Source organism: Bos indicus, chromosome 7 (genome assembly GCF_029378745.1).
Source record: "Bos indicus isolate NIAB-ARS_2022 breed Sahiwal x Tharparkar chromosome 7, NIAB-ARS_B.indTharparkar_mat_pri_1.0, whole genome shotgun sequence".
NCBI classification, from domain to species: Eukaryota; Metazoa; Chordata; class Mammalia; order Artiodactyla; family Bovidae; genus Bos; species Bos indicus.
In genome coordinates this window covers 42,805,361-42,867,731 of record NC_091766.1, presented here as the reverse complement: position 1 = coordinate 42,867,731, position 62,371 = coordinate 42,805,361, and the positions used below count along the sequence as shown (strand labels likewise).

At 55.9% G+C, this 62,371-nt stretch overlaps 3 protein-coding genes across 7 annotated transcripts; all 3 read left to right on the top strand.

The window, feature by feature from the left end:
* Positions 1-13,084: 13,084 nt before the first annotated feature.
* CIMAP1D (CIMAP1 family member D) lies at positions 13,085-18,599 on the top strand. Of its 2 annotated transcripts, none has more exons than XM_019963640.2 (4): positions 13,085-13,718; positions 14,588-14,695; positions 16,421-16,534; positions 17,552-18,596. In XM_019963640.2, exons 1-4 carry the CDS (start codon positions 13,592-13,594, stop codon positions 18,034-18,036), a joined length of 834 nt encoding a protein of 277 aa, XP_019819199.2. In that variant the 5' UTR covers positions 13,085-13,591; the 3' UTR covers positions 18,037-18,596. The 2 variants fall into 2 exon arrangements, with proteins under 2 accessions (XP_019819199.2, XP_070649516.1); XM_070793415.1 differs by lacking the exon at positions 13,085-13,718 and adding an exon at positions 15,183-15,252 and having other exon boundaries at positions 14,657-14,695; positions 17,552-18,599.
* A 2,068-nt stretch (positions 18,600-20,667) lies between these two features.
* Positions 20,668-54,555, top strand: SHC2 (SHC adaptor protein 2). Of its 4 annotated transcripts, none has more exons than XM_070793411.1 (13): positions 20,671-21,171; positions 35,531-35,601; positions 36,983-37,043; positions 37,193-37,312; positions 39,022-39,075; positions 39,206-39,257; positions 39,341-39,467; positions 40,701-40,863; positions 41,435-41,492; positions 44,173-44,322; positions 45,865-46,175; positions 48,999-49,132; positions 54,337-54,555. In XM_070793411.1, the coding sequence occupies exons 1-12, from the start codon at positions 20,707-20,709 to the stop codon at positions 49,125-49,127; spliced, it is 1,761 nt and encodes a 586-aa protein (XP_070649512.1). In that variant the 5' UTR covers positions 20,671-20,706; the 3' UTR covers positions 49,128-49,132; positions 54,337-54,555. The 4 variants fall into 4 exon arrangements, with proteins under 4 accessions (XP_070649514.1, XP_070649512.1, XP_070649513.1 ...); XM_070793412.1 differs by lacking the exon at positions 54,337-54,555 and adding an exon at positions 50,341-51,037 and having other exon boundaries at positions 44,179-44,322; XM_070793410.1 differs by lacking the exon at positions 54,337-54,555 and adding an exon at positions 50,341-51,037 and having other exon boundaries at positions 20,672-21,171.
* Positions 54,556-54,652: 97 nt separating this feature from the next.
* C2CD4C (C2 calcium dependent domain containing 4C) lies at positions 54,653-58,439 on the top strand. The gene is made up of 2 exons (XM_070793414.1): positions 54,653-54,991; positions 55,582-58,439. Exon 2 carries the CDS (start codon positions 55,619-55,621, stop codon positions 56,879-56,881), a length of 1,263 nt encoding a protein of 420 aa, XP_070649515.1. The 5' UTR covers positions 54,653-54,991; positions 55,582-55,618; the 3' UTR covers positions 56,882-58,439.
* Positions 58,440-62,371: the final 3,932 nt, after the last annotated feature.

Genomic DNA, 62,371 nt, shown 5'->3' with positions numbered 1-62,371 from the left:
TTAGAAACGCAACCTCGGAAGATGGAGGCAGGAGAGGGTTGACGGTGGAGGGGCCAGGCCCGGGGTTGGCGCCCGGTTCGCGCCGTCGCGGGACTCTCGGTCTTTACTACCCGGAGCGGCCGCACGGGGGCGATGGAGAGCAGTCTCCTGGGAGCTGGGGCGGCCGCGCTGGGGTTCTCCTGCGGTGGATCTCCCGGAGAAGTGTCCTGACGGAGCGGGGGAGGTCCCCCAGGGGTGAGGATGTTGTGGGGTGGTGGGGTCTCTTGGGGGTGATGGGGCTGCGGCCCACGATGCCTAGGACACCGCACTACCCCCCTCTGAGCTTGTCTCCCGTGCGCCTAATGGGCAGGCAGGATGGGACCCCGGGGCCACGGAGCGTCTTCCGAGGAGACGCCTGGGAGGGGACCCACAGCAATCATCAGCCAGGCCCGAGATCCTCGTGTCCCCAACGCCTGAATCCGTCTGCCCTTTCCGTTGTGTAGACCACCCTCAGCCTGGTCCTGGGTTCCCTCAAGGCCATTCACCACCGGGCACCAGAGTGGATTTAGAAACACCCTCTGAGCATGCAGACACTCCACGGCTGCCCCGTGGCAGAGGGAAAAACCCAAACTTCAGGCCACGGCCGGAGCCTGGGCATTTGGCAGCCTCCGGACCTAGCACATGCCTTCTCTGCTGGGCTGTGTCCAGACGCAGCCTCCTGAGTGGGAAGGGCCCCAGCTAGCTTCCCCTCCCCCCACTTCCTCCAAGTCCTTAGAGAGGTCAAATGGCTGATGTCATATCCCCCCTGTACTGGGAATAGCCGGGGCGGGGGGTGGGGGGGGTGGGTTGTCTGCTGTGGCCTGTCCTGTGACCCCAGACTCTGAGCACAGCAGGCACGCAGAAGGAAAAGGGTGGAGGGTCCTGGTTGCCTCCTACCCCCGCCTGACTTTAGGTGTGACTTGTGCCTCAGTTTCCCTGACTTCAGAGTGAGAGGACCTGCTGGGAGATGCCAGTTTCTAAGCACTACCAGCTCTGCCCATCTGTGTTCTCAGCATCTTTTTTTTTTTTTTTTAACTTATTTGACTGTGTGGGGGTCTTTTGTTGTGGCTCTCAGCATCTTCCGTCTTCCTTGCAGCTGCTGGATCTTTGGTTGCAGCAGATGGATCTAGTTCCTGATGGGGGTCTAGTTCTAGACCACCAGGGAATGCCCTCTTTTCAACCTCTTAATTGTCAGAGGCAGAACATGGGGCCCAAGATCAGGGACTGGAGGCAGAGAGGGGGAGCTGAGGCTGAGGGGCTGGGGGCAGAGGAGGGGCTGAGGCTGGGGGGACTGGGGGCTGGGGTGAGCTGAGGAGGTGGCTGTAGAGGGCTGGGGACAGAAGAAGGAGGCTGAGGCTTGGTGGTCCAAGGGTTGGAGGGTGAGGCTGGGGGGCTGGGGATGGGAGTCAGGCTGGGGGGGGCCTGGCATCAGAGGATGGAAGCTGAGATTCGGGGGGCCCAGGTGTGTGAACCCAGAGTCTGGCTTCTTTGGCCCCATCCCCCTACCCCTGGTGCCGGGAAAGGCAGCACAGGAAGGAGGCTCCAAGGTGCGGTCCCTCCCCAGGCCGGAGGTTTGGGCCCTTCTCGGGAAGCTGGGCCCTTAACCCGGGTGGGGGGCAGCTGGCCTGGTGAATGGGTCTCTTCCCAGCCCCTGACCTGGCTTCCTGCTGCCCTGGCAGCCAAGGTCCTTGCAAGGCGTGGGCCTGCTGCCCCCACCCCCCCACTGCCTGGCCCCTCCAGCTCCAAGCCTCTGCCTGCGTGAATGAAGAACCGTTGGGTTAAAGATGCCTGCAGTGATCAGAGGGCAGTGCTAAGGGGGACACGATGACCAGGGCATCAATGGAGGGCACCATGAAGAAGGGACAGGTGGGCTCAACAGAGGAAGAAGGTTCCGGGCAGAGGTGGGGGACAGGAAAGGGCGGAGACACGGAGACTGAGTAGGGATGGGGGAGGAAAGGGTTGGGCAGGTGCCTGGAGGAGCAGAGCCAGCACCAGGGGGAGGGGGTGGAAGACTGAACCCTACTCCTAGGCTGCTCCAGGGACATCTGCTTCTGCCCCTGGGTGACTGAGCCCATGGGAGCCGCTGCCAGGGGGGCTGATGGTCTGGCTGTACCCCCTACCCTGGGCTTCCTGCTCTTGGTCCCCATTTCCCAGCATTGCCCCCTGCACAGAGGAAGTCCTCAGTGACCTCTGCTGGAAGCCTCCTTTCCATGGAGGGTGCTGTCACCACCGGAGGTCGGACACTCTAGCCCCCTCCTTGCTCCCCAGGATGATCTCAGGGCTCTGCGGGGGACTGGGCTGAGCAGGGTGTCCAGAGGCCAGTGCCCTGGCCCTGGGAGACACCTGTTCCCCCAGGACCCCTGTACTCTGCCTGGCCAGCTCCCCTTGCTAGCATCGCTGGTCAGTTGGGGGCCTCATGGATTTTCTTTGGTGTGAGCTAGAGCCCTGGGGCAGGGCTGAGTCATTGGAGCACTGCCCCCCCACTCCCCCCACGTCAGATGCCCCACTCAACTCTGGTGCTGGAGGACCCTGGATGTCACCCTCAGCCCCCTCCCTGGATGGCTTCCTGCCTGGGTGGTCTCAGGGAGGTTAAGGGAGGAGATGGAGGCTGTGAGGGTCAAAGATGGCCTGTTACATAGCCCCACAGAAGGTTCTAGAGCCTGACAGGGCTATTCAATCGGTTCTTCAATGTCCCTGATGGTCCCTGAAGTTCCCTGGCCAAGCTGGGCTGAGGGGGCGAGGAGGGCACAGGGGCAGGACAGGCCCCGACTGACCTTAGCAGGTGTGGGCAGACTTGGGCAGAGATAACTCAGGTCTGCCCGCCCAGCACCTGCCCGTCTGGCCATCCACAATTATGCACCCACTCTGTCCCTTAGGCCACCAGCCTCCAACCTCCACTATCCATTCATCTACCTAGCCTTCTGTCCACTTGGCATCCAGCTGTTCATCCACCCATGCATCCATCCGCCCGCAACTGAACAAGCTCCCCCATCTACCAACCCACACGTCCACTTTGGCAGCCTCAGTGTGGTGTGGTGACTGGCTGTGTTTGAGAGGGAAAGCACTGCTCTGCTGCTCCAGGCTGTGATGAAGGGGGAGGTTTACAAGGTTGCAAACTCAGATTACTACTGAGTTTGTAGCAGGCAGGGCTGCCAGCCAGGTGTCACTCGGTTCAGTTCAGTCGCTCAGTCGTGTCCGACTCTTTGCGACCCCATGAACCGTAGCATGCCAGGCCTCCCTGTCCATCACCAACTCCCAGAGTCTACCCAAACCCATGTCCATTGTGCCGGTGATGCCATCCAACCATCTCATCCTCTGTCGTCCCCTTCTCCTCCGGCCTTCAATCTTTCCCAGCATCAGGGTCTTTTCAAATGAGTCCGCTCTCCGCATCGGTGGCCAAAGTATTAGAGTTTCAGCTTCAGCATCAGTCCCTCCAATGAACACCCAGGACTGATCTCCTTTAGGATGGACTGGTTGGATCTCCTTACAGTCCAAGGGACTCTCGAGAGTCTTCAACATCACAGTTCAAAAGCATCAATTCTTCGGCACTCAGCTTTATTTATAGTCCAACTCTCACATCCATACATGACCACTGGAAAAATCATAGCCTTGACTAGATGGACCTTTGTTGGCAAAGTAACGTCTCTGCTTTTTAATATGCTGTCTAGGTTGGTCATAACTTTCCTTCCAAGGAGTAAACGTCTTTTAATTTCATGGCTGCAGTCACCATCTGAAGTGATTTTGGAACCTAGAAAAATAAAGTCAGCCACTGTTTCCACTGTCTCCCCATCTATTTGCCATGGAGTGATGGGGCGAGATGCCATGATCTTAGTTTTCTGAATGTTGAGCCTTAAGCCAACTTTTTCACTCTCCTCTTTCACTTTCATCAAGAGGCTCTTTAGTTCTTCTTCACTTTCTGCCATAAGGGTGGTGTCATCTGCATATCTGAGGTTATTGATATTTCTCCTGGCAGTCTTGATTCCAGCTTGTGCTTCCTCCAGCCCAGCGTTTCTCATGATGTACTCTGCATATAAGTTAAATAAGCAGGGTGACAATATACAGCCTTGACATACTCCTTTTCCTATTTGGAACCAGTCTGTTGTTCCATGTCCAGTTCTAACTGTTGCTTCCTGACCTGCATACAAATTTCTCAAGAGGCAGGCCAGGTGGTCTGGTATTCCCATCTCTTTCAGAATTTTCCACAGTTTATTGTGATCCACACAGTCAAAGGCTTTGGCATAGTCAATAAAGCAGAAATAGATGTTTTTCTGGAACTCTCTTGCTTTTTCTGTGATCCAGAGGATGTTGGCAAATTGATCTCTGGTTCCTCTGCCTTTTCTAAAACCAGCTTGAACATCAGGAAATTCACAGCTCACGTATTACTGAAGCCTGGCTTGGAGAATTTTGAGCATTACTTTACTAGAATGTGAGATGAGTGCAATTGTACAGTAGTTTGAGCATTCTTTGGCATTGCCTTTTCCTGTGGCCACTGCTGAGTTTTCCAAATGTGCTGGCATATTGAGTGCAGCACTTTCACAGCATCATCTTTTAGGATTTGAAATAGCTCAACTGGAATTCCATCACCTCCACTAGCTTTGTACCTAGTGATGCTTCTTAAGGCCCACCTGACTTCACATTCCAGGATGTCCGGCTCTAGGTGAGTGTGAGTGATCACACCTCATGATTATCTGGGTCGTGAAGATTTTTTTTGTACAGTTCTTCTGTGTATTCTTGCCACCTCTTCTTAATATCTTCTGCTTCTGTTAGGTCCATACCATTTCTGTCCTTTATTGAGCCTATCTTTGCATGAAATGTTCCCTTGGTATCTCTAATTTTCTTGAAGAGATCTCTAGTCTTTTCCATTCTATTGTTTTCCTCTATTTCTTTGCATTGATCACTGAGGAAGGCTTTCTTATCTCTCCTTGCTATTCTTTGGAACTCTGCATTCAAATGGGTATATCTTTCCTTTTCTCCTTTGCTTTTCGCTTCTCTTCTTTTCACAGCTATTTGTAAGGCCTCCTCAGACAGCCATTTTGGTTTTTTGCATTTCTTTTTCTTGGGGATGGTCTTGCTCCTTGTCTCCTGTACAATGTCACGAACCTCCATACTCACCACTTAAAATGTGATTTTTAATTTAAATATTAACCTAAAAACAGATGTTTGACCTGCTTATCAGAAAACTTTTAAGTGTGCTTAAAGCAACTTGGGTTTATGAATCTACTTTCTCATCTACAGTCTCATTTTAAAATTTTATTTATTTAGTTATTTTTGGCCATTCCATGCAGCATGCAGGATCTTAGTTCCCTGATGAGATATTGAACATGTGCCCCCTGTGGTAGAAGTGTGGAATATTAACCACTGGACTGGCAGGGAAGTCCCTTATTTATTTATTTTTTGGCCTCACTGGGGGCTGGGGGTAGGGGAACCGGCTCCCTGGCCTTGCAATGGATCTGGGTCCCTGAGCACAGAATGGAAATGTCCTCCATCAGACCCTTGCCTGAGCCCTGGGATGCCCACTGTGCTAAGGGTTTAGGATGGTGGTTTTCACCAGGTGGACTTTTTTGGTGGCTCAGCTGATAAAGGATCCGCCTGCAATGTGGGAGACCTAGGTTTGATCCCTGGGTTGGGAAGATCCCCTGGAGAAGGAAACAGCCACCCACTCCAGTATTCTGGCCTGGAGAATTCCATGGACTGTATAGTCCATGGGGTCACAGAGTAGGACACGACTGAGTGACTTTCACTCTCACCAGGTAGGGGCACTAGGTGACTCCTGAAATGGAGAGGATGGGGCCGGGTGCCAATCAGTGCTGGGAACATCAGAGGTTGGGAAATCCTGGGTGGGAGGTGGCTGGTGGAGGACTTGGGAGCCTCTGGGCGCCCTGCCTGTAGACGCGGAGGGGTTGGGTTGGGGGTCACCCAGGGCCGACCCCTCGGGGAAGTTCTCTGCTTCAGGAGCCTGTTTGAAGCCCAGGCTCTCTACCCCTGACATGAATGGACCAAGAGGATGCGGGCCTGGTAGCAAGGTCTGGGTGATGGGGGGAGGGGGCTGCAAATTCAGAGCCCAATCAAGGTGCGATTGGGGTCGTTCTGCAGGGAGTGTGGGAAACTGGGGTCGCAGGGCTGTGACCAGACACCTGGGTCAAGGCGTCTGGAGGGACCAGGATGGGCTTGGGGGTGCTAGGTAAGGAATGGGGCCAACGTCTAGCGTCAAGGCAGACCAGCAGGGGAAGGTCAGGATGGGCAACTGAGGTCAGAGTCCTGCTGGAGCCGAGGGTCGGTGGTCAGGTCACTTTCGGGCGGGATTGAGGGTCAGGGTCGGGCCTGTAGCTCGTACTCGCCGCGCTGCGTCTTTGGTGACGAGCTTCTCAACCAACAGGACGCGGCGGTCCAGCTCGGCTTGGCCCCAGAAGGCGCCCGCAACCTACAGCGAGGATTTCAGGAACACGCCGGCGCGCGTTCAGGTCTCCCCGGAGAACCACGGTCCCCCCGCCCGGACTACAACTCCCGACATGCCGCAGGGGCCGGGGTGGCGGCCGGGGGCGCGTTTCCCACAAGGCCGAAAGGAGCGCAGCGTCTCTCTAGCCCCGCACTGGCCGGCGAGGTCGCACGGCCCTCGGTTCTGAGCGTAGGGAGCTCCTGTCCGCGCGTAATTTAGCACCAATGACGGCAGCGTTGTGCGTCTTTAAGGTCACGCCCCCGGGGCTCCTGCTGCACTGGCACCGCTTGGGACTCCGGCTGGAGCTCCTGAGGCAGGGGATATGCGGCGAGGCCGGGGGTCCTGCATCCCGAACCGAAAGGTCCGGGTCGCGAGAGACTGCACCACTAGGTCTGGACCGCGGCCTCGAGGCTTCGGGGGCGTCTCAGGGGCTGGGGTGGGGTCGTGACAAGGGTCGTGTAATTGGACGGGGTCCGTGCTAGGCGGTCAGGGTCCGGTCTCCCGGCCCAGGGTCACAGTGCTGGGGCCCTGAGTGTGTTCTCTAGCGCTGGAGGATGACCAGGTTCATGCTGAGGCTGGATTTGTCTCACGGGTCTGGATGAAGATCATTCATTAAGTCACCGAGTAGTTATTGAGCGCCCGTGTGGCCATGCTCAGTCGTGTCCACGTCTGTGGGACTCCTCTGTCCATAGGGTTCTCCAGGCAAGAATACTGGAGTCGGTCGCCATCTCCTGCTCCCAGGATCTTCTGGACCCGAGGATGCCACCCGCGTCTCGTGTCACCTGCTGACGGGTGGATTCTTTACCACTGCACCACCTGGGAAGCCGCTAGTCGCCGAGCATTGTTCTAAATGCTGAGAGACAGCAGGGAGCAAAGTGAGCAGGCCCTGCCCAGAGGGCCTTCCATTCTAACCGGGGCGGGAGGGGCCAGAAGGCGTAAACATTAAGTATAATAAACAGGTAGCAATGTGCTCATGGGACTTCCCATGTGGCTCTGGTGGTAAAGAACCTGGTTGCTGCCAATACAGGTAAGAGACTCGGTTCGACCCCTGGGTATGGAAGATCCCTTGGAGAAGGGCATGGCAACCCACTCCAGTATTCTTGCCTGGAGAATCCCATGGACAGAGGAGCCTTGGGGGCTACAGTCCATGGGGTCACAAAGAGTCAGACACGACTGAAGCAACTTAGCACTGGAGCACTAGAGTGTGCTTATAAATGTTGAACAGCTGGCACTTTTAAGGCAAAAAGCCCTGCTCTATGGCACATACTAATTCGTGGGGTGTAAATACTCCCTTCATGGGTGCTTTCAAGCTTCCATCGTGACATCAGCTTGCACATAAAACTTCTGCAAATTTAAGCCAGCTCTCACAAGCCCCAGCCCAGCACTGCGCTGGGGGTCAATGCTATACTATATTTGTGGGAGATAAATGCAGTGGGAAGGGCTTCCCACATGGCTCAGCAGAAAAGAATCCACCTTTGGAGAAGGCAATGGCACCCCACTCCAGTACTCTCGCCTGGAAAATCCCATGGATGGAGGAGCCTGGTGGGCTGCAGTCCATGGGGTCGCTAAGAGTCGGACACAACTGAGCGACTTCACTTTCACTTTTCACTTTCATGCATTGAAGAAGGAAATGGCAACCCACTCCAGTGTTCTTGCCTGGAGAATCCCAGGGATGGGGGAGCCTGGTGGGCTGCCATCTATGGGGTCGCACAGAGTCAGACATGACTGAAGCGACTTAGCAGCAGCAGCACCCAGTGCAGGAGCTGCAGGAGACCTGGGTTTGATCCTTGGGTGGGGAAGCCTGGAGGAGGAAATAGCAATCCACTCCAGTATTCTTGCTGGGATAATCGCATGGACAGAGAAGCTTGATGGGCTATGTCCATGGAGACTGGGACACATCTGAGTGACTGAGCACACGCACAAAGGCAGTGAGAAAAAGGGGAATTGGCAGTATGGAGGTCGGGCATACGTAGGGTGACATTGGGTGGCCACATGGGGAGGTTTGAGCAAAGACTTGGGGGAAGGGATGAGAATTAGGAAGCATCTGTGTGGGAAGGGGTGTACCAGGTGGAAGATATAGTATATGCAAAGGCCTTGTAGCTGGAGCTGCCTGGCGAGCTCCGGGAAAGCAAGGAGGCCAGAGGGGCACCCCTAGGGATGGGGAAGGCCATCGAGGGGAGATAGGACCTGGTTGTGGTCAGGTCAGACTTGGTGGGCCTCAGGAAAGCCTGCTAGACCCTCTCAGCTCCCCAGTTTGAATCCTTCTTTCCCCTGAACCTTTTGTCTTTGTCTTCATAACAGGGACTAGGCAGGCGTGCAGCCAGGGACCCAGCGGAACAGGAGAGCCACTCCCTCCCCACCTGGCAGGGTCCTTGGTGGTCTGAGTGGGGAGCCGGCTCTTTCCTGAATGGAGGCATGAGGGGAGTTGGCAGGTTTGCTGGGTCCTTCCGGAATGGAGGCAGGAGGGAGCTGGCAGGTTCGCTGGGTCCTTGTCCGTCTGAGAAGAACAAGGCTTCCTTGTTAGCATCCCTGCCTCCCTGGAACAAAGGGGCAGGCAGCCACCAAGGCGCGTGAGTCTGAGTCAGGCCCTGCTGAGGGACAATTGTGAGCACCCTGGGGAGGTGGGAGGTGAGAGATCGCAGGCCAGAGGGCAGAGGGAGAGTTGACACTGCATGGGGCAGCGTCCTGAGAATACCTGCCCCCCGGCCCGCCCCACCCACCGTGCCAGGGACAGAACAGCAGGCTGGCCTATAATCCAGCTTCTCACTTTCAGCCCCTAGACAGCTTTAGAGATGGTGAGGGACCTCAGCTCAGCTATGTCAATAGCCCCCACCCCTTTCTTCTGTGGCTGTCTGTGCACCGGGTCTGGGCCAGCGATGTGCTGACCCCAGGACAGGACATGCACAGCTTTGCCTCTTGTGTGTGTGTGCGTGTGTGTGTGTGTGTGTGTGTGAGAGAGAGAGAGAGATGGGAAGGAGTGGGGAGAAAGGACAGTAAACTGCTGAAGAAAGCAGCTGGTCTGAGCTCAGGTCCTTCAGAGATTCCACTCTTGACGTCTCTCTCCTAATGCTGACCGCTCCTCTTTTCTGCTCCAAAGTCTCCAGGGCTCCCACCTCCTCAAGTTCACAGCCAAGGTGTACCTGCACCCACAGAACCCATGGATGACCAGCAGCCTACCCTGTACAGCTGGCCCACCGTGTGTCCGTGTGCATCTCCTGCTGGAGCCCCAAGCCCTCAACCCCAAGAGTGAACTCATGATCATTTAAAGGCTGCCCTGGGACTCCCCAGTGGTCCAGTGGTTAAGACACACTGCTTCCAGTGCAGGGGGCAGTGGGTTCAATCCCTAGTTGGGGAACTAACTGACCAAAAAAAAAGTAATGCCCCATAAATATTTATACAAAATGGAATAAAATAAGAAAAGCCTGCCCCTCCCACCTCTGCTCCCTCCCAGGTACCCGCAGCTCCATCCTTTGAGGTGAGCCAACCAAAGCCCTGGGGCTCTGTAGCTCCCTCCCTCCCTCAAATCCGCTTGCAGACCTTGTTGTTTCTAGTTTTAAAGTAGACCCAGAATCCCTGCTTCTCGCCCACTCTTCCGTTCCTGCTCAGCTGGCCCCACCATCCCCCGGCCCCCAATTCCCCCTCCCATCTTCACTCCCCACATTCCTACTCACCATCGCCCTATCATCTCCCTATCATCCATCACCCCTCCCTCACCCCTCCAAGACACCCCCATCTCCACCCCTTAATTCCCCTTTCCCAGCGTCCCAGTGCTGCCCATGGCCTGTTCTTCCCGAAACCGCCAGAGGGCGCTTGTGAGCAGAGAGCGAGGCGCGTCCCTGCTCTGCCCCCTCCACCCCGCCCTCCACACCTTCCCCTGCCGTGGCAATCGAGCCTTCCGCGTCCCCGGGCCCTCACCTCCTGCCCCAGTCCCTCGCTCATCCTCCCTGCGGCCCCTCCCACCTGCCAGGCGCAGGGCTGTCTGTCCCAGGGCCTTTGCACAGGTGGTGCTCCCTCTCACCAGGTCTCCCTGCTCTCTCCGTGACTCCTCCCCACTGAGGCCTCCTAGGCTGCACACCCACAGCTCTGGCCCCTTCTGACTACCCCCTCCCACCCCGTTCTTCTCCAGGGCACTACTTGCCTGCCTAAGTGGAAAGAAGAGGCGGGGAGGTTGTGTGTTTCGTTCACCCCTGTTTCCCCTGTACCGGAAACTGCCTGGTGCGCAGCTCTGTCCTGGTGGAATTAGTAGTTCTGATGAGGGCTGTTATCAGAGGAGCACTGGCCGTATTTAGGCCTCGGCTTAGCCGGGCAGCCTCACTGGTTTCTGCCCGCACCGGGGCCTCGCGGCTGGGCCTGAGTCCCGCTCTCACACCCAGCTGAGCTTCCGTTTTCAAGTTCTCTGACTTGCCCTCTGCTGCCCATGTCAGTTTGGATTAAAATGCGGCTTGTTCCCATGTAGACTTTGACTGGTTCACATCTCAGCCCGCCTGCTGGAGTGAAGATTTCTGGGCTCTTTAGCCCAGAAAAGAGAGAATCCGGCCAGGAGTGGTGGCCAGGCGGGCTAGTGGGGGATGAACTCTATTGAGGAGGGGCCTGGGCCTGGGGGTCCCCCAAACACCCTGCACAGGCTCAGGCTGCCTGTCCTTCCTATTCACTGCCCCCACCCCCCAACTCTGTGTTAGCTCTTGGCTTCTCATAGTCAGAAAGGGGAACGGAGCCCTGGATGGATTCTGAATGTAGGGTCTCATCCCAGAGGGGCTGGGTCACCGAGAGGAAATGGAGGTGGTGGGAGCCGAGTCCAGTGTCTCCAGCTCTCTTCACTCCAGGGCTGACCGAGGGAGCCTGGGCTGGGGGCCCAGAAATGGGGAGGGCTGGGTCCTTCCACCCCCTGTCCTGGGCCCCAAGGCTGACCAGTTCCTGGGCTCCTGCACATCTAGCCAGTGTGGGTCCCTGAGAGGCGCCCATGGACAGGAGGAGAAGGAGGTGGGTATTCATCCCCCATCTCCCACTTCTGTCCATGACTCTGCTAAGGAGCACATAGCTCATTGAGTGTCGGGGCGACCGGTGCCTGAGGATCGAGCTGGCTGTGGGCTGATGGGCAGAAGTGAGCCTCTCTGGGGAGGGGAGCAGGTGAAGGCCCTGAGGTTCCCATTCAAGGGGCAGGAAGCCGGCTGATGTGGCCACAAGGTCGTGGACGAGGGCTGAAGGCTAGGAGTCCAGGGCAGAGGGGAGCAGGGATGAGACAGGGAGGACTTGGGTTTTATCCTTAGGATGAGGGAAATCCAGAGATTCAGCATACCCGGAAAACTGAGCAGGAATTAGAACCCCGGGAGAAGCCCTCGATGCCAAGCTTTGCTCTAAAACCTGAGTCAGAATTCTGTGCAATCCCCCACCCCCACCGCCCCCTTCCCCTGACTCGCCCTCCCTCCCTCCCCACTGTCTCCCCTCCTGTGACCAGAGGAGGTCAGAATCCACACCTCTCATGCGATGCTGGGATAATTAAACACTGCGATGCTGGGCCAGGATGCCTGAGTCCCAAGCTAGTAACCTGGTGACTGGGATACGGTAAATGCCTCTGGCTTCACACAGACTCGTTTCCCCCAGAGCCTGCAAGTCTGCAGTGCTGCCGGCCTCCTGTCCCAATGTTGTCATTCATTCACCGCGCTGGTTTCTTGTTGATCTTTTTAAAGAATCAGCTTTTGGGTGGTGGTGGTGGGGCTTTGTTAATTCTTTCTTCAGTTTTCTGTTTCATGCATTCTACTTTGTTTTTTAAATCTCCCTCCATCTACCCACTAGTACTCTTACATTTTTCTAGTTTTTAAAGGTGAAACCTTAGGTCATTGATTTTAAGATCTTCTTTTCTATATTTTTATTTATTTACTTGTCTGTGCCAGGTTTTAGTTGCAGCACGTGGAACCTAGTTTCCCGACCAGGGGTCAACCCCGGGCCCCCTGCATTAGGAGTGGGGAGGCTTAGCCACTGGACCACCAGGAAGTCCCAAGATCTTTTCTAACATAGCATTTAAGACTTGTTTTATGACCTTTGACACAGACTATAACATTTTGATTAAAAAGGTTTGAAAATTATAGAATGCCTAAAAATTACATTGTGGAATGAATTGTATGATATGCAAATGGTCACTCAGAACACCTGTTAACATGTTGCACTGCAAAAGGGCGTGACCACACAGCAGCAAACAAGGATGCTCTGAAGACAAGGAATGTGAATTCTGCTTGGCTACGCTTACCTGAGCCCGGTCTCAGATCCCGACATGGGTTGGGGTCGGGGGAGCCTTCCTGTGTCAGGGACAGAGACGCTCTGTGTCGCTGGCTTCTGGGAGGAGGGGGCTTCCTGGACAACCGCAGCCACCCCTTGGCCCACGTGACTCCTGTCCTGGACTCAGCTCGGCCCCCTCCTATCCTGAAATGCTGCCTTCTCATCGTCTCACCGCAGTGACTTGTCCTGCCCTGCTCTCTGTTCGCAGAACATGTAACACCTTTTAAGGTATGAAGTGCTCCTTTATACATTTACTGCTTATTTCCTCTTGCCTCCTGACATCAGCTCCGGTCTGTCTCTTCCTGTCGTGTCCCCCAGCCCAAGCAGAAACTAGTACAGAGTTGGTGTTCAGTGAGAACTTCCTAGATGAGGGAAGGAGGGGAGGAAGGAATGCTTCTTGGCTCAGAGTGGCAATCTTGGACCATGCCTCGGCCTCCTCAGCTGTAGTAACAGGGCCATGCTGCCCATGACCTCGCCCATCCCTCCTGCCACCAGGCTGTGGGTGTCCTGTTTGTGGCTCCAGCTCCCGGGAGCCTGCTCTGGCCTGGGCTGCCTAGCTCGGCTGGCTCCCGGGGGACTGGCTCTGCTGACATTGGACTCTTTCCTGGACTGTCCGGCCGCCTGGCCGACACTCGATCCTGGCCCCACTTCCAGGCCAGCGACCGCCGGCCAGCCTGATCAGGCCAGGGCCCCAGACTCCCTGCCGCGGGACAAGGGGCCGTCTGTGCCGTTCCAGATGGTGTGGTTGGCCAGGGCTCTGCCAACCCCACAGGAGCTGCCAGCATCAGGGACAGTGCCGGCACCTGTGGCCCAGAGCTGCACGGCCAAGGAGCAGACACCAGGAGCCAGGGGCATCCACCCACCATGGGGACTCTCACCTGCGACCCAGCTCCACGGCTGACCCCAGCGCCTCTGGGCCGGCGGGCCACTGACTGTCAGATCCCAGAGACCAGCCTGAGGAGGACCTGCGGGGTGGCCACCTTGGAGCACGGTAGGTAGGTGGGCGAGGGGCCCTGTGGAGGTGGGACACTTCCCTGCTCTCATCCCCCCCACCCAGATGGGGTTTGGAACGTGTGGGAGCCCAGCTGGAGGCAGGAGCTTCCGGCAAGCCCCTGAATTTCCCAGGAACTCAATTTTCCTTCCTGCAGGATGGGTGTGAACCTGGCATTCTTGTGGGCCCGAGTCCAGTATCGTAAAGTCAGACACCTTTCCTGGTGCTGACTATACAGTGGGCAACAGAGCAGCAAAGGTCCTGAGATGGGGATGGACGTTAGCAATGACAGCCGAGAAGCCTTTGCAGTGTGTTCACTGCTGATAGCGACCTTGGAGAAAAGGCAGCAAAGAGGCTGGGAGCCTGTGCAGGGGCAGGAAACGAAGAGATCTGTGGGCAGCTGAGTCTCCTGACTCTGCCGTGGACTCTGGGATCTTAGGGCCTGTTCAAGCCACAGTTCTCCATCCCTAACAAGGCAGCTGGAGTCAGACTGTGGGACTGACATTCTTGTGGAGGCCACCAAACACTGCAGCTGTGACAGTGTGTCTCCATGTCTGGGGTCAGTTTCCCTACAGGTGGCCATGTGTCTCTGAGTCTGGGGTCAGTTTCTCCACTGGTGACATTGTGTCTCTGAGTCTGGGGTCAGAATTTCCAAGGTGCCCTGGCCCTGCAGCCCCTCCCTCCTATGACTCACAAAGCTTCTGTCATTCCCCACTCCCCCCGGCAGGGGAAGGCAGCCCCTCCTCCCCTACCCCTGTCATGGAGGTTTGCTAGAAGGAGGGTGGGGGCTCTGGGGCTGGTCCCTGGGTTCCCCCTCCATCAATCAGGGTGAGCAACCCAAGGCCGTGACCCAAGGATTCTGGTCACAGGCTCTGGGCCAGGCTTGTATGCCCTGCCTTCCACTGTTGGCTACATCAACCACGACTGCACCAGGGTAGCCGGTCCTGCCTACTCACTCTTCCGGAGGCCCATTGAGGGTAAGGCCGGTGGGGGTGGGAGGGGTGGACCTCCAATCTCCCACTGGAGCACTTCCTACCCCCTTAGATCCAGGCGCTCACTGATCAGGAAGGAAGCTGGGAGGGTGCATGGTGTCACCCCTACTGTGTGACCTCAGAGAAGCTGCTGTGCCTCTCTGGTCCATTTCCTTATGGAAGGGGAGTAGTGGGCGGTGTTCTCCTTGACTCGGAAAAGCTGTGTCTCAGTTTCCCATGCTGTGAACAATGAGGGCACAGTCTTTACCAAGTTGTACTCAAGACCAAATACACCTCAGAAGCATGGAGAGGTTCATGGAGTGAAAATTAGGTGGTTTCAAAGTGGCTACCACAGCGCCTGGCCTCTATCAGTAAAGAAGGGCCCTGAGCGTGGGGGTGACCTCCAGGCCTCCATCAGTGGGATGGGGGCTCCCGGGCCATGCTGTCCCACAGGACACAGGGAGGTGGGAGGTGACCTTTCATGTTTGGACAGGAAAGGCTGGCGAGGCCACAGGCTGTGGACAGTGCCACTGCTGCCTGCGCCTTCACAGCGATGCCTGCAGGTGACTTCACCCCGCGTTCTAGAGCACTTGGGGTCCTGAGTGGGCTGGGCTGGGGGCTGGAAGGGTTTTTACTCTGTGGGGACTTGATTCGTGTGGACAGAGGCTCCTTTGGAGGGGTGGGGCTCACAACCTCTTCCCAGCCTTCAGAATCAGCATCCACCTCAAACCCAGGAGCCTGTGAGGGGTGCCAGAGGCACATAAGGGAGTTAGCACTGCATCTGTGACTAGGAAGGACTGAGAACTGGGTCTGTGGCCCAGAGCAACCTGGACTTCCAGGCTCTCTTCCCAGTCATAGGAGCCCATCCTGGGACAGAGGGACAGACAGAATGGGGAGTTGGGTTACTGATGGTTAGTGTAGACTCTGCTGAGTGCCCAGAGCAGACTCTTAGAGGTGGGGGCATGGGAGCTGGGCTTTGTAGGATGAATAGGAATTCGGCCCCCCTTGAGAAGAAGGGGACTCCAGGCAGATCTTGCAGCACAGGCAATGGCCTTGAGGTGGGAAATGACATGAACGGGGCTGTGCCTATTTGTCAAGACCATGCTTCATGTGTACGCACCATGTCACATATGCACATGTACACACGGTACTTAAACCCATGAATCCGTGTCACACCTACTACTCTTAGATTCACATGCATTGATACCAGAGTGGGCTTATAAACAGTGGCAGTGGCCATCACAGTAAGGGTCACGAGTATTAAGTGCAGGCACCAATTCACCCTATCCCGAGGATCATCTCCCCTTCTATCTTTGCATCCTGCTGGTGTGAGGAGGAGACTGGCCGGTTGGGCCAAGAGCTTCCTCAGGACCAGCTGTCAGAGACCCGACTCAAGCCCTGCTCCCCAGGCTGGTCTCATGCTAGCATACCCCAGCTCTGCAGGGCTCTCCTCTGACTGATGCTTACTCAGGGCCGGGTTACTTTAACTCTACACACAATTCTAAGTGTCTCATAGCGGGTCCCTCAAGCCGCTGACAGGTTGGAGGTTGGGGGTGGGGCTCTGATTTCAAGCACATAGATGGTCAACATGATCCCATGCCCCAGGTCTGGGCAGTCACTCCTCCATAGGTTGTCCTTCAGGACGTGGCAGGGGCCTCAGGGTTAATGAGGGCATCGACTGGGGGCGAGGTCACAGGAGCTGCCCTCGAGACCCTGGACTCTCCCCCGCAGCATCTCCGCAGGAGACCAGCCCTGGGCCAGTCTACTTCCTGGACTCGAAAGTCACCCGCTTTGGCCGCAGCTGCACCCCTGCCTACTCCATGCAGGGCCGGGGCAAGTCTCCCGGTGAGTATCTAATTTGAGCTGATCCCGCCCACAGGACCCTGCCCCTTCAGGGTCTCAGTCAATCTTGCACCTCCCTCCCTTTCTGCCCTACCCCCACCAATTTCTTAGATCCTCAGTGTCTTTGGAATGACAAAATCCAGTGGACTTAGAGGAGGGGTCAGGGACCCTAAGAGAACCTGAACGGGTAAAGTGGGCCAGGCTAATGTGACCCAGTACACATGTGGGCACATGTCTACTCAGCCATCCATCCATCTACTCACCCACCCATCCATCCACTCACCCACCCATCCATCCACTCACCCATCCATCTGTCCATCCATTCATCCACACTTTCATCCACCCTTCCATCCACCCACCCACCCACCCACTCACTTACCCATCCATCCATGTACCCACTCACCCATCCAACCATCCTTCCATCTACCCATCCATCCATCCACCCATCCATCCATCCATCTGTCCACCCACTCACCCATCCATCCACAGTCTGTCTATTGATTACTCTACAACTCCCTGAATCCATCATCTGCTCATTCACTCATCACCTCTCCACTCACTACTCATCCTTCTGTTGACCCATCCACTCAAACATGCACTAAGCCAACTGCTGAGCATTGAAGTAGATTTGACTCATTCTCACTTTTTGTAAGACCCCAGCCCAGGGTGGTTAGATCCAGGTGGGGACTTCTCACCTCAGTGTGGCCATGTCTGGAGAGGTGGAGAGACCCACATCAGGGGGAACCTGGAAGGGCTGTGAGGGCTCTCTGTAGGAGCATGTGGAGAAGACATGGGGAGAAGGGGATTTTGGGGCTGTCTTGAGATGGAGAAGCAGCTCCTGGGAGGTTGGAATGGGAAACAGGAGGTATGCCCAGCAGAGGGCTGAACTTGGACAAAGGCTGGAGGCTTGAAAGAGAAAGAGGGCAGCCAGGCTGCTGTGAACTCCACGATGCATATGGCAGGGGAGCCACGCCAGGTCTTAGAGGAGGTGAGGACTCTGTCCACTGCCCATTCTTACAGGTCTGGAGGTGACGCCCGGCCCTGGGGCTTACAGCCCAGAGAAGGTGGCCCCCATGCGCCAGCGGACGCCTCCAGCTTTCACCCTGGGCTCCCGCCTCCGCCCACGGCCCCTGAACACCTCAGCCCCTGCCCCCAACACCTACACCCTGCCCTCCCTCTGGGGCTCGCAGGTCTTTACCAAGCCCAGCAGCCCCAGCTACACCGTGGCTGGCCGCACACCCCCCGCCCGCCCCCTGCAGGACCCCGCGGAGATACCTGGCCCTGGCCAGTATGACAGCCCGGACCCCAATGCCTACCGTCAGCGCCGGCCGGCCTTCACCATGCTGGGGCGGCCCCGAGCCCCACGGCCCCCAGATGAGACACCCGGTCCTGGCAGCCACAGCCCTGAGCAGGTCACTGTGACCAAGGCCAGGGCCCCAGCATTCACCATGGGTATCCGCCACTCCAAGCGGGCTACCACCATGGCTGCAGACACTGCACCCTGATGCCCTCATGACAGGAGGTGACAGGACGTCTGGCCCACTCCTGGGTTGAGCCTCAGTCTCCTGTGCTGTGAAGTGGGGGGGGTAGGCAGGTGGTTGGAGGGGGGAGCCTAGGAGAAGCCAGGGTGAGGGGAAGGCACCTCCTTCCTTCCTGTCTTCTGAAAGGTCCAAGGTCCTTCTAGGCCACTGCTTTCTCCAGTCCCGGGGGCTGAGATCCCGTGGTCCCCACAGGGTGAGTCTCCTTCCAGCGTCCCAGTTTCTTCTGTCCAGGTAACACCAGGCTGGGCCAGGCCAGGTGGAAAAAGGGACACTCTGGCCTTCCTCAGCCGCTGGCCAGAGACACGGCTTCCTGTGTCCTAGAACTCAGTGTCCGCCCTCGAGAGCCTGGGTCCCCATCATGGCTTGGGTTTCTGCCTCACTTGGGCTCATCCCTGCTACTCATGGAAGGGTTGTTTGGGCCCAGATCCTGCTGGAGGCAGCCTTGCCGCCCTCTCTACCTGCTCCACCCTCTAGCTGCCTGCCAATAAAATTCTGGGGCATCGGCAGCTGTCAGCATCATGGTTCCATCTGTTCACGCCACAGGAAAGAAACCTGAACACTGCTTTCAGATGCCAACCCCTAACTCTGCAGCCCCCTGGGCACCTGGATGGGACTGAAGAAGGGGTCTAGGACTGAAGGAGACAAGCTGTGGGGCAGGGGCTTTGAGTGGAGGGAGCCAGACTGGTAGGCTTCTTGAAAGAAGGGACACCAAACCTGGGCTTTGAAGGATGTATAGGAACTTGATGAAGTTGAACATTTGCCACAGTAGGCACCTACCGTGTTCCAGGCATTGATAAGGTTGTTTTGCAGCAACTCCAGAGGCAAGTCACGTTTACGGACATTTGTCAGAGGGCATAATGGATGCTGGTGTCCTTCCGAGGCCTGGATATGAATCCTGCCCCATGGGCTCTGTTCCTGCCACTCTTTTCCACGGACAGAAAAGAAATAACGTGGATGAAGCATGTAACCAAGCCCTTGGGACCATGACACCTTATTAACTACAGCCCAGAAAGACCCTAACCCAGGATCTTGGGAGGGACAGACTGCACTTTGACTTCCTGGAGGAGATGACCCCCATGGCAGCGCAGCAGGAAGAGCCTAGGCCTTGGAGTTGGGAGTCAGCTCTCTCCTACTTGGCCCCTCTTCCCCAGCCTGGGTGCCAAACCTCAACACACACCCTTCACCAGACTAGGTGGACACGTGCCAGGACCACCTCTACACACACCTGTGTACACATCAGGACCCCCGACACACACACCTCTGTACACATCAGGACCCAGGACTCCTGACACACACACCTGTGTACACACTTGGACCCCTACACACACAATGGTAAACATACCAGGACCCCACAACACACACCTGGGCGGGGACCCAGACTCCCTCCTCTCTCACACACACAGACACACACACACACTCACATCCGCACAGAATATACACACAATCCAACTCTCACATAGTCCACAAATCTGTAGCCCGCAACAGAGACACAGCACAGAGCCCAGGTGAGAGCTGCAGACCACGACAAACGTCCTCCGACCCCCTCACTGACCCGGGGCCACGCCCCTCCCGGGCCGCAGGAGCACAATAGCTCTCGGGGCTGGAGGCTCAGGCCTCCCGCCGCATCCCCGCCCCCGCCCCGCCCGCCGGCCAATCACGGCCGCGCGCGCGCCTCCAGCCCGCATCCCAGCCGCCTCCCCCGGCCCGCGGGTGGCGGCCGAGCGGTGATCTCACCACTCTAATTTATCGATCCGGTCTCGCGCGGCCTCGCCACTCCTTTGCTTCCATCCCCACCGGCCCGGCTCCGGCCTCCTCCCTTTGTTTCCCGGCAGCCGGCCCTGCCCGGGGCGGGGCTGGAGAGGCCGCGGGGAACCGGCCAGCCCCCGTCCGGGAGGCTGGGTCCTGGGATTCTGTTGGGTGGACGCTGGAAGCGGCTCCCCAGAAACGCAGCAGGAGGAGTCCGTGACCCTCTGGTCCACTCCCCCGGCTTATAGCCGGGGAAACTGAGGCCCAGGGCGAGGCCGCGTAGCGGGGACTCGGCTCGCTCGGACGCAGGCAGCCGGACTGGTTCCAAGTGTGCGCTGTGTGCCCCAGAGCACACCCCTGCCCCTCGCTGATCTCAGGTTCCCAGTTAGAAAATCTAGCAGGGCCTGATTTTCAAGTACCTCCTCCGTCAGGAGCGGTGGGAAGGGAGGGAGACGACCTGGGGGTCTGGGGCGCTCTCCTGCCTTGACTGAGCTTCATTCCTCTCCAGACCTCAGTTTCCTCCTTTCGAAAAGGGAAGAAAGGAGATTTCTGTTTCTCCCACCTCCGTCCTTCTAGGAACTTGGGGGACGTGTGGAGTGCTAAGTAAGGGGTCACCGCCCGGGTGCTGGGTTCGAAACCTCGCTCCCTCCCTGTTTGCAGACCCCGAATCAGCCCCGTGTCCTCGGCGGGCCTCAGTTTCTCGTCTCCCCGCCGGGCACCGGGGCGCCGAGGGCCGGTGGTCCCAGGGGCGCAGCCCCCCGCGGCTGCGCGCTGGGCCGGACGGATGACATCACCGGGCCGGGGGCGGGGAGCGAGCGCGCGGGAGCTGGAGGGCCTCCTCCGCACCAGGCGCAGCGCCCGGTCGGGCTCGGTCCGGCGGCCGCGGCCATGACGCAGGGTCCGGGCGGGCGCGCGCCCCCCGCGCCCCCCGCACCCCCGGAACCGGAGGCGCCCACCACCTTCTGCGCGCTGCTGCCTCGCATGCCGCAGTGGAAGTTCGCGGCCCCCGCTGGTTTCCTGAGCCGCGGCCCCGCGGCGGCGCGGGCGGCGGGGGGCGCGGGGGCCGCCGACCCTGAGCCCGAGCCGGCCAGCCCGGCCGGCGTCCCGGCGCTGGCGGCCGCGGTCCTGGGCTCCTGCGAGCCGCGCTGCGCCGCGCCCTGCCCGCTGCCTGCGCTCAGCCGCTGCCGGGCCTCCGGGGTGCGGGGACCGCGGGGCGCGCGGGGGGCGACCGGGCCCCCGGATGCCCCCGCTGACGAGTGGATCCGCAAAGGCAGCTTCATCCACAAGCCAGCGCACGGTTGGCTACACCCGGACTCCAGGGTTCTGGGGCCCGGGGTCTCCTACGTCGTTAGGGTGAGTCCGTCGGCGGGACCCTGGGACCGCGTCCTCCCCCGAGCCTCCGTCTGGACATGGGGGTTCCCACCCCCCACTTCTCTCTCTTGGACACTCTGGACCCGGGAAGCCAGGTGTCTGTCCATCTCTCCTCTCCCCATCACCCTAGACCCCAACTGCCAAGCCGTGCTCTGCTGGCCACCCCCACCCAGGAGGCGCTGGGGTCCAGGTTCCCACGGAGTCACGTGGGGAGGGGCGGGGAGAGGGCGGCTGGTGGGAGGGGGGCACGCATGCGCAGGTTAGGCGTAGCCCCCCATTTCTTGGGTGAGACTGGGGCCCGAAGACGCGGGTGGGGGCGGCCGGCTACCCAGATCCCCACTGAAAACTCCCTCTAGACAGGAGGGTCGGAGACCGTGGGCAACGTGGGGTGCAGAAGGGCCGAGCCCTGCTAGGTCCCTGATTCCAAGTGAGAGATCGCGGGGCCTCGGAAGGCGCTGCAGAGAAGCAGGTCTTTATTTGTTCTGGTTTTATATGAACCTCTGACTCTGTGGGTAGTTCTGATGAACCATCAGGAAGCGGTGAGCGGCCCGTGGGATGCCTCGCCGTGAAATGCTTCCTCACGCCCCAGGCTATCGGCCACTCCGCCCACCCACAGTTCATTGTCACATCAGAATCCAATGTATATTCACAGCGTTTCAGTCTGGGGTGGGGACCAGGATCCTGGAGTTCTGTGTCTTTGCGTGTGGTGGTTTGTCTTCGCTTCTTTTACAGTCTCCCTCCACCCACCCCATACTAGGTTGACTAGTATTCCTCAGATTCCTGACCTTCTGAGCCTGAGAATATGGTTTTATGTGGAAATGGAGTCTTTGTCGATATAATCGAGTTAAGATGACGTCACACTGGATTACCGCGGCTCTAATGCGATCTCTGGTATCCTCCTAAGAAAAGGGAGATTCGGACACAAACGCTCAGGGAGGGGCCCCGTGACAACAAAGGGAGAAATGGAGTGATGCGTCCACAAATCAAGGGACATCCACGGTGGCCGCGTACCACTGCCAGACTCTGGAAGAGGCTGGAAGTACCCTTACCTCAGGGAGCAGGGCCCCCACCACACCTCGATCCCTGGCTTCCAGCCTCCAGAACTGTGGGGCCAGGCTTACATTTCTGTTGTTTTAAGTCCCCAGTTGGTGGCGGCTCGCAGTGGCCTTGACTTTCTGCATGTCCAGGTGTGGTCCAGGCAGGCCCGCAGCTTCCCTGGGAGTGGGTTAGAAAGGAAGAGCTTTGGACGGGCCAGCGGGTCTTAGGCTGCCTCACATTCTGGACCTGCTCTTCGCTCTTGGAGTCTTCTGACTTGGTCATGGCCCCTTCTTTTGCTGAATCTCAGCTTCGCTGGATTCAACACTGATTTTGTAGCGAGATGTTTCCCCGGCAATGCCTTGGGCTTCGCACTACATGCCCTCGGGGGCCATGGCTGTGGGGATTAGAAGTGCTCAGAATTCAGATGCTCATGTTGTTGGGGTGCAGGCTTTTGGACTGTTCCAGTGGTCTGGACGTTGCCATCGATGCTGCAGACATTTATTAATAATGCGTGCCAGAGCCTGCCAGGTGCTGATGGCATGCTAGGAAATGCGGCCCATCTGATCCCTGCTCTTAACGGGCTCAGCTTTCTAGAGGGAGAGACTGATGGTAAATAAACAAGAGACAGACAAACAGGAAAGTGGCAGATATTGGCAGGTGCTGTGCAGAAATTACAATCAAGTGATGTCAGAGACTGCTGGCTGCTCTTAGCAGGGCTGGTGGATGGGGTGCCCCTCAGAGATGACATTAAGGCTGAGCCCTAAAACCACAGAGGCCCTAGGCATGAAACAACTGGGGAAAGAGAATCCGAGGCAGGGGCTCAGCTGGCAGGTTTGGGGACTGGCCGGAGACCCATGTGGTGGGGCTGGTGCAGAGAGAGGAGCATAGGAGTAAGATTTGGGGGCTGTGCGGGCTAGCTTGGCTTTGGATGGTTCTAGGCAGGGTTGCAGAGCAGCGTTGGTGCTGAAAGGAGCTTTCCTGTGGAAGTGGGCTGGGGTGAGGCTGGCAGGGCAGCAAAGAGAGCCAGGGGAGGCTGGGGCACTGTTGAGGGAGCAGAGATGCCCTGGAGCAGGGCAGTGTGGGGGTGGGGAGAAGGGGGCTACAGCGTCCGTGTTGGAGATGAGCCCTGGTGTGGCTGCCCCGAAGGGGGGATGGGCAGGGGGTCTGACTCAGCCCCACTGTCCAGCTCTGTTCCCCTGGAAGCCTCAGTCTCTGCACCCACACCCCTGAGGTGTTCTGAGAGCCATGAGTCCTCTCCAGGTTGGTTCACAGAGAAGTGTGAGGTCAAGGCAGGAGCAGCTGTGCCCCAAATCATGCAGGGGCCGACGGGGGTGACTCGGGTCCTCCAGAGAGAATGTGCTGTCCCCACTTATGTAAGCTGGGGACACCAAGGCCCAGAGAGGCAGAGTTGTCACCCCGTGAGAATCCAGCACCAGACCCAGAACGGAAGCCACTCTCCAGCCCGAACTTGCTGCCACCTGAGTGGCAGAGTACCAGACCAGCAGCCTCGGAGACACCCCTGTCCTGGTCCCAGGACCTGTGGACATGTCACCTCACAGGGCAGAGGGGACTTTGCAGGAGGGATTAAGTTAAAGCCCTGTGATAGGGACGACCCTGCATTCTCAGGGGGCCCAGTGTCATCAAAGGGTCCCTAGAAGAGGGAGCGGGGAGGCTCAGAGGCAGAGAGACAGGAGATGCTGCTCTGCTGGCTGTGAGGATGGAGGGAGGGGCCGTAAAAAAAAGCTGGAAAAGCAGGGAGCCTCTGGAGGGACCAGCCTTGACCACACTGGGATTTAGCCCCGTGAGATCCAAGCTGGACTCCAGACCTTCAGGACTCTAAGGGGATACATTTATGTTAAATTTGTGTTAATTTGTTATAGCAGCAAGAGGAAGCTAAAACAGCAGCTGACTCACCTAGCTGATATCATAGAACCCTCACGAAACCCTGTAACGGTCCCTGTTTCAAAACAAGAAAACGGAGGCTCGGCGAGCAGTGATGCCGTCAGGGCATCTGGTCTAGACATGAGTGTGGAGTCAAGCCCCCGGTTGAATTCTCCCCCATCCTGAGGTTTATCTACTCAGTTTCTAAGTGAGGACCCGGAGGCGCAGCCATGTCAAGGAACCTGGTGAGGGTCATGGCCGCTGTGGCACCATCAGCAGCCTTACCACAGGCACAACTCAGAGTGGCTTAGAACCAGAAGGACGTGGATCCTCTCGTGGGAGCAGAGGCCCTGGTGGTTGGGGCCTGGGGCTGGTTAATTTCCCAGCTCGGTGACCTCATCATGAGTTCTCATTCCCGACCTCACTTGGGAACTGGGTCTTCACAGGTGTTGTTAGGTAGGATGGGGTCATCCTGGATCCAGAGACTGGTGGCCATGAGAGAAGGCCTGGTGGAGACGTGTGGGGGAGGGAGAGGTAGGCACCGGCCATGCAGCCCTGGGGCAGGGCAGGCAGGAGGGTGGCTCCACCAGAGGCTGGAGGAGGCAGGGAGGACCCACCCCTGTCTCACCTGGGCAAGAGGCGTCTGGCCTTGGTGCGCCTTTTCTGTCCCAGATTAGACCCTCTGCCCCCTCACGCTGCAGAAGAGAGGCCCCTCCTGACTGCTGGGTCCTTCTGTGAGTAGGACGCCTCTCCTGGAAAGCCCCAGACTATGTCCTGTGATGTTCCCTAAACTGCCCGTTTGACTGGCACCGACCAGTGCTGCCCAGAGGGTCTCCACAGTGTGGAATGTTCTGGCTCCATGCTGTCCCATTGGTGGCCACATGTGGCCACGTATACTTGAATGGGCAGGTGCAGCTGAAGAACTCACCTTTAATTTTGCTCCATTTTAAGCTGAGGTCACGTGGTTGCCTGGCATGTGGTACTCTTACATGTTCACGAAAATTCCAACAACAAGCCCTTTCTGCTCTTCGGGGTGCTGTCATCATGCCCTCTCCAGAGTTCTTTTCAAAGAAAGTTTTCAGTGGGGCCCAGAGAGACTGAGGACTGCCTCAGGGCCCCAGACTGGCTGCCTCTGGGCCACCCGGTGTTTCCTGAAGGCAGGTTTTTGTAAGTGGGTGTGTACTGAGAATGTGGGAGGTTAACTTGTCTCAGGTGTTTTAGCTGCAAATACAGCTGATTCCTTGCAGGCAAGGAGTAGGATGGCTCCAGGGTGGATTACGGAGAAGGCAATGGCACCCCACTCCAGTATTCTTGCCTGGAAAATCCCATGGATGGAGGAGCCTGATGGGCGCAGTCCATTGGGTCGCTAAGAGTTGGACACGACTGCGCGACTTCACTTTCACTTTTCACTTTCATGCATTGGAGGAGGAAATGGCAACCCACTCCAGTGTTCTTGCCTGGAGAATCCCAGGGATGAGGGAGCCATGTGGGTTGCTGTCTTGGGGTCGCACAGAGTTGGACATGACTGAAGTGACTTAGCAGCAGCAGCAGCAGGGTGGATTAATTCAATGACTTGACCATATCCCTGCAGACCCAGGTCTTTTGTCTTTTCACACTGCCATCTTCAGCTTGCTGGCTTAGCTGTCTTCATGGTCACAAAAGAGCAGCCACAGCACCAAGTATCATATGCAGATCCAACCATGTCCACTGGGAGAAGAGAAAGCATTCCTTCCATTCTCTCCATACCTCACCTGCCGGAGTGTCAAACTCCATTCATGGCAAGGGAGATGGGCCACCAAATTGGCTTGAACCAATGCTGAGCAGAGTGGGGTGCCCAGACATCGGAGAAATTATTATAAATGCACATTCTCAGGCAGAGTCAGAAACTCTGGGGTGGGCCTGGTGATCAGTGTTTTACAAGACTTCCAGGTGATTCCGACACCCACTCATGTTTGAGAACCACCAGCTTAAGCCAACTGCTTGCAATCCTGTCAGATTAGCCACAGCTCATTTATCATCAGTGTTTTTAACCCTCCGTCCTCCCTGATGGCTCAAGTGGTAAAAGAACCTGCCTGCAATGCAGGAGATGTGGGTTTGATCGCTGGTTCGGGAAGATCCCCTGAAGAAGGAAATGGCAACCCACTCCAGTATCCTTGCCTGAAAAATCCCATGGACAGAGGAGCCTGGTGGGCTACAGTCCATGCGGTTGAAAAGAATTGGACACAACTGAATGATTAAACACACTGAAATGAACATCAAATATAAATATAACATCTACCTGCAGATTTATTTCCCCCCAAACCACCATGATGTAATAAAACAACAATAAAAAGGAGAAACAGAGGGACAGCAATTCATAATCAACGTATAGGGTGTGGGCTTCTCTCCCCTTGACACACAGGGCACGGAACTGCCCTCACGCAACAGCTAGAGACTGATCCCAGGCATTACTCCGGCAGCTCCAGTGTCACTGCGGGCGATATGGTCTTCCACAACAGTGGACAACCCCAGGAGAGCCTGAATATCAGCAAATGAAGCCTTCTGTCAGCATATGAGATAGTTTCATTAAATTCAGTGTGTATTAAAACCATACCAAGGGAATTTCCTGGTGGTCCAGTGGTTAGGACTCTGCTCAGAGCCCAAGTTCAGTCTCTGGTCAGGGAACTAAGATCCCACAAGCCATGCAGTGAAGCCAAAAAATAAAAATAAAAGCACTATATCAAAAAGTTAAGCATAGAATTATTACATGATCTAGAAATTCTATTGGTTGGTAAATACCCCAAAAAGCAGGAGGCCTAAACATGTATGGCTGGATACATGAGTAAGGTTGAGTGTGTGTGTACATCTAGGATAGAAAATAACTATTTTCCTGTTATGAGACTTGAGAAAGAACTCAAACAGATATTTGCACACCCATAGTTATAACAACATGATTCACAACAGCCAAAAGATAGAAACAACCCAAGTGTTCATTGATGGATGAATAGATACACGTGGTCCATCCACACAGTGGAATATTACTCAGCCTTAAAAAGGAAGGAGGTTCTGACATCTGCTACAACCTGGATGAAACTTGAGGACGTGATGCTCAGTGAGAGAAGCCAGACACAGAAGGACACACACTGTCTGGTTCCACTCACAGGAAGTTCTAGAGGCGTCAGATCCACAGAGACAGGAAGCAGATGGTGGGGCCAGGGACTGGGGAAGGGGACGGGGAGTCAGTGTTTCATGGGGTCAGAGTTTCAGTTTGGGAAGGTGATAAAGTTCTGGAGATGATGGGATGGTTGCACGACAATGTGAATGTGCTTAATGCCATCAAGCTGTGCACTCAAAAATTATTAAAATGATAAATTTAATGTTACTTATATTTTGGACTGAAAAATCCCATGGACATAGGAGCCTGGTGGGCTACAGTCCATGGGGTTGCGAAGAGTTGGACACAACTGAATGACTAAAAACACTGAAATGAACATCAAATATAAATATAACATCTACCTGCACATTTATTTCCCCCAAAACCACCATGATGTAATAAAACAACAATAAAAAGGAGAAACACAGGGACAGCAAGGCTTCACTTTCTGGTATTCAGGCTCTCCTGGGGTTGTCTACTGTTGTGGAAGATCACGTCGCCCGCAGTGGCACTGGAGCTGCCGGAGTAATGCCTGGGATCAGTCTCTAGCTGTTGCGTGAGGGCAGTTCTGTGCCCTGTGTGTCAAGGGGAGAGAAGCCCACACCCTATACACTGAAATATACTCTAAGTTATTATTTAGAAGATATTAAAAAGATATAAAAAGATATTATCTTTTTCGTGAAAAAGATCTTCACAACCCTGATAATCACGATGGTGTGATCACTGACCTAGAGCCAGACATCGTGGAATATGAAGTCAAGTGGGCCTTAGAAAGCATGATTACGAACAAACCTAGTGGAGGTGACGGATTCCAGTTGAGCTATTTCAAATCCTGAAAGATGATGCTGTGAAAGTGCTGCACTCAATATGTCAGCACATTTGGAAAACTCAGCAGTGGCCACAGGACTGGAAAAGGTCCGTTTTCATTCCAATTCCAAAGAAAGGCAATGCCAAAGAATGCTCAAACTACCGCAGAATTGCACTCATCTCACACGCTAGCAAAGTAATGCTCAAAATTCTCCAAGCCAGGCTTCAGCAATACGTGAGTTGTGAATTTCCTGATGTTCAAGCTGGTTTTAGAAAAGGCAGAGGAACCAGAGATCAAATTGCCAACATCCGCTGGATCATGGAAAAAGCAAGAGAGTTCCAGAAAAACATCTATTTCTGCTTTATTGACTATGCCAAAGCCTTTGACTGTGTGGATCACAATAAACTGTGGAAAATTCTGAAAGAAATGGGAATACCAGACCACCTGACCTGCCTCTTGAGAAATCTGTATGCAGGTCAGGAAGCAACAGTTAGAACTGGACATGGAACAACAGACTGGTTCCAAATAGGGAAAAGAGTATGTCAAGGCTGTATATTGTCACCCTGCTTATTTAACTTATATGCAGAGTACATCATGAGAAACGCTGGACTGGAAGAAACACAAGCTGGAATCAAGATTGCCGGGAGAAATATCAATAACCTCAAATATGCAGATGACACCACCCTTATGGCAGAAAGTGAAGAGGAATTAAAAAGCCTCTTGATGAAAGTGAAAGTGGAGAGTGAAAAAGTTGGCTTAAAGCTCAACATTCAGAAAACAAAGATCATGGCATCCGGCCCCATCGCTTCATGGGAAATAGATGGGGAAACAGTGGAAACAGTGGCTGACTTTATTTTTCTAGGTTCCAAAATCACTTCAGATGGTGACTGCAGCCATGAAATTAAAAGACGCTTACTCCTTGGAAGGAAAGTTATGACCAACCTAGATAGCATATTCAAAAGCAGAGACATTACTTTGCCAACAAAGGTCTGTCTAGTCAAGGCTATGGTTTTTCCTCTGGTCGTGTATGGATGTGAGAGTTGGACTGTGAAGAAAGCTGAGCTCCGAAGAATTGATGCTTTTGAACTGTGGTGTTGGAGAAGACTCTTGAGAGTCCCTTGGACTGCAAGGAGATCCAACCAGTCTATTCTGAAGGAGATCCAACCAGTCCATTCTGAAGGAGATCAGCCCTGGGATTTCTTTGGAAGGAATGATGCTAAAGCTGAAACTCCAGTACTTTGGCCACCTCATGTGAAGAGTTGACTCATTGGAAAAGACCCTGATGCTGGGAAAGATTGGGGGCAGGAGGAATAGGGGACGACAGAGGATTAGATGGCTGGATGGCATCACTAAGTCGATGGACGTGAGTCTGAGTGAACTCCGGGAGTTGGTGATGGACAGGGAGGCCTGGCGTGCTGCGATTCATGGGGTCGCAAAGAGTCAGACACGACAGAGTGACTGAACTGAACTGAACTGATATTTTGCCCACAGTAGAAAAGTAAACAAACAAAAATGCCCTAAATGCTTCGAGTTCTGTGTAAAAAGGAGTTAGGTTGGAGCAGTGACTGGAAAGGGCTTTTCACAGACATGAGACAGGATGCTCTGTGGGGACCCACAATGAGTGTGAGTGCAGGGTGTCCCAGTGCTCAACGCCAGGGGCTCCCCAGCTTTTGGAGCACACCCCAGCTATGTTACAGGCTGCCCCTCAGTTTGTGTCGGCCCTCAATGGGGCTCATGATGCTCGTGGGCCAGCTCAGCTAGTGCCTTTTCATCAGGGGGCTTGGAGGCGCACTCTGTCACCGATGCAGCTGCTGGGAACGGGATCGCTTGGTGTACGGGCGAGGATGGCGTCCCCAGGTTCATGTCCGCCGGGCCCCAGAATATGACTTCATTGGGAAATGGGGTCTTTGCAGATGTAATCAGGTCAAGAGGAGGTCGTTCTAGGTCAGGAGAGGCCCAGGACCTTCTGTGACAGGGGTCCTTATAAGAGGAGGGACAATTGGACACAGACACATAGAGAAGGGCTGTGTGACCACAGAGGACGAGACCAGAGAGACATGTCTGTGAGACCAGGCCAGCTGCTGCCAGAAGCTAGAGAAGGCAGGAGGGACCCTCCCCTGGGGCCTCCCCTGGACATTGGATACCAGATCCCCCCGACTGGGAGATGCCAGACCTCTTGCTGTTCTGAGCCCCCCAGGGTGCGGTGCTCCACTCGGCTGCCCCCGGAGACTAACACACTAAGTTAAGGGGACGTTTCTCCCTGGTAAAGACCTCATTTGTTTCTGTTAAAATTAACACATACCTGTGGGCTTCCCAGGTGGCGCAAGTGGTAAATAACCCACTTGCCAATGCAGGAGATGCAGGAGACTCGGATTTAATCTCTGGGAGGGGAAGATTCCCCTGGAGGAGGGCATGGCAACCCACTCCAATATTCTCCCCTGGGAAATTTCATGGACAGAGGAGCCTGGCGGGCTACAATCCGTGGGGTCACAAAGAGTTGGACATGACTGACCTACTGAGCATGCACACACGCACACAGGGATGTACTTTCCTGGGGACAGACTTCAAATGGAAGAATAACATAGATGTGCTCAAGTTTGCAAGGTGGTCCTGTGCACAGTCCTGGGGCTCCCTTGCTGGCATCCCTCCAGCCCCTCTCACCAGAGTCCAGTTTTTCTGTCCTTCAACCTGCTCTAGGAGCGGGGAGACTCTGAGACTCTGCAAATGGCCTGGAGCCCAACGAACTTCCACTAACTTGCTTAGCAAAAATGGGCAATTCATCCTGAATGGGTCTTTTCATTTTGATAATTATATGTTTATTTTAATGGTTATTAGGAAGCACTGCTAGGCATCAAACCCGAGGTTTATGGTAACAATATGCAGTTTCCTTTTTACCTCATGCACATTTCCTTTTCTTTCTTCTTTCTCCTTTTGTTTCCTCATGCATATTTAAAAAAACATATTTTAGTATCATAAAACTCACTCATTCAAGCTGTACAATTCAGAGGTTCTTGGTACGCTCGTAGATTTGTGAAACACTCATTAGAATCTAGTTCCAGAACATTCCAGCACCCCAAAGGAAGCCCCATGAACAGTCACCCTCACCCCTTCCCCTGACCACCAGGAACCCACTCTCTGTGTCTGTGGATCTGCCTGTTCTGGACGTTTCCCATCAGTGGAATCACATCCTGCGTGTCCTTCTGTGTCTACTTCTCTCACTCAGCACTATGCTCTCAGGGTCCATCCACGTGGTAGCGAGTGTCAGGGCTTCCCTTCTTTTCAGGGCTGAGTAATATTCCACTATCCTGGGAGGTGACATTTTACTTATCCCTTCACCCGTGTAAAGACTTTGGGGTGGTTTCCTACAGTGGCCTTTAGAAATAAACTCAGTTCTGTTTACAAATGAAGTTTATTTAGAAGGAAGACACTGAGTAATAATGGTGTGGGGCTGATGGCACCGTGAGCCATGGAGGGTCTTTTGGGCAGAGTGGCAAGCTGGGTGCTTGTACTGTGTCTGCCCTGCTTTGTTGTGTGAGCTTGCCTAGGTCCCTTCCCCTCTCTGGGCCTCAGTTTTCCCAGTTTAACTTGATTTCTCCCCTTACATCCTTGGGTGGGCTCTGGGTTCCCTCCATTTCTACATTTGCAGAGGGGAAGGTTGGTCTGCCTCCAGACTTTCTCTGTCGGCCTCCTGGGGCAACTGTAACAAATGACCACAAACTGGGCAATGAAAACCACAGGAATGTTTTCTCTCCTGGTTCTGGAGGTCCAAAGTCAAGGTGCTGGCGGGCTGCTTCCTTCTGGAGCTCTGGGCAGAACCTCTCTCCAAGTTTCTGGGGGCCGCAGGCCCCAGCCCTATCCCCCCACATCTGTGTCTCAGGCCCCCCTCCCTCTGCCATCCTCCTGTAAGGACGTCGGTCACTGGGTTAAGGACCAGTCCTGAATCCAGGACTGTCTCATCTTGACGTCCTGAGCCTGGCTGTATCTGCAGAGATCCTGTTCCACTAAGGCTCTGCTCACAGGTTCTGGGGGTGGGGGCATGGGCAAGCCCTCCTGTGGGTCGCTGTCCATATTCCACAGCTGGCCTCCCACGAGTGTGGGATTCTGGATCAGAGGTCATGCCACCTGGCAGCCTCAAGGCTGAATTTGACCTCTGCCTTCTTTTTCTCTCTTCTATTTAAAAATAAGGATTTCTTTAAAAAGAGATAAAGAAGAAAATAAAAAAAGTTCTTTAAACTTAAAAAAAAAAATATTTATGGCTGTGCTGGGTCTTTGTTGCTGCACGTGAGCTTTCTCTAGTTGCGGTGAGAGGAGGCTACTTGCTGGTTGCTGTCCACAGGCTTCTCATTGCAGTGGCTTCTCTTGATGCAGAGCATGGGCTCTGGAGTGCGGTCTCAGCAGTTGTGGCCCTCTGGCTTAGTTACTCCCTGTCATGTGGGATCTTCCTGGACCAGGGATGGAACCTGCATCTTCTGCACTGGCAGGCGGATTCTTACCCACTGGACCATCAGGGAAGTCCTAAGAATAAAAATTTCTTGTCATCATTTACAAATTGGGGCATTTCAGGCAGGAGCCCTGGATTCCAAGGGGTCTGGCCCCAAGCGTGTAGTCTGCTGCAGCCTCACCACTTCCTCCCAGCACCATAATTCAAAAGCATCAGTTGTGTCTTTTTTTTTTTTTCGCGCGGCGTCGCGAGCGGGCTGTGCACGCTCCGGGAGTCGCCCGAACAATGCGAGCAGGGCGCCGAGCGCGCCCGGCCTCCAGTTGTGTCTTTGGACTGAAAGGAGATCAAACCAATCCATCCTAAAGGAAATCAATCCTCAGTATTCATTGGAAGGACTGATGCTGACGCTCCAATACTTTGGCCTCCTGATGCGAAGAGCCAGCTCACTGGAAAAGACCCTGATGCTGGGAAAGATTGAAGGCAGGAGGAGAAGGGGATGACAGAGGATGAGACAGTTGGATGGCATCACCGACTCAATGGACATGAGTTTGAGCAAACTCTGGGAGATGGTGAAGGATAAGGAAGCCTGGAGTGCTGCAGTCCATGGGGTTGCAAAGAGTCAGACACAACTTACTGACTGAACAACAACACTGCCTGCGTGGCTGGTGACACTCTGTGTAACACTCCAGGTGACACTGCAGGTGACACTCTGTGTAACACACCAGGTGACACCCTGGGTGACACTGCAGGTGATCCTGGAGCCCAGAATGTGGGCTCATTTTGTGCCCTTGCAGCCTATAAGTAGTGACTGAGCAGGTTGCCTCATGTCCTTGGGGCTCTGTCTCCGGGGGGTGGTTTGTCACTGTATCACAGGGGTTCAGGTGAAGTGAGCTTCGATCAGGCCTGCATGTGACAAGTGACTTACCAATGTCATCACTGCCTGATGCTCCCTTAGCCTCCTCCTCACTTTCTGTGCCCTTGTGGTCTGCTCTCCGTCCTCCAGGATAGGACCCCTAGCCCATCTCCTCTCCTGCACAGCTGAGTTGTGTCCTCACTTCATCCAAGGAGGGGCTGGGGCACAGGAGGATTTCAGCCACATTTCAGCTGCAGAGCCAGGGTGGGTTGCACACTAGTTGGGGGGTGGTGGTTAGACCCCTCACACTGGGGCCCTGCTGCACTGACACCCCCTCAGAACGGGCTCCATGTCAGCTGGGGCCACCTTGTCTCGTCACCAGGCAGGCCAGCCTGACAGGGTTGCGGGGCCCCAGAAGCAGTGGGGGAGCAAGCGACAGGTGCCTTTCCAGCCTCTGCTTCCGTCTAGGCCAGCTCAGGACCTGGATGGGGGAGGGCAGGAGCTGGTGGCTGTTTTTACACTTGTGCGCTCTTTCCTGGCCCCCTTGTCCACACAAAAGGCACTCACTGAGCTCTAATAGCCACATTGCTCCTGTCGCTTAATGCCATATTGTAGAGATATTTGCATATAAATATATTAAAATTTTGTTTCCTTTTACAACTGTAAGCTCTTTCATTCCCAGCACCATGGTTTATTTAGTTTAGCAAAAATGCAAGCTGCCCGGTTAAATGTAAAGTTCTCATAAGCACAGATAATGGCCTAAGCACATCTCATGCATTATTTAGGACATATTACACTAAGAAAATATTTGTTGTTTATTGGAAATACCAACCTTGGCCTCCTGGGTTGGACCTTGCAACCCTAAATGTGTCAAGTTTTGGGGTGTCTGCAACTCCTTACTCACTCCTTCAGTGCTGTAGCTCTCATGGGAAGGGAGGGGCAGGCTGGGGCTGGCGGGACTTCAGAGCAGCATCAGGTGTCGGGACCAGACAGGTGGCTGGCACCCTGGGACCAGCCCAGGAGGGCAAAGCGAATCAGTGGGCCCTCTGGCCACCCTGCACTGGGCTGCAGAGTTAAGAGTGACTGGGGGTAAATACCAGACCACTGGAGCCCTGGGGAGATGGGTGGTCTGTGTGCTCCCACACAGCAGCTTGTACCCACACCTGGAGCCCAGGGGCTGGTGCTTCTGTGAGATAAAGTCCTAGAAATGGAGTTTCAAGGTCAAAATGTGTGTGTGAGTCATTTTTTAAAAGCTGAGGTACAATCACGTAACTAACTTAACCATGAGTCATTTTGGAGCACAGTTCAGTGCTACTTAGTACCTTCACAAGGTTGTACAATCACCACCGCTATCTGTTCTGGAACATTCCATCACCCCAAAGGAAGTCCGTCCCCATTATCAGTAATCCTACCCCTTCGCTCCCCAACCCCTGACAACCAGGAACCCAGTCTTTGTCCCTGCGGGCCCGCCTGTCCTGGACATTTTCCCATCCATGACAGTGATCACGTGACGGTCACTGCATGTGGCCGGCCCAGGTCCCTCCTGCAGCGCAGACACCATGTTGGGGGCACTGGTGGCCCTCATCTCTGGTACCCCTGCCCCAGCTTCCCCTGAGCAACATCTCTTGGAGATTGAGTTCCCTTGCATGGAAAGGGTGGTCCAGGCAGGAGTCAGCATTCTCCCCCTGCAAAGGGCCAGATGGCTTCCACCCACCATCTGCTCTCAGGCCCTGCTCTGGGCCCTGGGATGTAGAAGTGAGCAGGGTTACCCCCACACGGTCCTCCTGGGCTGGCATTCTAGTGGAGCAGAAAGAGAATGAGCAGGAGAGACTGAGTTGAAGGAATCTACCAGTTTCCAGGAACAACTCACAGTCAAGAGGGTGGCTCTGAGGAGGCAACCAGCAGCCTGGAGCTGGGGAAGGAGCCAGGCTGCAAATGACAGACAGGAAGGTGTGGGGCGGCCAGGTTGGGCATCGTCCTAAGGATGGAGGTGGGGGCTATAGCTCGGGTGGCAGGAGGGGAGGGCTGCGGGCTCACTGGAGGGGGTCTTTGGTCCACAGTGGGCCCCCAGCTCCAGGTGGCAGGAGGGGAGGCCGATGGGGGTGCTCGCTGGAAGGGGCTTGGGTCCATGGTGGCCCCCAGCTGGGCTCTGCGGGGCTGCTGCTGACCTGTGCTCTCTCCCCTCAGTACATGGGCTGCATCGAGGTGCTCCGTTCCATGCGCTCCCTGGACTTCAGCACACGCACCCAGGTCACCAGGTGAGGCTGGCTGGGGCAGGTTCTGGCGCCACTCAGTGCCGGGAGTGGAGGCGGTGGTGCTGTGTACTATGTGCTCCATCGTTCAGTCATGTCTGACTCTTTGAGACCCCATGGACTGTAGCCTGCCAGGCTCCTCTGTCCACCTGATCCTTCAGGCAAGGATACTGGAATGGGTTGTCATGCCCTCCTCCAAGAGATCTTCCCGACCCAAGGATTGAACTCAGGTCTCTTGCGTCTCCTGCATTGGTAGTGCCACTAGTGCCATTGCTTTACCACTGGTACCACCCCAGAAGCCCTGTGCAACCATGACCATGGTCTAATTCCAGAACATTCCATCACCCTGAAAGGAAACCCTGCCCCTATGAGCAGCCATCTCCAACCCCCTCCCCCAACCCCTGACAACCAGGAACCCACCCTCTCTGTGTGTGGATTTGCCTGTTCTGGATCTTTCCCATCGATGGTATCACACATTGTATGTCCTTCTGTGTCTGCTTCTCTCACTGAGCATCTTGTTTTCAGGATCCATCCACATGGTAGGGAGTGTTAGGGCTTCTCTCCTTTTCAGGGCTGCATGATGGTCCCATGTGTAAGAGGGACCATGGGCTGTTTATCCATCTTCAACTGATGAGTGTTTGGGTGGTTTCTACCTTTTGGGCTCTTGTGAGTTGTGCTCTGTGGCTATGTATGCAGGTTTTGTGTGCGCCTGTGTTTTCAGTTCTCCGGGGTGTGCACCTGGGGATGTGACTGCCTTACCCATTTTGAGGAGCTACTGCTCCATTTGACCTTCCCACCTGTCAGGCTGAGGGCTTGGTTTCCCCTTGCAGCACCAACATTGTTAAGAACTTGTGTGTCTGCCTGACCTTCAGGATTCTATAAAAGTTCCAGTCCCTCCCCAGGGATGAGCCGTTTCACAAAGTCTCTCCCATTCGGTTTGGGGGGTCAGTATCAGCCCCTGTCTTGGGGGGCCCAGAGCAGAGGGCATCCTCTCATGCCTCAGGTGGGACTCTTGGCCAGCCTGTGGTCACACAGAACTTGGGGTCCAGGCTCAAGGTTTGTGCCAGCATCCCCAAATCTGACCCCAGTGCCTTCATGTGGGCTGTGGCTCAGGGGTCCGCTGGTCTCTGAGAAAGAAAGGGCAGGAAGGGGAGAGCTGAGGGCAAGGGCACCCGCTGGGGACATGGCGTGGGCTTCTGGCAGCCTGGGAGTCCCCGTCTAGGCCACCAGTTGCCCCAGCATCCCTCTGTCCGCTGAGCCCCTCCCCCCTCAGGATGCACCGCACCCCTTCCTTAGCCCATTGCCTTCTCTGAGCCTTTACCCTCCTCTGAGCTCCTGCCCGCTCTCCTCCAAGCTCTCTAAGCCCCCTCCCCCTCCGCCCACACAGGGAAGCCATCAACCGGCTCCATGAGGCGGTGCCTGGCGTCCGGGGCTCCTGGAAGAAGAAGGTGGGTGAGGGGCCTGTGGTTCCCGGGTGGAAGTGAGGGGGGAGACGCCTGACCATCCCAGGACCTGCCCCAGCTGGAGTTCCAGTGTGGTCCCACCTTCTTGAAGGCCAGGCTGCCCTCTTCAACCCCTGTGCCGTCTGCCCCCCCAGGCCCCCAACAAGGCCCTGGCCTCAATCTTGGGCAAGAGCAACCTGCGCTTCGCGGGCATGAGCATTGCGGTCAGCATCTCCATCGACGGCCTCAACCTCTCCGTGCCCGCCACGCGCCAGGTGAGCGCTGCCTGCCCCGCCCTCTGCCTTCTCTAGCCCCGCCCTCAGCCTCCTCCAGCCCCGCCCTCAGGCCTCCCCAGCCCCAAGTAGGGCCTGGCTGAGGGTCTGTGGTGACACCGGGGCGACGAGTGGGCGGGGCCAGGGGAGCTGCTCCTCACTCCACAGCTCCTAGGACGGCCTCCCAAAGAAGGTCTCGGCCCCATTGTCTGCATTGCTGAGGAGGCGAGACTGAGGCTTGGAATCTTCTGGTGGAAACAAGCAACCAAAATAAAATTGCAGAAAGGAGGGAATAACTATGAATTCTGAGGAGGATTGTGATGCTGGGCATGGGTTGTGAGCATGCACAGGGCACTGTGACCTAGCAGGGGCATCACGGAGGGCTTCTTGGAGGTGGTGATGCTGGCGCTGAGTGGAGAGGTGAGAGGACATTGAGCAGAGGTCACCTGATGAGATAGAGCCTGAGAGGTTAGCAAGGATCCTGGTGAGGAACTGGGATTTTTCCAGACAGCACTGCTATCCTCCTCAGAAGTGTGGAGCAGGAAGTGCTGTGATTTGTGGTCTGGTGTGAGCGTGGGAAGCGTGGAGGAGATGAGCTGAAGCCAGGGCCCCAGGGAGGGGGCTCAGACTGCCCCTGGGGAGGAAGCCGTGGGGCGGGGAGCTGCCAGCACGTTCACCTCCCTGTCCGCCTCTGCATGGACTCTATCTGGAACACACTGGGCTAACCCTGAGCAGGATGCCAGTGGGGGCCTCCCTGGGCAGGGGCCGGTTAGGGGGAGCCCTGAGTATCCCCGAGGGGTGACAGGTTGAGTGAATCATGGGGGACCCTAAGAGAACCCTGCTTGGGCGTCTCTGGTGCTTATTGGGTCTTGGATGGACATGACCACTTAGGGCAGCAGAGGGTGGTGGCGAATAGATGCTAATTGAGCACGCAAGTGAGCACATCAACACAAACATGCAAATACGCAACTCAGCACACTCATGCAAATGAGCACACTGATTAGCAGATGTTGCAAATGAAGTTGCAAATGGATGCAAGTGAGCACACAGGTGAGGCTGCCTGGGTTGACAGTGCAGAGTCAGGAGCCTCCAGTGGGTCCTGCTTTTGTCTCCTCAGTGCCTCCATGGTGGCATGGGGCATGTGTCTGAATGTGAGAGTGGTGAGTGTCTGGGTGTGCATATGCTGTGCCTGGGTGTCTGTGTGGGAGGGTGTGAGGGCCAACGTGTGATGCATCAAGGTGTGAAGGTGGGCTGGAGTGTGTGTGAGTGTGTGAGTGGTTGTGTCTCTGAACAGCTGGAGTGGGGAATTTGTGTGTGTGTGTCTGTAAATGAAGGTGTGTGTCTGTAAATGAAGGTGTGTGTGTGTGTGTGCAGGGTGTGGTTTGTGTGAGGCTTTTAGCCCATGTACCTTTGTGTGTATCTGTATTGGATGTCTGTGCCCGTGTGTGCACATGTCCACCAGTTGGGGCAGGTTTGTCTTCCCGTGTATGTGGGCGTGTGACTGTGGGTCTCTGCATCCTGCCCTGGCTTCAGGGCTCCCCATCCAGCAGGGCTTTCGGTCATCCTGGCATTCCGTCGAGGGGACATCTCCACTTCCATGCCCTTGTCCTTCTGGTCCCCACTGTGGCCCTGTTCTAGTGACTGGCCCAAGCCCCTCTCTCCTCCCCCAACTGAAACGGCAGCTCCGTGACTGGTGGTCTCTCTCTGGCCAGATCATCGCCAATCATCACATGCAGTCCATCTCCTTCGCGTCCGGTGGTGACACGGTAAGGTCCCAGATGGGTGGTGGTGGACTTCCAGCCCCTGTCACCAAAAGCCCTGAGATGCCCTGCCCATGCACATCAGTCCCACCCCCACGTTGCTGGGACTCCTGTGTCTGCTGCCCTCTCTCCCCAGGACATGGCGGATTATGTGGCCTACGTGGCCAAGGACCCCATCAACCAGAGAGGTGAGGCCAGTGGGGGCGGGTGGGGCCGCGGGCTGGATCCGCAGCCAGTCGAGACCCCGCTGATGCTGCCTGACGACCCCCAGCCTGTCACATCCTGGAGTGCTGTGAGGGCCTTGCCCAGAGCGTCATCAGCACCGTGGGCCAAGCCTTCGAGCTACGCTTCAAACAGTACCTGCACAGCCCCCCCAGGGTCGTCGTCCCCCCGGAAAGGTACTGGCCTGTCCCTCTATCCCCATTCCCCAGCACCCCTGCTGGTCCTGCCCCTCCCCTTCCCTGGGGTTGGATCCTTGCCCCCTCCCTGCTCTGTGCCCCCCAACCTCCATGGCCTACTGCTCAACCATGAGGATGCCAGGATAACAACATCTCCAGTCCTAGCAGAGGAGAGGACTCAGGGAGCCGATCGGCAGGCAGTGACTGTCATTGCTGTCATCCTTAGTCTGCATGGGGGCGGCTGGCACTTCTGCAAAGGGCCAGGCTGCCTGCCTGCCTCTGCCATGGTAGCGGGAAGGCAGCCAAGAAGGACGTGTGAGCAGTCGGTGGGCCGCCTGCCAGCCAATCTTTATTTATGGACACAAACATCTGAATTCCATCTGACTTTCACGTGTCAGATGCAGTTCTTCTGATGTTCTCTTAACCATCTGACAGTTCCGTGGCTTAACAGGGTAGAAGCCATCCTGAGCTCCTGGCTGGCAAATTCAGGCAGTGGCCTGTGATAGGCTATTTAAATATCTAAACAGATGGGAACTGGTTAGAGTAGCGAGTGAATGAATGGACATGTTAACAGAGTCCCATATGCACAGATGAGAGACAGCAGTGTACAGCTGAGCTTGCCCCTTGGCCTTCACACAGGATCATGTGCCCCTAGTACATGAATGAGTGCTGGTTTTTACCTGGGGCCACCTCAACACCCTCCCCTCTCCTGGCTGCAAAGCCCTCCTCTGGGAGCCCCCCTGAGACCTGCTGTTCACCCCTGACTGAGGGGCAGGCTGTGGCTTCCCCCGTTTGCTCTTAGGAGCCAACTCGCCTGGATAAGCATCTGTAGCACACATTTCGAAGGCACCATCCATGGCCAGTGGGTGAGGGCATTTTAAACGCTGATGGTGTCATCACCCTAAGGCTTCCGGGTTCAGGGTGCAAGCCTGATGTCATGCCCTGACTGCGCGGTGGGGCTGAGGTGGCTGGGATGGGTGGAGGCCCCTCTCAGTTTAGCCAAACCGTTGAGACGTGTGTAGAGCCCCTGTTGGTGGACAGAAAGGGACACCTAGTTCCTCCATCAGCAATGGCTCCTGGCGCCACTGCCCTCCCAGAAGATAGAGGAGGGGTCAGGATCCCTGGGTCAGGCTTGTCCCCTATGGTGCACAACTCAGTCTGGGGGCCTCGGCGCCGTCTGTCCCCCCACAACTTGTGCTGGGGCCCGTGCTCTTGCTGGCTATGTGTCTGCAGGCTGACCGGGATGGAGGACTCGGCCTGGGGGGATGAAGAGGAGGTGGAACACAACTACTACAACAGCCTCCCTGGGAAGGAGCCGCCCCCAGGAGGGCTGGTGGACTCCAGGCTCGCCCTTACACAGCCCTGTGCCCTGGGGGTCCTCGGTGCCCTTGGCCAGGTCAGCTTCAGCACACCTCTGGGGAGGGGGGCCCAAGAGCTGGGGCTCAACCCCTAGCTCTTCCTTCTGCTTCCCGCCTCCGTGATCCTAGAGGAGGGTCTCTCCTGCTCCCTGCTCCTTCCTCCCTAAACTGTCCAGGTCTGCTGAGCCAGACACACCAGACAAGGTTCCCATCTCAGACACGATACGACGACCACAGCCGTGACTGAATCAGGGCTTCTGAGGAGGGTGACCAGAATGTCCATGGGGGACTGACTGTCCCTGTCAGGAGGATGTCCCCAGGGCAGAACTTGGGCTGGGCCCTAATGGGTCAATAGGAGTTGCCCCAGAGAGCAGTGTAGGGAAGGGCCTCCAGGTGTAAGGAACAGCATGTGCTGGGGGCAGGCCTTCCAAGTTGGGCTGGGGGATGCAGCTACAGCAGAAGCAGGTGGGGGCTTGTGGGTAGATTGAGGCCCAGGAGGGAGGGATGGGTACAGAGCTGAGCTTGGAATCTGACTTACAGGAGTGTTGGGGTGGGCGACTGGGGGTCTGGGCCTGCACACTGCAGGGGGACCCTTGCTCTCTTTTTCAGGGAGCCTCTCCTGCTCGAAGAGATGCCCGCGGCCTGCAGTGGGATGTAGGCCCCTCAGGTACCGTCCAGCACACTCTGCTCCAGTGTCCCTGAGTCCCCACTGTCCCTCACATCGCTTCCCCTCTTTGGGTCACTCCATCTGGCCTGTGAGATCGTGTCACTCCCTGGGCTCTTAGAGATTTGACAGCATCTGCTTTTTGTCTGTGTGACCAGTTTTCTTGCATGTTGGACAGAGACACTGCAGTTAGTGGTTCAAAGCACCAACATATAAAAAGGCATCCACCGAGAAGTCAGTCTCCTGCCCCTATTTGCTTTATCCACCTCCCTGATCAGGTAACCACTGGTAGTAGTTTCCCTGGTTTTTCTAGAATTTTCATGCATGTTCAAGTCAGTTCAGACATACGTCACTTTCACAGTTTTGGACAGTAGTGTGCTCTCTATCCCTCTACCTGGCTTTCCCAGGTAAAAGCCCATCTTGGACTCACCCCTGCACCAGTGCTAGGCAGCTGCCCCCCTCCTTTTTCACCACAGTGTAGTCCCCACCACGTGAAGGACCCCCCTCACCCACAGACATCTGGGTACTTTCTAGGGCTCTGCCAGGACAGCAGTGCCCCAGTTGTCCACCACTCAGCTGTGTTCAGGGTCTCAGTAGAGTCTGTGCCCAGGACAGCAGCCACTGATCCATGTGATGGAAATCACAGAGCTGCCCACCAGGTACCATAAGGTTTTAACAAAATGGTTGAGTTTTCAGCCCGTGAGCATTTTATCCTGTTATACGACATTTAAAAAGACAGAGGAGGCTAAAATACCCTTAGCCCCCAGCTCGGAGGTCTTGAGCTTACCCCCTGGCACCTGTGTGTCTCTTTTCAGCACTTATGTGAATGGACCCCCCAAAGAAATAAGGACAGGCTGTGAGTACCCACAGTCTCTCAGGGGCTCTGGCTGCTTCAGTGGGATCTTCTGAATGGCCACGTGCCAGTCCCCTGTCCCTGCAGTTGCTTGTCCACGTGGTCCCCTCTTGATCAGCGCAGATGCCCCCTTGGCTCCCCTCATGTGTCCCTCCCACAGATGCTGAGCTGTAGACAGCATGCACACCTCCGTCACAGTAGGGGAAGCTGCCAGATGGCTCCCTGACGTGGTTTGGCAGTTTGTTTGCCCACCAGCCCTGCCGTGGCTGCCTGTTTCCTTACAGCCATGCTGACATCTGTGTTGGGCTTTTTTTTTAAAAAAAGATTTTCCCAAACAATCTGGGCATTTCACTGATGAGCATCAGAACCCTACTGCTCCCAGCACCTGTGGTTAAAGAACACATGTGGCACTGGGTGCCAAGTAGATGCCCAGCCATCATCTGGCCGTGGTCAGCTATTTCTCTGGGACACGGGCTACTCACACCTGACCCCCAAGCTCATTAGCATTTCCTACCCCTGAGCTTTTGCACATGAAGTTATTGCTTCATATCACGTTTTCCCAAGTCTCTGACCAAGAACTCCTACCAATACATCAGTGCCCCAACTCCAATGTCCAGGAATTTTCACTCTCTGGACCCCTGCAACTGAGATTTCTTTTTTCTCATCCCACCGTGACTGTACAAAGCTGGGAGAATCTGCACCTCCTCTGTGCAGACTGGGAAGGCTGGGCCAAGGCCCCTTTGCCCCCATCAACCACCCAGGGATGTAATGGTGTTAGCAATTTTATTGAATCATAACTTCTGCCAGAGGTTTTGGTCTTCACCCCTACTTGTGAAGAAGCTACTCCTGTTCTCCCCATTCAGCAGAGGAGGAGACTGAAGCACTGAAAGGTTACTCACCTGTCATGCCCACAGAGGGTAGAGCTGTATGTGAGCCCAGTTGCCTATGAGGGTTAAGGATTTAACTGGTACAAAGCAGAGATTGTAGCTTCAGGCCCTTGGGTTGGATTTGGCCACAGTGTACTAAAAGATCATCATTTCCCTGCCAAGGATTAAAAATGGAGATGTTTAGAAATGGACGGATAGATCTAGGGAAAAATATACAAATGTCCATGGAACCTAGGAAAAGATGCTCAACCTTGCTCAAAATAAGAGAAATGGAAATTAAAGTCCCCCTGGATGCCATTTTTCACCTATCAGGTCAGCACGAGTCCAACAGTCTGATAACACACCATGGGTGAGGCCTTGAAGCTGGGCAGAGGCAAACTGGGGAGGACCCAGTAGAATCCGCACAGAACACTGAGGGACCCCAGAAGAGACTCACTCAATGATACCAGTTTCACGAAATTGCAGCTTTTGAACCATTTAAATGCTTCACACATTCAAAACAAAATTAGAAAAGAACAGAAAGGAAACTCTAAAATAGAACACAAGCAAATGAATGACCCGACTGTGCCTCACTTGATAACATAATTACAGGGAGAGCAGAGTCTTATTGCTGTTACTTTTTAAATGTGGAGATTTAACATAAACATCGGGGTTTCTGCCTTCTCTTGAAACTGGGAAGCTCTGGTCCCTGGGCCACCTTCCTGCCTGGTAGACTAGCAGGCCTGGCTGTGTGTGTGTGTAGGGGGCTCTGGTAGACCTCTGCGCCTCTCACAGCCCCAAAGCTGGGCTCTCATGGGGTTTTTCACTCCTGACCTTGCTGCGCTAAAGGGCAGGCTTCCTGGAGGGACACAGGTGTGGGCGGGGCGCCCCTCTTGGACCTCTCCCCAGAGCTTCCCCGCGTGACCTTGTGCTCCTCTGAACTCACACCCTTCTGACTCCCCAATCCCAGCCCAGCCCGGGGATGGCTATGTGCAGGCGGACGCCCGGGGCCCCCGAGACTACGAGGACCATCTGTATGTCAACACGCAGGGTCTGGACGGCCCTGAGTCCCTGCAGCCCGAGGACAGTCCCAAGAAGGATCTGTTCGACATGCGTAAGTGGGGGCAGGCCGGCTTGTGGGGTGGGGCCACGCCCGAGCAACCTGTGGTCTGGTGGGGGATGGGCTGTGTACTATGCTTCCCTTGGGACTCCCTCCTCTGTGAGACCTTACGGTTTCCTGAGGGTAACCCAGATTCCCCTCCATGGGGTCCCCAGTTTGACAGGAGGGGCTAGTTCGTATCCTGGAAGAATGTGATGGGGAAGCCGTGGGCTCTTCTCTATGGGACTCAGTCTGCAGGGTGGACGTGCCTAGCTCCCTGTTTCTGGGTCTCAGTCTGATGAGTGAGTTTAAGCTCCCTCTTCATGTGATCCATGATCCGAGAGAGGAGGCTCAAGCCCCTTCTGGCTTGTTGCCAGAAATCCCGCCTGAAAAGGGAGGCCTGATCCACATCTAGCAGATGGTGAAGCCCCTCCCCCAGCCTGAGGGAGGGCTTGATCGGATGGAGGAGGTTTGTGTCCAGAACACCCTCCTTCTTTCCCACAACATCAAACTCCATCCTTTTGCATGAGCACTTTGGACGTGTTGGCTCCGTGCTGGCCCAGGCAGGGTCGTCTCCTACTCCCAGCACACCTCCCCAGGTGAGGTCTTTGAGGAACTCCCAAGCCAGCCGGAAATCCCTTCTTTCACAAAGTTTGCAAAGCTCCGCTCCCCCACCGCCTGATGACATGCTAGGCAGTGACATGAACCCCTGCTGTGGCCCCACTGGCTCCTCAGAGAAGTCTCAGATGGGAAAGGAGGTGTACCAGGTGTGAGCTCCTGAGGCAGGCTGTCCGCTTGGGCGCCCAGCCAGGTGGTCCAGCAACCCTAGTACGAAAAGGGATGCTTGTTGCCAGGCTCCCATTAGAAGTCCTGGGGCTGCCTCAGATTTGCCCTCCTTGGGTCATGGTCTCACCTCCCCCAGCCAATCACTAGGCTAGGAGTGTGAGAGGCGTATGCTGATTGGCCAGGACTAGTCACATGTCTTAGGAGCTGGAGGCTGGGTCAACATCGCTGGAGAAGTTAGGGAGGAGGGATTCCCAAGGGACCAGAAGTGAAGAAAGGCGGGTTGCAAAGCAAGCGCAGACACACCAGGGCAGGGATCAGGGCTGTCACTGCGCACTCCAGGGTGTCTGAGCTACGTGGTACCGTCTCAGGGAGGGCGACACTGGTGCCTGCTGGGATCCATAGGGAACTTGTACAAACCATCAGGAGCTTTTCCATTAGAGTTTGGAAAAGAAAGGGACACCTGTTGCCTACCAAAGAGGTGGCACGTGTAGTGGAGGTCCTGGCCAGTGCAGTCAGAACGAGATGATGAAACAAGAGGCATAATAAACATTGGGAAGGAAGCCAGTGTAACAAGACAAGAAAAAAGAAATAGGTGTGCACATTGGAAAAAAAAGAAATATCTTTGGATATGCTTAGAAAATCCAAGAGAATATACTGAGTTACTAACAGGACCAGTAAGGGGTGAAGGAGCAGGTCCCCGTAGCCCAGGCCCCTCCCGCCTACACTGTCCCCACCCCCGCCCCGCCCCCCCGCCCCCCCCCGCCCCCGCAGGACCCTTCGAGGATGCCCTGAGGCTGCATGAGTGCTCTGTGGCGGCTGGCTCGGTGGCAGCCCCCCTTCCCGTGGAGGATCAGTGGCCCAGTCCCCCGACCCGCCGGGCCCCCATCGCCCCCACGGAGGAGCAGCTGCGTCAGGAGCCCTGGTACCATGGCCAGATGAGCCGTCGGGCGGCGGAAAAACTGCTTCGGGCGGACGGGGACTTCCTCGTGCGGGACAGCGTCACCAATCCTGGGCAGTACGTCCTCACCGGCATGCACGGGGGGCAGCCCAAGCACCTGCTGCTGGTGGACCCTGAGGGCGTGGTAAGGTGGGCGCTGGGGGCGGGGTGGGGGCAGGTGCTGAGGATGCGGGGGAAAGAGTGCAGAGATAGACCCGCAGGGGCCTGGTGTGGGGCGGGGCTGGAGGCTGCGTGTGGTGGGGGTGGGGAGGGGACTTACCGGGGTGTCGCGTCTGCCAGAAGGGCCGGGCCTGTCTCCTCTGTCCAAGATCCAGGGCACCCACATTCTAAACACCCTTTAGGTTTAATAAAGCATTTTTCAGATTACAGAGCCCTTTATATTTACAGATCCTGTTTCCCTTTACTACATACTTCAAAATTACAAAGTATTTTCCAGTTTTAGAGGAATTTTAGCTTTCACAAAGGATTTCCCAGTCTATAAAGCATTTGGAGGGATTAGAGAACCTTTTCCAATCTCAAGGCCTTTCAGGGCTTACAAAGTACCATATTTCATCAACTGTAAGATGTACTTTTCCCCCACATTCTATCATCACTAATGCATCTTACAAACAGTGATGTCTTTGAGTGATAAATACAAGGCTGACTCACTGGAAAAGATCCTGATGCTGGGAAAGATTGAGGACAAGAGGAGGAAGGGACGATAGAGGATGAGATGGTTGGATGGCATCACTGACTCAATGGACATAAGTTTGAGCTAGCTTTGGGAGATAGTAAAGGACAGGAGTGCTGCAGTCCATGGGGTCACAAAGAGTCTGACACTACTTAGAGACTGAACAACAGCAACAATTTATGTCATCTAGCTGAATCCTCCGCACCACCCTGGGGGCTGTGTGTGCTCTGTGCCCTGAACAGGGCACACTCCAGTGGCTACTGTGCAGCCTGGCCCAGGTGGGACCACGGCTCCAGGCCCCAGGTGGCTCCAGGCTCCAGTGTTCTGTCAGTTCCCTTCTCCACCTCCTCCTTCATACCTAATCACACTGCTCACTGCTGTGTCCCCTGTCTGAAGTGGCGTTAGCCTCCCAGGGGGGTCTGTGTTGCATCCGGGTCTGCTGAGATTTTCTCAGCATTCTAAGATGCAGGTGGTGTTTAGATTTGGTGGTTCTGAGTTTTGGATCTGTGTCCACAAGATTTCTGAGGTGTGTTTGTTTCCTAGGGCTGCCTTCCCAGTGACCACCAGCAGCTGGGCAGCTTCAAACTACAGAGATTTGTTCTGTCCCAGTTCTGGAGGCTGGACTTCTGACATCCAGGTGCTGGCTGGGCTGGTTCCTTTTGTGGCTCTGAGGAAGGATCTGGTTCAGGGCCCCCCACCAGCTTCTCCTCGTTGCTGGAAATTCTTGTTCTCTGGCTTGTGGACTCATCACCCCAGTGCCTTTGGCTTCTCAGGGCTTCTCTTGGCTTCTCTCTGTGTCTCTGTGTTGTCCCAGTCCTTCTTTTCTTATAAGGACATAGGTCACTGGATTTGAGGTCACCTGAGTAATTCAAGATGAACTCATCCTTTTTTACTCTTTTTCTAAAATTAATTTTTAACTGAAGTATAGTGGATTTACAATGTTCTGTTAATTTCTGCTGACCAGAAAAGTGACTCTGCTGCTGCTAAGTCGCTTCAGTCGTGTCCGACTCTGTGCGACCCCAGAGATGGCAGCCCACCTGTCTCTGGGATTCTCCAGGCAAGAACACTGGAGTGGGTTGCCATTTCCTTCTGCAATGCATGAAAGTGAAAAGTGAAAGTGAAGTCGAGCAGTCGTGTCCGACTCTTAGTGACCCCATGGACTGCAGCCTACCAGGCTCCTCCATCCATGGGATTTTCCAAGCAGGAGTACTGGAGTGGGGTGCCACTGCCTTCTCCAGAAAAGTGACTCAGTTATACACATATATGCATTTTTTCTTTCCAGAATTTCTTTTCTTTCTTTTTCACCGCTCTGGGTCTGCACTGTGTGTGCAGGCTTTCTCTCTCTAGTTGTGGCGAGTAGGCCTCTCCTTGTGGTGGCTTCTCTTGTTGTGGAGCATGGAGTCTAGGGTGTCTGGGCTTCAGTAGTTGTGGGACACAGCCTTAGATGTTCTGCAGCATATGGGATCTTAGTTCCTGGACCAGGGATTGAACCCATGTCTCCTGAATATTGGCAGACAGGTTCTTAGCCAGGGAAGTTTCCATATATACATTTTTAAAAATATTCTTTTCCATTATGGTTTATCCTAGGACATTGAGTACAGTTGCCTGTGCTCTATCTACAGTAGAACCTTGTTTATCCATCCTGTATATGATAGTTTGCATCTGCTAATGCCAGACTCCCAATCTGTGTCTCCCCCAACCTGATCCCCCTTGGCAACCACAAGTCTGTGCTATACATCTGTAACTCTGTTTCTGCTTTGTAAATAAGTTCCTTTGTGTCATATTTTGATTTCACATATAAATGACATGTGGTATTTGTCTCATTCCACGTAGTGTGATGATCCATGTTTCCACAATTGGCACTATTTCATTCTTTATCATGATTGAGTAGTATTCCATTTGTATATATATACCACATTTTCTTTATCCTTCAGGATGAACTCATCTTAATCATATCTGCATAGAGGCTTTTCCCAAATAAGGGCCCTTTCACAGGTTTTGGGGGTTAAGATGTGGACATATCTTTTTTTGGTGAGGGGGAACCATTCAATCCACTATAGGAAGCCACGGCCCCTGGGTGCTGGAGCTTTGAAGCACGTGTCTACCTGTAGTTCTGTGGCTGCAGTCTTTGACCCAGTGGTTTTCAGACTTGTGCATGAGCTACAGGAGGCATTGTGAAAACTCAGTGCCCTGTCAGCAGGTCTAGGGTGGCCCAAGAGTTTGCCTCTCCGACCGGCTCTCCCAGTGGTGCTGATGCTGTGGCCTCTGGCCCCGCAGGTGCGGACGAAGGACGTGCTCTTTGAGAGCATCAGCCACCTGATCGACTACCACCTGCAGAATGGGCAGCCCATTGTAGCCGCTGAGAGTGAGCTGCACTTGCGAGGCGTCGTCAAGCGGGAGCCCTGAGCCAGGTGCGTCTGGCCCCAATGTGCCAGATTTTTCGCATCTTGAAAAATTGACATGGGTGCACATGCTGCACACTTCACCCATTTACAGGGCACAACTCAGTGGGTCTCTTCACAGAACTGTGCCCCCTTCCCCATCTAATTCCAGAACACTCCATCACCCCCAAAGGAAACCCTGTCCCCATCAGCACTCACTTCCTGAATTCTTATGGCAACTCTGTGTTTAACTGGTGGTAAAAATCCCTCAGAGAGGCAGTGTTTGGCCACCTGGGAGGTGGGCCCAGTAGGGCTGGGTCCAGCAGGGCTGGCATTTGAGGCAAGGCAGGTGGGTGAGAAGGTCCACCTGGGTCATCAGTTCTGGAGCCTCAGACGTCTTGAGTGGGGGAGGGACAGACAGGTCCCATGGTTCTAGGGCCTCTGGTGGGGGGTCTGGGGTGAGATGGGAGCCTGTCTAGGCTGGGAAGAGGCAGCTGAACTGCAGAGGGGTCGAGGTACCAGGGCAGTCTGTGGGAGGAGGCAGAGGCAGGCTCTGGAGCGGGGGTAGGGGGCAGGAAGCTGGGAGCTGGGGGCTCAGCTCGTGGAGGGAAACAGGCCGTGGAATTTCCCCAAAGGCTGAGAGGCCTTCTGGGCCAGGTTGGGCTGCTCTCTCGTCCCCATGACAACAGTCTCTTCCTGCCTCCTCCCTCTGTTAGCGCTGGCCTGCTCCCTGCCCCCAGCCAGGCCCAGCTGTAGGCAGAGACAGGGTTCCCAGCCTGGGGAAGGGCTCCAGGGATGGAGGTGGTCCTGCGGATCACCTGAAATGATGCAGTGCCATGGACTGTGTATGTGCACGTGCCAGGGTCTGACCTGTTTGCCTTCTACACCCTGAGTTGTTTGTGACCCGAGAAATAACACCGATGGCAGTAATAATCACTGCCTATGCAGAAGTTGCTGTGTCCTGGCCCTATGCTCAGACCCTCCCACATCTGTACTAACTCCCACGCAACTCCCAACAGGCACTGTTAACAATGTTCTCATTTTGTGGAAGAAGCAGTGGCACAGAGAGGTTACCGGGCAAGACCATGGAGGAGCTGGGACTTGAACCCTGGCCCTCCACCTGAGGCTTGTCACTGGGTCACTTTGCTACCTTGTAACTGAGGTCTGTGACACCTGAATCCAGGTCTCCTGTTGCTGTCTCTGCTGACCCTTGACCTCTGCTTCACTTTCTTCCCCAGGTGATGGTTCTCAGCCTATGGCTTCTGTCCCTGCTCCCCAGATGCTCCTGTTGTGGCCTTAGGGGCCCCTCAGCCTTTCTCTGGACCCTGGTCAGGCCGGAACCGCCGCTGTCTCTCCTTCTTCACCTGGGTCTCAGGAGTCTTCCTTCTCTAGCTGGTCCTGGGGCTGGGATGGGTTACCCTGGCCAGGACACGGGGTGCATGACCCCTCTCTCTCACCCCTGCCTGCTGCCACCTTCACCTGGAGTGAAGATGTATGTACCAAAGACAGAACCTTTTCTCGCCTTTAAAGAAAATATATCGAAAAGCAGCCATCCGCCTTGGAGCCTGGCCCAGGTCCCCGATGAGGCCAGGGGGCACCATTTTCCTTCCTGGAGGGTCATCAGCTCACCTCCTGGGGAATGAAGGCTCCCAGCTCCCTGGCATGCAGACGGGCTCCCGTCTCCGCTGGGCTCAGATCTTCCACCCGAAAAATCGGAGCATAGTTGTCTTTTGAGGGTAGAATTGAAGCGCTGTGGGTCCTCAGGCCGGGGCAGATGAGGGTGTTGAAGTGGGTGAAAGCCTTGGGCTGATGGGGTCATCTGTCAGCTCCATGACCACTGACCCGGGAGGGGGTTGTTGTGAGGCCCCTCCCTCCCAGCTGTCAGCCTGGACTGGATGCTTGGAATCTGTTTGTAATTAAACGTGGGAATGACCATGTGGTGCGTGAAACCTCCTGTGATCTACAAGGCCTCTCGGGGTGGGGACCCTCTCTGGGTAGATGTCATCTTGGGGCGGGGGTCCTCTAGAGGCAGGGGTCCTCTTGGGGCTGGGGTCCTCTCGGGGTAGGGGTCCTCTCTGTGTGGGTGTCATCTCAGAGCAGGGGTCCTCTTAGGGTTGGGGTCCTCTTGGGGTGGGGGCCCTTTTGGGGTCAGGGTCTCCTCAGGGTGGGGACCCTCCCTGGGTGGGTGTCATCTCATGGTGGGGGCCCTCTTGAGGTGGGGGTCCTCTTGGGGTGGGGGTCCTCTAGAAGTGGGGGTCTGGGGTCCAGGGAAGCCAGGGCAGCACCAGATTTGGCCCCCCAGGGCTGGGGAGGAGAGAGCCAGGCCCTGGTGTGCCCCTGCTATGGGGAGAGAGTTGGGGGCAGAGTCCCCTGACATTTTGGGACCCTCGATTTTATCCCAAGAGAAAGCACACACCAACTTCTCTGTTAAATATCCACCCCTCTCTTTGGAAACACCTGAATTTATCTCCCGAATGCTACAAACCTGTGGACTCGAGATACTCCAGGTATCTGGCAAAACACTGCTTGTTTTCTTCTCCAAATTGTTCCTGACTTGTCCTGAAGGATGGTCTGGCTTCTCAGTCTCCCAATGGTTCTCATCCTCATTTCTTGAGAAGCACCCAGTTCTCACTCTAGCCCCTTTATCCACCTGAAAGCACCTACTTCTACCACATGCCCAGCTTCCTGCGCTCACTCCGACTCTCTGCTCCTGACCTTTCCTCACATGATGTCTCCTGTCCAGGGAGACCCCCATCTCTCCCCAGGACCCTCCTCACAACCCTCCCACAAACATGGAACCTTCCCTCCCAAGGGGGTACCAGTCTCACCACTGGTTGGTGTTACATCTCTGCCCAGGTTCTGGGGAGGGGCTTTGCTTTCTTTGCTGTCAGCAGGCCCTGCTCCAGGCCTGGGGGGATCTGGTAAGGGTGTGGGGAAGTAAAAGTCACTCTGATCTGCCTGTAAGTAGGGTGGAAGCGATCCTAAGGCAGAGCAAGATAGGGGACTCTGATGCCCTGTTTCTTACTTCAGAGATCTGGAGACAGAGCTACCAGTCTATCTGTCCATCCATCCACTCACCCATCCATCCGTTCATCCTCCCATTCATCCATCCATCCATCCATCCATCATTCACACTCCCATTCATCCATCCATCCACCCATCATCCATTCATTCACTCTTCCATTCATCCATCATCCATTCACTCTCCCATTCATTCATCCATCATCCATTTTTCCATCCATCCATTCACCCTCCCATCCATCCATCCATCCATCCATCATCCATTCACCCATCCATCATCCATCTACTCATTCATCCGTCTATCCATCTGTTCACTCACCCACTTTTCCATCCATCGTTTATCAGTCCGTCCACCTAACCATCACATCCATCCCTCTAACCGCCCATTCATCATTCATTCCACTGATTGGTCCATGCACCCACACCCCCATCCTCTTATCTTTTAATCTTCCTTCATGACTTCCTCTTATTGACCAAGACCCCTGGTGGATATCCCCTGGTGGATAATGGAGATGCAACATTACCAAGATAGACCCACTCTTGTGGAGTTTGCCAAAACCCATTCATCAGCAGGTCACCACTAAGTGTATGATGACAGCTGTGGGAAGGAATGCACCTCGGAACTTGGGGGTCCCTAGAAATCCAAGTGGGTTTTTTTGTGGGGTTTCTGGAGGATGAGCAGGGAGGCCCAGAATGGGAGGAGAGATCTGGGCCGAAGGCATGGCGTGTCAAAGGCCCCAGGTGTGTGGAATACAGCTTTTTTGAGGGACAGAAGGATGGCCAGAGGTTGGAAGGGAGGTCAGACGGCAGTGGAGTCGGGGACACAGCTGGGTGCAGCCTGGTGCCAGGGAGAGCTGCCTGGGGCCTTTTAAGCAGAGGTGGTAAGAGTCCCAAGTAGGAGTTGTGCTATGGGGACAAGATGGGGCCAAGAGACGGCTGGGAGAAGGCACTGGGTGGGGGGTGGGGGCTACTGAATAAACTCACTGCCTCCTCCCCAACCCAGCTGGGAGGACAGACCCTACCCCAGCGTGGCAAGGACATGTGGAGAGTGAAACCACAGTACCAGGTCAGCCTGTCAGCAGGACACCTGAGCCGGTCAGCTTGCTGTCCTGGGCCCCTGTGCTGGCGCGGACAGTGGAGGAAGGTGCCTCACTGTACTCGGCATTGCTCTTCCCACTGTAGCACTCACTCATCCTGGGCCACCACTTTCCTCCTGGGCTCCAGGCCCAGCAGGGGCGATGTACATGAATGGAATAACTTCTCAGAGTAACCGCGCTCCTCATGAAAGCTGAAGCTGGGGTTCCGTGAGCTCTGTCTGGCTGTGATGTGGGGCAGGCAGGGCAGGCTTCCTGGAGGTGGCAGTGAGGTGATGCATTCATTGGTACCTGCCTACTTTGTCAGCCTATGTGGCCACACCAGCGCTGCCCCTAGAACAAACGGTAGCGGGCTGGATGTTTGTTAGGTGAGCAAAGTTGAGAAAAGCCTCTTGAGGGAGCCTCACTTCCCCCATCTGGACAATGGGACTCTGAGCCCCACCTCACTCCAAGGTCAGATGGAAGAGCTGGAGGGGCTCCACCCAACTCAAGCTCAGCCTGCCCCTGTCCCCCTCGTGCTGTTGAACCAGTGGCCACTCCAGACCAACCCTCATCCAGCTCCAGCGATGATGATCGGGACGTGTCTGGAACATGGGTGGCTCCTGGGATATCAAAATTTAATAAGGTCCAGGCATTCCCTGCTGTGTGTCGGTCCTGATAGGTTATCTTGCTGGACTGGGAACTGGTCAGTTGGCCTTGTGTTGCAGAGGGGAAACTGAGACTGGGAGCGAGGAAGCTGTGAGCAAGCAGGGGGGCTGGGGCTGGCAGATCACAGGGTGGCCTGTGGGATCCTGAGGGATGCCCGTGGTTTTGGGGCTGGCATGCCTGGGTCTCCTGGTCTTGCCCTTGACAGTTTCCCCACCTGCGAAATGCATGGGGGACTATCCTCTCATCCCAGGGGACTATCCTCTCATCCCAAATCACATTTTTCCTGTTACATTTTGTCACGGGAACCATCAAGCCTACAGTTACTATTTACCTGTGTATTTCTGTACTGGTGTCCTCTTGTCCTCCTCCTTCCCCCTGGGACACATCACAAAGTTGACAGCTGCATCCAAGCCACAGCACTCTCCCCAGCGTCCAGTAGGTGCTTAACAAACCTCTCTCCATGAAATAAAGGAGGAGCACCCTGGCCGGCTCCTTGGATGGCTGCACTGAGAGGACCGAGCGTCAGAGGCTAGTTCCGTATTTCTAGAAGGACAGCTTCACCTTCTTCATCTGCAAACTGGAGACGGTCATGGACATATCCACTGGTGCTTGTGACAGTGAGTTGGGGCGAGAATGTTAAGAGCCTGGCACTGAGAAAGTGCCCAGTAATAAATTCAACTGCGGTTATTATTACTGCTATTCTTTTACTCGTCATCGTAAGTCTGGAAAGATGCTCACCAGGGAAAAGGCCCGCAGACGACCTGCGGCAGGAGCCTGGGGTTTCCAGGGGCGCCAGCCAAACGACCACCTGCCTCTCTCCCCGCTCAGTCCCCCGAGTCGCGGCGAGGCTCCCCTGTGTGGAGCCGCGGGGGGCGGGGGGCGCTGCGCAGACGGCGCAGACGGTCCCCGGGCGGGCGAGGCGGGGGCGGAAGGCGGCCGTACTAGGAGGAATACGGCGGCGCGGCGGCCAGCTGGGCGGTTTCCCGCCGGTGAATGAGTCCGACTGCGCTGCCGCTGCCGCCGCCGCCCGACCGAGGCTGCGCCCGCGTCCCCGCGCTCCCAGCCCTCGCGCCGAGACCCCGGCGTGTCCGCGGGCCAGCCAGCTTCGGCCCCCGCCCCCGGGCAGGTGAGTTCGGGTCTCGCCACGCTCCGCGGGGGCTGCTAGGACCCCCTACGCGCACCCCAACCCCCGCCCCCGGCCGAGTCCCGCGGGGCGGGGGGGAGGGTGGAGAGGAGGGGAGGGGTCGGCTCGCCGCGCCTTCAGCCCCCAGACTCACCTCCTCTCCCTTCCCCCACCCCGGATACCCGGACCCTCAACCTGGGAGAAGCCACAGGTGGGTGGGAGCTTGAGGGGGGGCGGAGCTGGGACACCCAGGGGTGTCTTCTTTGTGCACTAAGAGCGGACCCCTTTAGAAAGCGCTTTTGAGATCCTCAATACAGGGGTCGGGGCAAGAGTGGAGCCGCTGTCCCCTGGGGGCTTCCCTGGAGACAGCGCCGCCCCCACCTCCCAGGCCCGGCTTCGGTGCTTGGAAGTTAAGCGCGATTCCTTCCGGGAGGGTAGACGAGGGGCGAGCCCACCCCGCCCCCGTGCTGGGCCGCAGCGCCTCGTCACCTCGCTGGCCCCCACAGGGCTCCCTAGGCAGGTGCCGCAAGCCCTGCTTCCAGCCCCCGGGTGCCGGGGGGCCTGCCGCTCCCGACCCCCGCTTCTCTTCCCAGGCTTCGCAGATCCCTTCTGGCTCCTGACTGCGCCCCAATGAAGAAAACCAACATGTGGTTCTTGGAGAGGTTTCGGGGATCGGGGGAGAATGGAGCTGCGGGGGGCGAGGGTGGGGACAAGGCCGCCAAGGGGCCCCTGTACAGCAACGTGCTCACGCCAGACAAGATCCCGGACTTCTTCATACCCCCCAAGCTGCCCGCCGGCCCCGCCGAGCCCGAAGCGCAGGCCGAGCTGGGGCCCTCGACCTCGGAGCAGAACCTGGCCTCCGCCGCGCCCCGCCGCGCCCCCCGGAGCCCCCGGCTGCCCGCCAAGCTGGCCGCCGAGAGCAAGAGCCTACTGAAGGCGGCCACCCGGCACGTGATCCAGATCGAGAGTGCGGAGGACTGGCCGGCCGAGGAGACTGCCACCAACGCCGACCCCCAGGCCCAGGGGGCGATGTCGCTGCCCTCGGTGCCCAAGGCCCAGACGTCCTACGGCTTTGCCACGCTGGCCGAGAGCCCCCACACGCGGCGCAAGGAGTCCCTGTTCCACAGCGAGCACGGGGCTCTGGCCCAGGTGGGCTCCCCAGGCACCCGGCGCCGTCGGGGGGGCGTCAAGGCCAACGGGGGGGACGGGGGGCCCAGGGAGGCCGGCGGCACCCTCATGAGTCCCGGCCGCTGCGTCAGCGGCGGGGAGAGCGACACGGGGTCCTCGGCCGAGTCCTCACCCTTCGGCTCCCCCCTGCTCTCGCGCTCCGTGTCGCTGCTCAAAGGCTTCGCCCAGGACAGCCAGGCCAAGGTGAGCCAGCTCAAGCACTCTGTGGGCCGCCATGGCTCCCTGTCGGCCGATGACAGCACGCCGGACACCAGCCCCGGGGCCCGGCGCCGCCTGCACCGCAGGGCCACCCCGGAGCCCGGCCCGGAGTCTGGTCCGGCTTCCCGCGCGGAGCACGCCGTGCGCATGGGCCCGCGGGGCAGCGTGCACCTGCTGGCCGAGTACGAGGCGGCCCAGGCCCGCCTGCGCGTGCGCCTGCTGGCAGCCGAGGGCCTTTATGACCGGATGTGCGACGCCCGCAGCATCAACTGCTGTGTGGGCCTGTGCCTCGTGCCGGGCAAGCTGCAAAAGCAGCGCAGCACCATCGTCAAGAACAGCCGCCACCCAGTGTTCAACGAGGACTTCTTCTTCGATGGCCTGGGTCCGGCCAGCGTGCGGAAGCTGGCTCTCAGGATCAAGGTGGTGAACAAGGGCAGCAGCCTCAAGCGGGACACGCTGCTCGGGGAAAAGGAGCTGCCCCTGACCTCCCTGCTGCCCTTCTTGTAGAGACCCCCTGCCTCCCTCGGGCCGCGGAGACCCCGCTCCCTCCCGGGTCCTGCAGGGGAGGCCACGGCCACGCCCCCTTCCGGACCCTGCAAGTGAGCCCTGTTGCTGCGGCCCCTTTTGGGGGTGTCCTGAGTCATGTTCTTTTCCAGGGGTTACTTGAGAGAGGGCTGCTGGGGAAAAGAAAGGGCCAGCTTGCCGGGCTGAGTCCCTCTATACCCCAAGTTTCATGCCCCCACCGCAGCCAGTCACTGATTCTGGAGTTCTGGAACCTGGGCTGGGAAGTAGCAGAGGCTGACCACAGACCCAGAGACTGCGGGTCCTGAGGACCAGGCAGGTCTTCTCTGCCGCACGAGTGTCCTCCTGCCCCAGGCCCGACGGACGCCCCCTAGAGAGGGGTGCCAGGCAGTGTGGGGCCCCATGGGGCTGTGGGAGGACCCCCTCCTGCCTTAGGCTGTCTCTGGGCAGCCCTCAGTCCTCCCAGGCTCCGGAGGTGAGAGCCGGTCAGAGGATGCCACCCGGTCTGAGAGCCACTTCCGGGCAAAGACAGGCAGCTGAGGAGGAAGTCCCAGAAGAAGAGGAGAATGATGGCTCTGCCCCTCAAGTGGGACAGCCCTCCATCACCTTCTCTTATCCGGCCCTGCAGCCCTGCTGGACGTCCAGAGCCTTCAACCTCTGGAAGGCTAGCTCAGATCGTGCCCAGAGAGCAGCACCAGCTGGTGGCCCCTACTCCTTTCTGTCTTCGACCCCTCCTGAGCATGGTCCTCAGCAGCCCAGGAAGTGCTGTTTAGGAACAGACGGCTTCCGCTTTTACTCCACTGGTGTACATAGGTTCTGGCTAGGGTGGGTGGGACAAGGGGCAGCTGGGGAGACCTTGCTTGTGGCTTTTCATGCTGCTAACACAGCTGCATGGGCTTAACTGTCCTGTCAGTATGTGTATCCTCAACTGATTTTTGTGGCTCAGCCAAACAGAAATGACACACTCTTAAACAGGGCCTCCTGGGCTGCCTGCTGGGTGACGATGGACCAGGCCGGTTTGTGGGGATCCTGGAGTCCCCCTCCCAGTCCAGAAGTTGTTCCCCCCCTCCAGCTCTGGGTTTCCAAATTACCCTGGGGGAGGGGTGAAGGAGCCGGGGCTGGAGGGGAAGCACACATTCCCTTCTGCACACCTGGTGAGACATACTCATGCCCTTGAGCCTGAGACTGAAGGCCCCTGGCGCTGGGGTCCCTAGCTGCGCACCCTCTGGCCTCTGTCCTCCGCCTGCCCCTCAGGCTTTCTGGTCCTGGGGACCACCCAGGCCAGGCCTGTGGGCAGAGAAGGTGGACAGAAAGCCCCGCATGGACTTAGATGCTCAGACTTGCCGCCCCCTTCTCTGACCCCAACCGCTCCCACCCCCTGCTTTATCCCTGGGGACCCTCATTTTCTAGGCCCCCGCACTGTTTGATATCTCTGTGTTTGAAGTTGACTGTGGGTACATCTTGAAGACATCCTCCCCCAAGTGTTTGTTTATAAATGCTGTTTTTAGTGCAATAAAGGTGTTTTGGGGATGTGGGGGTGGAACTCTGCTGGCTTTGGTGTTTAATAACAAGAGAGGAATTTTGCCTTGAATTCCAGGGAGGGTGGCAGAAACCTTCAAGATCCGTAAAGGCCTCCCCACCCTTTCATACCCAATGGGGCTCTCCTGCTCCTGGGGGCGGCACAGAAGCAGGACTGCAGCAGGGCAATGTTCCCAGGGACCCTCATGCCCTGTTATAAGGACACCTGCATGCAGGCAGCGCTCTCACCCCCTGAGGCCATGAACGTCCCCCTCACAGGTGCAGAGACTAGCCGTCTGGTTGCCCACCAGAGACAGTCTGGCCACACCCTCAGCCTAGACGTGAACCCGTACCCTCCCTGCAACCACAGGCAAGAGAGATGCCAGGGCTGCCCCTTCTGTGCTCTGTCCACTTGGGGACAGGGCAGCTAGGGAGGCTCCAAGCCATTCACGTCTGTGCCTTCCCACATCTTGTTCTCTCTGCCTGGAATGCCTCCTACCCCCACGCCCCACCCCCACTCACCTGCTTTCAGACTCTAGTTGACGTGGCACCTCCTCCAGGAAGCCTCTCTCTGCTGTGTTTCCCTTCCCATCTCAGCTCATAGGCCATTTGAGGTCCTGTCTGTCCCCAACTCCAGGGCCTGCAGATTTATCTCCCTGAAAGGCCATCTCCAGTCCCAGGGAACCTACTGACAGCATGTGGAAAGCTGTGGCCTGGCCTGGTCTCTGGACTCCTGCAAGGTTGCTGGAGAACCAGGGAGCTAACAGTGAAGGCCCTAGTGTCCCAGCCCTTCCCCCTGCTTTCCCTTGAAGAACCGCCAGCTTTTCCCACTTGTGTTGACCTCACCTTCCCCCACCCCCTTGGGAAGTGGTGTCCTTGACCTGGGAGGCGCAGCAGTGCTTGAGGACCCAGCAGTGCTTGCCCTGGGGGGCAGGCAGTGCTTGAGGACCAGAGCAGGTCTGCAGCCCAGGACTGCTCAGCCTTCAGGAGTGTCGGAGCTGTGGCTGGCATGGGTTGCATTTGCTCCATTTGACAGATGGGAAACTGAGGCCCAGGGCTTGGAAGCAGGCCAGCTGTGCCTTCATTGATTCATTTTGCAGGGCTGGGTGCTTCCTGCACAGCGACTGCTCTGGGGGTGAGGGGTGGGCAGCTGTGCCCAAGCAAGGACCACACTGGGTTTTTATGATGGGATGCCAGGGCTCAGGGAACCAGGACAGAGTCCTTTCATCATGCTGGGGACAGAGTTGGGAAGGACAGGGCGTCTGAGCCACAGACCAGAGGATACATAGTGTTAGTGAGGCTGCTCCAGAATGGGGCCCCAGCCCAGCCCTGGGGTGGCCCTGTGCTGCTCTGTGTCCTTGTCACCCCTTCCTCTTCAGAGCCTATACCAGCATCCATCCTGGCCCCCCTGCTCTGGTCATGGCACCCAGTTGGGACTGGGTGGCCCTACCAGGTAGAGTGGGTTACAGGGAAAACAGGCGCCTTGGAGCCTCCAATCCCTGGGCTGAGAGGGATATGTTGACTGCCTGTTGTATACTGCCAACAATGCAAACCTTGCAAAAGCCCTGCCAGGATGCCTCTCTCCCCATCACAGGGGAAGAAACCAGAACAGGGCAGGAGGAGGGGACACGACAGCCCCCAGGACTGAGTTGTGTCTCCCCCTACACTGGTCCCTGGCATAGATCTCCAGTATAGGGCGCTGTCTCCTGCCCTGATCCCCAGCCCTTTCCTCTTGTCTTATCCTGGTGGGGCCCAGAGCTTCAGGGCCTCACCATCACCAGGAGGCTTTGTGCAGGCTGGGGTCCTGAGCACCCCCACCTGCTGACAGCCCACCAGATGAGCTGCGCTCACCAGGCCTGGTTGGGTTCCAGGATGTGTTGCCAGGGCAACCGGGCACCGTCTTGCCTCTTCCCCACCAGCCACTTCATGGGTGGGCAGCTGGTGTGTGAGTGTGTGTGTCATGTATGCGTCCATGCACATAGCTATGGGCGCCCTGGGCACATGTGTAACTGTGTGCTGTTGCCTCTGTGCATACTGTGTGAATGTTAGTGTAGCCACGTGCACATGAGAGTGTAGCTGTGTGTGCACACGTGTCACAGCGTGGGCATAAACATGTGAGTGCGTATGTGTTAGCATGCATGTACTTGCACATCTGTGTGTACTGTGTGTGTTTGTCTCCATGTGTGCACCCTGTGCATGTGTGTAACTGTGTGAGTACAAGTGTTGTCGTGTAACATGTGTGGCTGTGCACATGTGTATTGTGTGTTCATGAGTGTGCACTGTGGCCACTGTGCCTCAGGCTGCCCCTAAAGATAAAACAAGATTCAAGAGGACCCCCATCTTCCCCACCTCTCTCCACGCTGGCTCCCCACTGGAAATGCCCTCTGCCACGTTCATTCCATCTTCCTTGAGGTCTCAAACCACTGTCTCTTCCCCAGGGCAGCCTCCACCACAATGAGGTCATTGTTGTTCAGTCGCTCAGTCATCTTCGACTCTTTGCGACCCCATGGACTGCAGCACACCAGGCTTCCCTGTCCTTCACCATCTCCCGGAGCTTGCTCGAATTCATGTCCATTGAGTCAGTGATGCCATCCATCCATCTCATCCTCTGTCATCTCCTTCTCCTCTTGCCTTCAATCTTTCTCAGCATCAGGGTCTTTTCTAATGAATCTGCTCTTCGTGTCAGGTGGCTAAAGTATTGGAGCTTCAGCATTATTCCTTCCAATGAATATTCAGGGTTGATATCCTTTAGGATTGACTGGTTTGATCTCTTTGAAGTCCAAGGGAATCTCAAGAGTTTTCTCAACACCACAGTTCAAAAGCATCAATTCTTCGGCATTCAGCCTTCTTTCGGTCCAACTCTCACTTCCATACATGACTACTGGGAAAACCATAGCTTAGATTAGATGGACTAATCAAAGTAGGATTGCCTACTTTGTAGGCAAAGTAATTTCTCTGCTTTTTAATAGGCTGTCTAGGTTTGTTATAGTTTTTCTTCCAAGGAGCAAGCATCTTTTAATTTCATGGAGCCCAAGAAAATAGTCTGTCACTGTTTCCATTGTTTTCCCATCTACTCACCATGAAATGATGGACCAGTGATAAGATGCCATTATCTGAGTTTTAAGTCAGCTTTTTCACTCTCCTCTTTTACCTTCATCAAAAGGGTCTTTAGTTCCTCTTTACTTTCTGCCATAAGGGTGGTGTCATCTGCATATCTGAGGTTATTGATATTTTTCCCAGTAATCTTGATTCCAGCTTGTGCTTCATCCAGTCTGGCATTTCCCATGATATACTCTGCATATAATTTAAGCAGAGTGACAACATACAGCCTTGATTTACTCCTTTCCCAATTTTGAACCAGCCCCTCCTTTGAATCAGACCCCCCCTTTAGTATTCCTTGTTAGTGTCATATACAACTTTGTGACATTGATTTGATCAGAATGGTCTGTTGTTTGCACCTGGAGCATCCCAGTGCTCAGTTCAGTTCAGTTCAGTCGCTCAGTCACGTCTGACTCTTTGTGACCCCATGGACTGCAGCACACCCGCTTCCCTGTCCACAACCAACTCAGACCAGGATGCAAATGAAGGTGCATCAACACTCTCTCCTTCCATCCTGGAAAGTCCAACACTTTCCTACTCTCAGGAGGGTGGTGGGCATCAGGGGCCATCACTGGCACCAGGCACCTGATCTGGTGCAGATCACAGAACCTTGCCCCTTTCTCAGAATGGAGCAAAGGAGGAGGAATCAAATGCGGGGCAACGTGGTGGGCACCTGGATCCAGCTATGCCTGAAGTCCATAACTGCACACCATTTCAGGTCAGAGGGCCAATAATGTCCCTTCTTTGCTTAAGCCACTTTTCTTTGTCATTTTCAGCCAAAGAATGCTGATACAGTCTCCAGCCCCAGGAAGGAGGCTCCCCGGGACCTGGGATGCCCCAATCTGATGTAGGAAAGAG

Bases quoted from the DNA above. Each gene is read 5' to 3' on its own strand.
- CIMAP1D (XM_019963640.2), top strand. From the start codon at position 13,592: ATGGGGACTCTCACCTGCGACCCAGCTCCACGGCTGACCCCAGCGCCT. The intron at 13,719-14,587 runs GTAGGTAGGTGG...TTCTGGTCACAG, and splicing joins GGTGGCCACCTTGGAGCACG to GCTCTGGGCCAGGCTTGTAT. The intron at 16,535-17,551 runs GTGAGTATCTAA...CCATTCTTACAG, and splicing joins GGGCCGGGGCAAGTCTCCCG to GTCTGGAGGTGACGCCCGGC.
- SHC2 (XM_070793411.1), top strand. From the start codon at position 20,707: ATGACGCAGGGTCCGGGCGGGCGCGCGCCCCCCGCGCCCCCCGCACCC. The intron at 37,313-39,021 runs GTGAGCGCTGCC...CTCTCTGGCCAG, and splicing joins CCGTGCCCGCCACGCGCCAG to ATCATCGCCAATCATCACAT. The intron at 40,864-41,434 runs GTCAGCTTCAGC...TCTCTTTTTCAG, and splicing joins TCCTCGGTGCCCTTGGCCAG to GGAGCCTCTCCTGCTCGAAG.
- C2CD4C (XM_070793414.1), top strand. From the start codon at position 55,619: ATGAAGAAAACCAACATGTGGTTCTTGGAGAGGTTTCGGGGATCGGGG.